We start from the raw sequence: 72,089 nt of genomic DNA, 5'->3' as shown, positions 1-72,089 counted from the left end.
CAAACCATGAGTTTATGCAGTTTTCTTGTCATGAGTTTAATTTGCTGGTGCTAATATATGAAAAATAGGTTGTAATAAATATAATATGTTTTGGGATGTAAATTTTTCAATGCTTTTTTTCAGCATTTTTTTCTGTTTTTTATTTTTAATTTCAGACGGTGCCTCAGAAAATATCTGGATGAGTTTGGGTGCTGTTTTCCCCTCTGAGCTTTATAGATAATATGACATTTTAACTTTTCTCTTTGATGATTTTTTCTTAAAAGGATTGTTGAGACTGTGCTGGGTTTCCTCTTTTTGGAAGAAGTGGATAATCACACAACACTCTGCTCTGAGGTAAAACATACTTTGTCTGTTTTAATCCTTGTCCTGAAACCAGACTGAGGACCTGAAAAACTTGGGTAGATTGCCAATAAAGTTAAAGTTGAGAAGGAATGGAGAAAAGGAGTGGGAAAGTACAGGAATCCTAAATGTGTGTCTTGGGTGACTTGAACAGATCCTGGGGGACAGTATCTCACCGATAATTGCATGAGGTTTTCCACCTGGGGGTCATAACCTGCTACGCTGAAACTGGAGCCCTGAAGTCCTGGATCACAAGGGAGTGCTCACATAGCTGCCATTGGAAGGATTGCTCTTTTTCTACTCAGAGTATAAGCAGCTGCTAGGAAGTTGTGGTCAGTATTCATCTCTGGTGTTTGAGAAATGGAGCTAAGGAGTGGTTAACATAAATGATACCTCTTCCTCTTTTTTCGTCTTTTTTCTTTTTCTTCCTCTCTCAAAGTTAAATTAACAAAAATCTGGGTCAAATAATATTGGGATAACTTGAGTCTGAACCTGAACAGGCAAATGGGGCCTCGGGGCCATGATCTAACAGTGTTCTTTGGTGAACAGAGTGGTGGATTCTCCACTTGAGATGAAATATCCCCTAAATGCTTACAGATGTCCTGGTAGCAGAGGTAGCCTTGCTACCTAAAGAAATAGAGAAAGGTAATCACTCTCCACTAGCTCATACTGAAAAATATTAATCAGGCAAATGTTGTAGCTCAGCAGGAGCACAGCAGAGACCCTTGAATTAGCTCCTAATAAATATGGGGACAGCTGAGCTTATTAGGTTACACACATCACCTTAAAAACACAACCATACTGCTTTTGGGATGTGTGCCTGGCTACCTTCATAGGGCTGAACTGCATGGTCTGCATGATTATCATCCAGCATAAGCTCAGGGATTTCTTTATTCTGCCTTTTTATGTGGAATAAAATCCCTAGGGAAAACAGCTACCTTCAGTGGTTCTGTCCCACTGTCCAGCTGAGTCACCAAAATAGTTTGAAATAAAAGATTTTGGATTAGGATAGTTGTGCACATACAAGGGTATTGGAGCAGGCATTAGGAAGAGAAATGTTGGTTTGCTCCCTTAGGAGGAAAACAGTACAGCCGTCCCTTTTGTTGCATGGCAGAGTATACAGGGAAATGAAAAATAAATGCATGTATGCTGGCTTTTACACTAGCGTCACTTTTTTTTTAAAAAGACTTGTTCCAGTTGTGGAACAAGCCTGCTAGTCTTGAACACCAATCCCAAATTTCCAAAGGGAAAAATACTTTCAATCAGCAAATGGTAAATTGGGCCTGGTGAATGCAGGAGGGTAGTTTGTTCCCAGAGTAAGAATCAAGGACTGCTGAGATTCTCCAAGAGACAGGGTTCTTGCTGAAGGAAAAGGCTTACAGGCAAGGATTTAAATGGTTAATCTCATCTAGTGAAATTTAAGTCAGTGAGAGTTGTAGGAACCTGTTTTCCAAGCAGCTGGCTTTTGAGTGGTGTTTTGCGCAGGTGCAAAACTGCTGGGGGCAATTTTAGGAGACACAAGACTGTCTTGGCAGAGGTGAAGGATCCCATCCCGAAAGTTGCTCCTGCAGCCGTGTGGTGCAGGCAGCTGCACAGTGTAAGCTCCAGCTACCCTTTGCAGCCTTTGGGGATTAGGGTCACACCCCTCCCCGAGATCACCAGGCACATGGTTAGGATTTATAAAGAAGCTGTACTCCACATGCACTAGGGGTTGTTTTCTAAGGTCCCCTTTCAAATTTAATATAGCTTACTGCTCCTGTGGGAAGCATCCCATCCTCGTGACTGAGCATGTTTGTGAACACAGTGTGTTTGCAATATTTGTTGACTGTTATACTCTTATTTATGTAGTCAAGTTTTGCCCATAGGTTGAAAATATGCAGCTATACTCCACAGAATGGCTCAAAGACCACTAAGGAAAATATCAAGGATTCTTATTCTGTCCACTCAGTCTGTGCAGCAGCTCAGTGGCAATTGAAATGCCACTTGAAATACAAATTTAAATTTTGTATGGGAACTACTAAAGCTCCTCTCATTCCTAGCAATTTGAAAAGTTGTTCAACACAGCAGGCTCAAACCTCTAGTGCTTCTTCAAAATATGAAGTCGCCTGCCTCTACGGCTAGCACAAGGCTTCAGAAGAGACACTAATACAGACTACAGAAAATGTAATGTTGTCAAACCTATGGAGATTCATTAGCTTTTGTTGACTTTTTGCTCTGTTTCACAGTAAATGACTCCATATTATTCAGCTCATCTACATACAATGAAGGAAAGAGCTTAGCTATTCTTTTTCTATTTCATTCCTGTGACTGTCCTTGTCCTTGACTTTCTTCCTGTTTGTTAAATGAATAGTGTCAATGGTGACATGATCAGTTCCATTACGAACCTTCCTGTAAACAGTCATGTATTCCATGCAGCGTCCCTTTATATTCATCATTCACAGAGTACCTTGCTCACAAGAGATACCTCGTTTGCAGCAGTTTAAAGCTGTATAGTGTTGGGGAGGATTCCTGCACGGTAAGGACACATCCATCCAAACCTATGTTGTGTTTCTTTGTTGGAACTGTAGAAAAATGGTCAGACAAGGATGGATTTCAAGCCCTCTGACCTTGTATGTACCATTCTTGAGCTGATGTGAGTTCTTACGTTCAAGGATGGATCCTGCTGAGATGTGGATCAGAGGGCTGCCTGCAGCCACCACCTAAATCCCTGGCAAGGCTGGCCCTTGTTTGCCTCCCTTACTGAAGTTTCCTTCTGTAGTTTGTGCTCCTTTTCATTTACATGGGGAAAGTTGTGGCCACTGTCATGGTTAAGCAAAAGTAATTAAGGTTTATGTTGGGGAAAACTTGCGGTCACTCTAATTCCCTTTGAGTTTTGGGTTTTGGTGTCAGTTCAGTTTTTTTTTCTTTTTCAGTACAATATAAACCCAAGAAGTTTCCAGACCTGTTCTCAATTAACAAGTTCCTAGTTATATTAAAGAAACTCAGAAAATTAAGAGTTCTACACTTCTGTTGCCAACCAAGTGATTTCTCCGTTGCAGCTGCATCACATCTGTGAGCAAAATAAAGAAGTGAGTCTGATTCCCTAAACTTTAAAAAACCAAAACAAAACAAAACAAAACCATGCCCTCCAAACACAGACTGACTGTTTAATTATTTACAGGTGCTTATTCCGAGGCCTGAGAATTGCTCCAGGTCTTTCTTTTTCAGGTATGAGGTTATGACACCTTCTGATAATGTCTATGATGGCAATCCAAGATTTAAATCCTATATTTTTGTGCCTTCCTTACACATTTTAGAACCACAAAAACATCTTAATGGGACTTTTCTTATCCAAACTACCTCTCTTCCCAGCACACTATACAAATGTTGCAGTCTCTACCTATGGCAGGCAATGATGGGGTAACAAATCCCAAAGCCAGACCTCAGGAAGCTGTTGGTTTTGTAAAGATGATGCTGTCCGACCTGAGACCTGCATTGCAAACTCCCCTTATCAGGGAATTCAAGGAGTTATCCTATGCAAGGGTAGGCAAGGACTGCTATCAATCCCTTCAGCAGGGCCAGAGCTGTGTGGTTTAAATGACACGAAAAGTAGATGGGGAGCTAACTGGGACTATATTGACCAGAGGTCAGTAATGACCATTTAAATCCTCTTTTCATGTGGTGGTAGTGTGGGGAGGCAATGGAAGCACTCATATCAACATTTTTCTGTGTTTCTTGCTCTTTTGTGTACTGACAGCACTACACATGTAAGATGTGCATTTGAAATAACAAGTCATACTAGAGGTGACTGGAGTTATACGAGGATAAAAAAAGAGTTAGAAAAGAGTTGCTATTTGCAGTCCGAGTTCTAATGGCGAGAAAAATCTGTCTAAGCAGTGTTCTCTGATCCCTGTTGCTTGAGAGGTCAAGAGTGAGCAGTCTCCTTCCCGGGAACCTTTTGGCTACTCTCCTGTTGCTCCCTGCAGAGCGAGGTTTGTGTTCTGCTTTTCCATTACCAGGGAAGGAGTTTCTCTTCCTGCTGTTAATCATGTTGCTTTTCTAAGTCACAAGATTGAAAATTTGTCTCTTTTCTTTGACAGTTTCAAAAGTGTTGGGAAAGCCAGTGGATTTTCTCTCTAGGTTGCTATCAAAAGGCATGTGTTTCTATGTGGGGTGATTTTGAGCTCAAGACTTCAAACTCGTTTGAAACTTCTCAGCAGTGTAATTTGTGCAGCTGCCCTCTTTCAAATGGGACTGGCAGAAATGAACAAGACACTGTCCAGGTAGCAAAACTCTTTTTATTGCCATTTTCTTTGTTTCAGGTACACCCCTGTACCTGTGTCTAGCAGTGCCCATTCTGACTTAGCCAAGATTCTCAGTTTTGAATATAATATTTCTGTTTTATTCCATATTCCTATGCTGCAATCCCAGTGGGACAAAAGAATGCCTCTCAGGCTTTCTGGAAGAAGATGCCTGTGAATGAAGCAGTTGGCATCAAGTGCTCATGTCTTGAACAGATGTAATTTTCCCCTTTTCAGAGCCAAATGTGTCACCTGTGATGTGTCTAATTGCTCTGAAATCTGGGCTTTACACCCTTTGGCAGAGCATCTACAATGAAACTCTTGTTTTCATGAGCTAAGGCAACTGTGTTATATAGTGGCATATGTGCCAGTTGGTAGAGAAGAAACACTTTCCTAGGAGTTAGAGAGATAACAAAATATTGCTTGAAATGCAAGGAAGTACCATGGAAGAGTCATTTGGAATAAATATTCTATTTCCATTTCAGAAGATAATTTTTTTTCTTGTTTTTTTCTGTTCTCTGTGTGTGTCAGTGCATTGCTTATCTATTACAGAAAGCTAAAAGTAGTTTATGACTTCTTGTGATCCATCTAAAAAAGACTCTGCAGCTGAATCGGTCCTGGTTTCCAACTCTACCTTACTAGTGGACTTGCTAACCTTAAGCATCCAAGAATTAGAATAAATCATATGATTTAAATTATCTGACTGCTGACAAATATATTTTGGATTAATATACTGGCTTTCTAATTCTTGAGATTAGCGTATGTCTATATAATGGTATACCTGAATTATGTTTTCAGGTCTTAATTTATAATCAAGAAAATATTTAAGATAACACTAAAGAAATTATAAATTGTCTGTGCATGAATGTGGTAACATAATAAGTAATATACAAGAAGTGTATGAATAATAATGATTGGCACATTGATATCGCTGGGACAAATGAATGACATAGTAGCTACTATGAGCCTTAGAGCAGGTAGACTTCATGGTAAGACTTCACCTCTGTGCACTGCGTATTTAAATGAAGTCAGTGCAATGTATGCCTTACAGGTATGGTCTATAGCAGGTGTAACGGTGGCAAAAATGCTTCCTAGTGAATCAAAATTTACATTCATACGTTGCCAAAACCCTGGTCAAAATTCTTCATTTTTATCTTTACTCAAAAATAATTGCGAAGTAGTTTGAACATGAGACTACAGTAAAATATACAAGCCCCTTTAGAAATACCTGAAATTATATTCATTCTACTAATGGTATATTTCTCTCTCTTTCCTGCTGATACATCCTTCAACTTCTACTTATCACCTTTGTTTTGGGCTTTTTACTTTAGTGTCTGTTGATCTAGGAAAAGAAGTCTTAATAGAAAACTAAAATTGGTGTATATGTTCTTAACTGGACCAAACTAAAAGATTTCAACATTTTTTGTGAAGGCAAAACCTCTAAAGAGAACCCAAACCACCAGACTCAGTAGATTGATATGAACAGTGTGTTTCAGTGTGTTTCAGTTTCATTTGGGCAATATTTTTTAATATGAATAAAGAGTTGGAGCAAAGTTGTGGGGTATAGAGTTTTCTTTTGTCTGTTTCTTGGTTGTTTTTGTTTAGTTGGTTGGTTGGTTGGTTTGTTTTGTTCAGTGACCACAAAAATGTTCACAGCCTCTGCAGTACCCGTCTTGACTTATTTGGATTTCAAAAGGCTCCTTAGTCTTTTTAAAAAATTAGATTATGAGACCTGCGCATGAAAAATCTACTGAGACTGCCATCTATTGCTACTGTCTGTGACTTGTATTTCTTCAAAAACAGCTTTCTCCTGCTTGTTTCAGGTAATGAATCAGGCTATTAAATTAGGTGCTACTTGAAGGATTAAGATACTACTGAAACAGAGTAAATTTACACAGCCACCACTGTAACAACACCTGGCAAATTTAGAGCTGATCACATATTCCCGTTACCTTCATGGATAATTCCCAAATTCATCTATTCAGGCAGAGAAAGCAGGAGCCTCTGCTCTAGAAGTACACTTCTGTATGCTTGAACGAGTGCTTCCAGGAGCCCATGAACACTTGACTGTCAGCCTTCTGCATTGACACAGAAGTGTTGAGACAGTAGGAAACACACAGATAGGTGACCTTTGCTAACAATTAACACTGGGGCATTAGGTGATGTTATTTTTTCTTAATCTCTAAGGAATACATTGTTCTTTGAGGATCTGAAAGCAAGCTAATGGCATAAACCCTGAGTGGTGGCTGAACTAATGTACTCTGCTTATATCTAGAGCTGTTGCATCTAAACTGTTTCCTTTACATTAATCAGGTATTGTTTTCTTTCCTTACTTAACCCTTCTTCTCAGAACACTCTTCACCCTGATTTTTATATTGCTACTGCCTGCTTTATTCCGCACTTGTTTGTTTTCTTCCCTTCATTTCTGTTTCTCACTGCCTTCTAAGGAAATAACAAACCTGCAACAGTTGAGTGGTCAAGTGCATCCAAAATAAAGTAAGCTGATGCATATGGCATGGTTCAGTGGATGGAGCATTTCATTCTGCGTCAGAAAAAATTCCTTTCTCTGCCACTCATCTTTTTTGCAGTGCTGAACAAGCTATTTCATCTTAATTTAGGTAGCAGTGAGACAGGTACACTGCTATGTGCCTTCTTTTGCGCAGTTTGAAATTCAGATTTGTGACATACTTTTTGGTATAGGCATACCTTTTACTAATTGTGGAAGTAGGTCTGTTTATGTGTGGGTGGCATAAAACAGAACAGCTAACAAGGTAGTCTTTGTCTGGAACTGCTTGCCTATAGAATATGTTCCTGTCTTTGATCTGTAATAGTTTGTCAACTTTTTCAGATCATCTCCCAAAGAACACCTTAAAATACATGATAGCTGAGCGCGGAGGTCATGGAGAGTGCAGAACCCATGCATCTCTCTGCAGGAGTGCTGTGTTAGTCATGTCTTGTTTCCTACTGTCAGGAGGGCAGTACCATGAGACAAGTGTGCTCTATAGGACAGCACTGCAGGACAGTGCCAGTGGTGGTGCATCTTCAGCATACACCAGTCCTGCTGGAGCTGCAGGCATTTCAGCTACTTCAGGCAATGCCCGATCTCACAGGCACTGGGCAGAGTGTTGCAGACACATCCAAGTGACTCTATGTGGAGCCAGTGCAAGTCTGGCTGGGCTTATTCATCCTGGCCTGGCCCAGCATCTGTTGGGCTGGATCTGAGCTGGTTTGTGCAGAGCTAATTGGGCTCTTGTACTGCCTGGCCTAGTAGCCCTGCTATAAAGAAATACAGTGAAGCTCTAAAGTAATCTGCAGGCTGCCAGTATGTGTCCAGCAAGGCTTGATGATTGCATCAGTTTTTGGATTGCAATAACCGCATGGGCATGGTAGTCCACCTGATCTCATACATCCAGCTGGACTGGAGTGCCTGAGTCTGTTTTGTATTGCAACAAGGGCTGCAGGCAATGAAGCTGCTATATAAGAGGTTGTCATCTGCAGCTGCTTTAAGCTGTCACCACAGTAGTTGTGACACTGAGGGTGCCAACATAGCCTAAGTTTGGGGTTTTTTAGTTTATTTTTCATTTACCAGATACATGGGGAAAAAAAAGCGAACAACATAGAATCATAGAATCATTAAGGTTGGAAAAGACCTCTAAGATCATCAAGTCCAACTATCAACCCAACACTACCATGTCTCCTAAACCATACCCTGAAGTGCTGTATCTACACATTTTTTAAATACCTCTGAGGATGGCAACTGTACCACCCCTCTGGGCAGCCTGTTCAATGCCTGACCACTCTTTCACTGAATAAATTTTTCCTAATAGCCAATCTAAACCTCCCCTGATGCAGCTTGAAGCCGTTTCCTCTCGTTCTATCATTAATGACCTAGGAGAAGAGACTAACACCCACCTTGCTACAACTTCCTTTCAGGTAGTTGTAGAGAGCAGTAAGGTCTCCCCTCAGCCTCCTCTTCTCCAGGATAAACAACCACCATTCCCTCAACCTCTCCTCATAAGACCTGCTCTCCAGACCCTCCAGCAGCTTCGTTGCCCTTCTCTGGACACACTCCAGCAACTCAATGTCCTTCTTGTAGTGAGACGCCCAAAACTGGACACAGTATTCAAAATGTGGCCTCACCAGTGCCAAGTACAGGGGCACGATCACTTCCTTACTCCTGCTGGCCACACTGTTCCTGATACATCCCAGGATGCCATTGGCCTTCTTGCCTACCTGAGCACACTGATGTCTCATATTCAGCTGGTTGTCAACCAACACCCCCAGGTCATTCTACACCGGGCAGCTTTCCAGCCACTCTTCCCCAGGCCAGTAGTGCTGCATGGGGTTTTTGTGACCAAGGTGCAGGACCCGGCACTTGGCCTTGTTAAACTTCATACAATTGGCTGCAGCACATCAAGCCAGCCTGTCCAGGTCCCTCTGCAGAGCCTTCCTACCCTCCAGCAGATCAACACTCCCACCCAATTTGGTGTCATTTGCAAACTTACTGGGGGTGCACTCAATCCCCTCATCTAGATCATTGATAAAGATATTAAACAAGACTGGCCCCGACACTGAGCCCTGGGGAACACCGCTTGTGGCCGACCGCCAGCTGGATTTAGCTCTGTTCACCACAAGTCCCTGGGCTTGGCTATCCATCCAGGTTTTTACCCATTGAAGAGTACGTCCACCCAAGCCATGAGCCGCCAGCTTCTCTATAAGAATGCTGTGGGAGACAGTGTCAAAGGCTTTACTAAAGTCCAGGTAGACAACATCCACAGCCTTTCCCTCATCCGCTAGGTGGGTCACCCTGTCATAGAAGGAGATCAGGTTGGTCAGGCAGGACCTGCCTTTCAAGAAGCCATGCTGGCTGGGCCTGACCCCCTGGTTGTCTTGTACTTACCTAGTGAGCTCACTCAAGATGAACCGCTCTATAACTTTCCCCATTACTAAGGTCAGGCCTGATAACAGATAAGCTTTGGGCCAGGAACCATTTGTCTCCCCTTTCCTTAACAGAAAAATTCCCAGAACAAGACCATGCCCCTGTACTGGGTTTACATGGTAAGGTTTTTGTAGTGGTGGGGCTACAGGGGTAGCTTCTGTGAGAGGCTGCTAGAAGCTTCCCTTATGTCCAATAGACCCAATGGCAGCCAGCTCCAAGATGGACCTGCCGCTGGCCAAGGACGAGCCCATCAAGTGATGATGGTAGTGCCTCTGGGATAGCGTATTTAAGAAGGGTAAAAAAACCCTGTACAGGTAGGAAGAGGAGTGAGAATATGTGAGAGAAACAGCCCTGCAGACACCAAGGTCAGTGAAGAAGGAGGAGGAGGAGGAGGAGGTGCTCCACGTGCCAGAGCAGAGATTCCCTGCAGCCTGCAGTGAAGACCATGGTGAGGAAGGTTGTGCCCCTGCAGCCCATCCCCCTGCAGCCCGTAGAGGTTAATGGTGGAGCAGATATCCACCTGCAGCCCATGGAGGACCACATGCCAAAGCAGGTGGATGCTGGAAGGAGGCTGTGACCGCAGGTGAAGCCTGCACTGGAGCAGGCTTCTATTAGGACCTGTGGATCCATAGAGAGAGGAGTCCATCTGCCTGCAGGTTTTCTCACAGGACTTGTGACCCCATGGGGGACCCACATGGGAGCAGTCTGTTCCTGAAGGACTGCACCCTGTGGAAGGGATCCATGTTGGAGCAGTTTGTGAAGAACTGTAGCCCATGGGAAAGACTGACACTGGAGAAGTTTGTGGAGGACTGTCTCCTGTGGGAGGGACCCCACGCTGGAGCAGGGGAAGAGTGTGAGGAGTCCTCCTCCTGAGGAGGAAGGGGCAGCAGAGACAACATGTGATGAACAGACTACAACCCTCATTCCCCATCCCCCTGTGCCGCTGAGGGGGATGAGGCAGAGAAAATAGAGAGTGAAGTTAAACCGAGGAAGAAGGGAGGGGTTGGAGGGAGGTGTTTTAAGAGATAGTTTTTATTTTCTCATTACTTTACTCTGATTTTAGTGGTAATAAATTAAGCTAATTTACCCAAGTTGAGTCTGTTTTGCCTGTGATGATAATTGGTAAATGATCTCTTCCTGTCCTTATTGCAAACCATGAGCCTTTTGTTATATTTTTCTCTCCCCTGTCCAGCTGAGGAGAGGAGTGATAAAGTGGCTTTGGTGGGACCCTGGCATCCAACCAGGGTCAACCCACCACGCCTCTGAAACAATCCAAGGTAAAATCTGCTAAGGAAAAAATATATTATGCTGTTAAAGCAGAGTGCTTGAAAGCAGAGTATTCAGTATTTTTGGAATAGATGGAGATCTGTAAGAAAGTGGTAATGGACTATAAAACCTGTGAGGTTTTTCTGAGTTCACGATTATACTGTCTTGTAGAAGTCATAATTGCCACAAAAGAGTAATGAGTCAGCCTCAAATACTTTTACATTGGTAGAAATTTTTGCACTGAATATACTAGACCATCAGTCAGAAATAGCTTGGATATGTTGACTTTAACGTTATACAATGATTCTTCTCTTAAAACACTTCAAAAGCAGGTATAGAAAGTTGAAGTCTTAAGAGTCAAATAAAGAGAAACAAAGCAAGTCTCTGAGTCTCTGGTAGTTGTTAATTTGTGAGACAGCACGTGAAGAATACTTCCTTGTAGACTTGCCATGAAAAGAAAGTGAAGAAATTGCACTCAGAGCTGCAGCACCACAGTGTAATGTGCACTATGATTCATATGTATTGTTATGAAGGTGCTGGAATAAAATAAAGGAACTGAATGTTATCATTCCCTTGATAGATGAACGGGCAAATGGTTGTCTGAGTAAAGGATGGTATCAGAAAAGAAATGCAATAAAGCACAAAGATCTTTTTCAACTGAGCCACCCTTTTATCTTGCAGATAGTTAAAAAAAAGTGAGGTCATACATTAGAAATATGGGGTTTTTTCCCTTTGGCCTAAAGGAGATATTGGCAGATATAAAATCTAGAAAAGTTTCAGTTCTTTTTGTTCTGTCTCTTAGTGGCTATTAGGAGGCATTCATCTTACAAAGCATTTTTTTTTTCTTGTATGATGCTACCTGGCTTGGGACTTCAGTACTCTGGCAGAATTTCTTTTACAGATTTTACAGATTTGTATGAACAAGGGATTTAAAACTTTATTAGCAAGTCCTGCTTTTGTCTGAGCACAGGCAGTGCGTGGCATTGTGTCTTGGTGATAGCTGTGCTCAGAGCAGCAAGAAGGCTTAGGAAGGATGTGTACGTAAAGCTGCTCAGTGGTGCAGAGCGAGGTGTCTCTGGCCACCTGCACACCATCAGGTGATGAGAGAATTCTCCTCTTGGAAAACTGGACCATTAGCTGCTGGGAGATGCTTTGCTTACTCTGCTGGTGTTTGTTGGGTTCTGCCAGGGCTCCTGTGAGCTGTTTCCGTGGCTGGGTCTGTAGCTGCTGCTCCTGGCCTAGTTCTAGGTTGGAAAAGTGTGAGCATGCCCTGGCCTTCTCTTTGCTCCCTGCTTTGTTGGCTGTTAACGAAGGAACTATCAAAAACATTCTGATATGTCTATATGAGTGAACAACTAAAACACAAAGGGGAGTTACCTATGAAGAGGATAACTAATTAACATTAGCATAATTGTACCTACCTGAACACTCCATGTGTATTTTTTAACTTTCTGATTTTTATAGAGATGAAACTACACTAAACTGTACAAAAGAAATTCCACAGACTTGATGATGTCTTTTTTCTTCATGTATATATTTCATTGAATATGTTCCAACCTATCAGTTGTCATTTATCTATGTAAATATTCAATTTAATTATGTAAACTTGCAATTGTTCAAAAACTTCAAAAAATTTAAGTATCTGCAAAAGATTAAAGAAATGTTTCATTTTAATGTATTTATGCAGAACAGCTTGTTGGGAGACTTTGGTTTAGCAATTCACTTTCCTGGTATGTCACCACTATTAAAGCTTACAAAGCTACATTTATTTTGATAATTCTCTGCTTTTGGTTTGCAGAGAAGCACAAAACTGCTCTTTTTTAAAGGCAGAAGTAATGAATAATCTCCTTTAGAAAATCTGTAAAACAATTTTCAAATTTCTTAGAGAAGCAGATAACTGCAAGTCCATAGGATGCTGTGTCCACGGACACAAAAAGCAGGGTTTTTGAAGAACGACTCCTAGTAGGCAAAAACAGTAAAATAGAGCTGAAAATGCTGACTGATAGGAGGAGGAATTCCAGAAAGTTCCTAAAGCAAAAATAAATGCATCTTCTGGAAAAAAATCCTTTGGACATAACATATAAAGGTAGCCGGTAGGTTCCATTACAAAGGAAAGCAATTTGGATATGAGGGAGAGGGAGCTGTAAACATTAGAGTGGTTCCTCTCATCAGGAATTATTAATGTTTCACATTGGGTATTACCCTAAAAATCCTTTAAACAGCTGTAAAATTAGGTTAACATTACAATTAATATGAATAAATGTAAATTTCTGCTTTTTTAAAAAGGAAATTCTAGAGCTGCTGAAAGTCCCTGGCCTCCATTAGTATTTACTTTCCACTGGTTTTGTCATTACCACCAAGAATCGCAACTTTTCTGGAAGGGCTTACAGCTTAGACTGCCTCTATCTTAGATCCCACTTTAGCCCCTCTAAGAGTTCAGAGGATCAAGTTAGGAACTTAGCATTCATTTGATATTCAGTAAGTAACAAACAAAAGTATTCATGTTGACTGCTTTGTATATGTGTTGCAGTGCATACTGGGTTTCTCTTATTCTTAAGTGTGCTGCAATAATTAGGCCAAGAGAAAACAAATTGATTGTGCCATTTAATTTCCTAACAGAAGTGAAAGTAATTCTGAATTTTTGGTGTCTTATTTAATGCTGAAAGATTAACAATAATATCCTGGATGTGATATTGAGGAGTAGGCTCTTTCTGTGGGCAATAGGACAGTTTTCTGGTGGAGCTAGTGGCTGGAAGGAACACCTCTGCCGTTCCTGTTTGTAGTTTCAGATGGCTTCTCAGTCCAGCAGCTGTTTTTACTCCACCCTTTTGAGAGATGGGGTGTGTGGAGATGCACCTGATATTTAAGAGCAGTCTACCTTAGGGACACTCGTATGATTCAGGTAACAGCATCAGGAATTTTTCCCCTGGTAGAGTGAAGAGAGGCTGAACAGGATGTAGCGAGAATAGAGCTTTGTGGAGCTCACTTGAGACCCTGTGTGTCATGTGTATGCCACAAGATGCATGTGATGAGTGGTGACCCAAAACCATGTTTCTTCCCTCTTGCCTTAGGGGAAAAAAATAAACACAAACACTTTGACATCCTTGTTAGGTCAATTTTATTTGCTGCCGGGATTCAGCCTGCAGCATGTGGGCTAAAGCATGAGCTAAAACATTTGAAAAAACACAGTTCAATAAACTGTGAACAGTCTTTTGAAATCAAAACTTACTAAGTGAATTAGGTATAAGAGGAGCAACACAAAATGCAGCCCATTGCAGAGAAAAGGATCCTCTGTTTTCCACAAGCTCATCATGATATCTTCAAGAATATATTAGTATGAGGCAGCAGTAGTGGTGCTAGGATCCCAAGATGCAGCTGTCAAGTAACATCTGCCAAAAAGGGACTTGCTTCATTACCTTCAAACCTCTCTGTTGCTCATTAGGTCTCACCAGATGGGGATTCAGTATTTTGAAGTCAGTCATCCTGTATGAAATAGTTTGTTCATGACACTGATGAACAATTATCTACCCGTACAGTTGGGACTTTTATGCTGTTTATTTCAACTGAGCATCAGTACAGGGCATAACTTTAGCATTTGATGGTAAGAATAATTGAAACACAAAAGGCCAGTTTGGCTGACTACATGAATGAGACTGAAAGTAGATTGAAAGTTTTCTGTAACAATCCTGTTAATTTCTCTGTAACAGAATCTATTATTATAACCCCAGATAAGCTTTTGCTACAAATTTTGATTTATTTTATTTTTTTCAAGTACTGAAAAATACTGATTATAAATTTAAAAATATTGTTCTGACCCATCCAGTGCATGATAAACTGCTGTGCATTATAACTGTTGTATTTCTGTTGGGTGATAAATGTTTAATGGTTTGTTAGAAATTAATTGCCAGTTTAATCAGGAGAGTGACTCACTTAAATATTTGAATTTTCACCTGCAAAAGAAGCTGTAAACATAATCTGTTCTAAATCCTGCATATAGTCTATGGGTACAAATATAGAGCAATACCCTTGAAACAAATTCCCAGTTCTATTGAAATGTTTCTTTTCTAGTGTCTGTTCTTCACAATCCATAATATTAATAGAATAAACCAAAACATTGTCCCCTGGGTCATGTGAATCATCCACCTGTGAGGTATTGTATTAATGACTCTATGTAGCATTAGAATTTAAAAGTGATTAAACCCCTTGAATGATAATTTAAACCATCTTTTTTTCTCCAATCTTTCAAATAAATCAAACCACATAGGCAAATATGAGAAAGATACATGTCTGCACACACATACATACATGTACATATATATTTTTATACACACATTAGAAACTTACAAGGGAAATTATTTAAAAACAAACCAAACCCAAACCAATTTAGTTAAAATAATTTCCTTTAAAATAAATAGCATTTATATTTCATGACCAGATGCTGTCTTGCTGTCTCTGCTGAATTCTTAGCACACTAGATTTTCATTGACTTCAATGGGAAAATGTCTCTAAGAAGACTTCAGAAGATAACGCTGAAACGTCTGAGTCACCATGGACAGCAGGAGGCAAACTCTTTCATGGAAAATGTACGTGTGACATAATTGTAAAATTAATTTTGGGAAATATACTGTTGTACTGAATTAAATGCAGTAGTACATTGACATTTTTAAGGTCTTTTCTTGGCCATAGTGAAGGTAGTGGAGGGGGAGGCTGTGCCAAAAGCCTTCTTATCCCTTCATTGTGTGACTGACTGGTGGTTTCTTTGATAGCAGAGGGATTTGCATGCTCATTTACGCACCTTTTCAGGAACTTTTCAACTGACTGCATAGAGAGAAAGTAGGGTAAGGCTTCCCTTCTCTTATAGTATGATGAGAATTGAGGCCATTTTATGAAAAATGAAGGTGTCGGCTTCCTCCCGTTTTCCAAGTTGCTTGGAGAACGTTGAGTAAAGATCTTGCTTTGCAGTTCTAGTCTGAGCACACGCTCAATAGAAAAAAACTTTAAAAAATTTTCTTATTTTTCCCTTATATCCTCATTTAACTAATCCTGATGTTTCTGCTATTGAAGAATAGATTTTGTGGTCCTAGGAGGAAAAGCAAAATCTCTATTTCTTGTTCTGGAATTTGGTAACGTAAAAGTAAGTAAGTACGTAAGTAAATACATAAGTAAATGAATGTCCTTTACATTAAGGAACTCCACAAAGAACCCAGGTTTTCAATTTAAAGCATCTGGGGACCACAGAGCATTTGGGGACCACATCTTTCCAGCAAAATTTCACCCTTATAAGCAGGGTATTTCTGTATGGTCAGTTAGTATACATATATAGGTGCAAACGTATAGAAACACTTAAAAAGTAATTTTAAAACCAAGTCTAAAGAACTTGACTGTGAGCATTTTTCTTCAGAAATGTGACGGAAATTCTCCTATAGTTCAAGCTTTAAGTTGGAAAGGAGTTCCCACACCATTCTTGAAGTTTCAAGGTCAATATAGTTCTTAGTATATAAATGAAAAATAAAAAGGATTGTTTGTCACGTACATCGATTGAGACAGATTTACCTCTTTTGCAACTGAGGTAGAAAGCAGTATCAGCTGAAAAAAAATCAGTGTAAATCAGTAGCACAGAAACATGCTGAAACTGAATGGAGTAAAGATAGTGCAAGATGGCAGATGGCAAGTTTTGCGTTACCCTGGAGTGTAGAAAAGACCCATGTTTAACAATTCCTAGAGGAACACAGCAGTTATTTGCTAGAATTCCCTCCCTCCTTTCTTCATAAATTATGCAAGAACTGTGTATAATTGCCCTGTACAGTTGGCATGTGGGCTAACTGATAGGCCTTTATGCATTGTGTTAACAAAGCGCAAGGAATTCACCTTTCAATGCTCCTTACTGTATTACTCTCAACAGATTATAGCCTTGTAATGTCTCCAAAGTGGTGGAGTGACAACTTTTCTGCCTTAACAGTGAAGTCCAGTGAATCAAGGCTCTGCAGATTAGACATACCACCTCAAGAGGATAAAAGGATTTAATTTCATTACTAGTAACACTTCATAGCTAAGCCTTTTAAGGGTGGCAGTACAAGCCATAAACTGACTTCCACAAGCAGGATGTTGCTTTCCAGGCAAGGAGGGTGTGGTAGTGTACTGGCAAGGTCTGTCATTTTAGTTTCTTCTGCACTAATGTGCTTTATTGTTCCATATGCTGAAAGATGGGGTGCTGCTGGACCTGACTGCAAGACCAAGGTCAAATATAAGGGCTAAATTCAACATTTCTTCAGGTCAGTGAAAGGGTGTGAATTTCAGTAGTTTCTGCTGCAAAATAACGAGCGTGCATTCCATCACCTGTTCTAAAAAAGTTTTTGCCTGTAGAATATTTTTGGGGTGTGTGCTCCCTCTCTTCAGAAATAATTTCAAATGTGTATAATGTATTTGTGCACATTTGAAAAATTACCCTCATGAATAGCAGAGATATCTTACACATACTTGCATAAAAGCGGAACATCAATATTTCTGTGCTTAATTAGCTTTTGTTGAAAAATCTTATCTAAAATTCAATACTTATTTGGTAGCTCTCAGCTGCCATTTCTGTCAAGTTAGATAACAGGTTGCTGAGCATTGTTAGTTTAAAATATGGTCTTCTTCTGGCAAAGGTGAAAGAGAAAAGCTGTTCTTGTTTCCCATCTGCATGCCAAAAGTAATTTATAGCAGCAGTTTTAATTTTTTTAAACATTTACTTAAATGTTTTTAATCAATTTTTATTGTGAAATAAAGTATATTTTGATTAAAATGCAGGCTGTGAGCTCTGGCAGTTTTACTAGCAATTTGTGACACTTGCCTTTTTTTTTTCCTCCCATGGCTAGACTCTCTCACGTATAATTTACTGTGACAAAGCACTGGCCCCACTTACTGTCTATAAATATCAGCCCATTAGAAATATGTCTGAGGTGTAGCTTTTTAATGGTTGCATAATGTTCTTGGACCTGTAGTTAATGGAATAATAAACAACTTTTTGGTTGCAAAAGCAGTGAAGCAGAATGTTCCTCCATAAAAATCAGTTTATTGTGGATGTATGGATATTTCATGACAAGCACAATAATTTGTATCTACTTACAGGCAAATATGCATTCTTCTCACCTCTGTCATGTGAATATTTTTGAAAGTGTTAGGCTCATCTTATGATGAGCAGGATCTGGCTTTATACACTCACTACATAAAGAAGGGTAAAGGTGATCACTGCAGTGAACATCTTCATGGAATTGCAAGTAGTGCCAGTCGAGATGTGAATTAGACAGATTTTGGTAAATACAGATGGTTTCCTTCTCATACACAGACTATGGAAGAAAACACCTACAGCATATGAGTAGGAGGTAGGTAAATATGCAGAACTCAAGAAAAATCCATAGTTTATAAAAAGAACCCAACGCTATTTACTGGCTCTGTGCCATGTCTTAATTATAGAGCTGCAAAGTTAAGAAGAACTGTAAAATGAGCACAGTGAAAAGTCAAGTATGCTAAAGAGATCCCTCCAGCTGAGCTAGCAGTTAAAAGCAAGAAAGAGTGGGCTTACTTGCCTTTTAAAAATTATTATAACCAAACAAAAGAAAAAAAATCAGAACAATGTCCATTTCTCTCAAGCTGAAATCCCATCAGAAAAATGTTCACAAACTCTCTGTATTTCTCTGTGAAATACTAACCTTGGACTAGTCAAAAGCAGTTAACCAAGGCCATAGACCCAGGCCATCATTCTCAATGAATTATTAATTTGAGTAGGAAATCTGTATACATAATCTGAGTACTAGTTATGTAAACTAGTCCTGTAAAATCAGGCACAATCCTATTAAATACAGAAGACCAGAAAATATATATGGAAAGGAATGTAAAAGGATAAACAGCAGGGCAAATCATAAATGGCAAATATTTTGGTGATTTGGTATCTATTTACTTTTAATTATTTTACCTCTTTGACTGGAAAACAGTCCAAGTCTCTGTGTGAAGTTTAACTCCAGTGCTTTGGAAACCACTTTATCTGGTGCAGATCATCTTGAATAGATGTTCATCTCATCTTTTGTTTTCATAGAATCATAGAATCACAGAATGGCTGAGGTTGGAAGGGACTTCTGGAGGTCATCTGGGCAACGCCCCTTGCTCAAGCAGAGCCTCCTACAGCCACTTTGCCAAGACTCTGTGCTTTTGAATATCTCCAAGGATGGAGACTCCAAACCCCTCTGGGTAACCTGTGCCAGTGCTTGGTCACCCTCACAGCCAACAAGTGTTTCCTGATGTTCAGCTGGAACCTCCAGTGTTTCAGTTTGTGCCTGCTGCCTCATGTCCTGTCAGTGGGCACCACTGAAAGGAGTGTGGCTCTGTCTTCTTTGCAGCAAAATATCTTTGGGTATTTATATACATGGATGAGATTCCCCCTGAGCCTTATTTTCTCTAGCAGTCCTGGTTCTCTCAGCCTTTCGTCACAGGAGAGGTGCTCCTGTCCCTTAATCATCTTAGTGGCCTTTTGCTGGACTCTCTCCAGTAGCTCCATATCTCTTTTGTACTGGAGAGCCCAGAACTGGACAGATAAATGCTCCAGGTGTGGCCTCACCAGTGCTGAGGAGAGGGGAAGGATCACTGCCCTTGACCTGCTGGCAGTACATTGTCTAATGCAGCCCAGCACAACATCAGTCGTCTTTGCTGCAAGGGCACATTGCTGGCTCACATTCAACTTGGTGTCCAACAGGACTCCCAAGTCCCTTTCTGCAAGACTGCTTTCCAGCTGGGCAGCCCACAGCATGTACTGGTGAATGCAGAGGTTTCAGGCTTTAGCAGTGAATATTCCAGAAGCCCATCAAGCAATCTGTTCAAGAAAATCCTTAAGATTAGGTGGTGTTTTCTTATTCCCATGTGAATGATTGATACATCTCCCTACACAGCCATTGGTAATATCACTAAAATTGCCATTGGAAACTTCTGTTTTCACAACCACTTCACGCTAATTTCAGTTAGTCTTGAGCTTGCCGTATCAAGTTTTGTGCCATTTCAGATTTTTTTCCTCCTTGTATCCTTCAGCCCTGCATTAGAGACGAGCAGCAATTCACAAAGGAGTTGATTACTACCTTCTGAGTTGGTGAAACTACACAGCTACAGAATCAGCCTTTAGAAGGACTGTTATTTACGAGCTGCCTGCTTTTGTGCCATCCGTGAGGCTTTGAAGAAGTCCTCCTTTCTCTGTTCAGTGGAATTTAAAGAACTTGCGATACATAAATATGTCTAATACTGCAGTGAAATAGTTTAGTGGCTTGAATAAAGCAGAGCCCAAGCAAGACAGGTATCAAATTATCCAGTAAAGGAAGTTACGTATTGGCTGCCAAGTTTTAGCAATCTCACCATCTCTTTCTAAGTCTTCAAGAAGCACTTAAAAATATATCTATGTTAGGAAACGTCTCAAAATAATCACTATCAGTGCAATCAACTTCCTTAGCTGACAGCATCACGTTCAATGTTAAAAGTCTTCAGTGTGGTTGATAGAAGTGAGCTGAAAGAGTTGCTTCTGAATTAGAGGCCTCATCAGTTCTGCCAGCTCACTATCTGGTTGTTGTTGAAGTCAACCATTTTTTTCTGTGACAATACAATTTTAAGGGGGAAAAAAGCTGTATGAGAAGTTGTACTTTTTCTACAGACAAGTTTGCATTGGTAGTGTTGTCACAACTCTGAAGGTAGATGCTGATGTACAAAAGTATTAGTTGGGCAGGACAGGAAGATAATCAATCCTGTTAGATCTCTGTATTATAGACTATCACATAACTGATATTCTTGGTCAGTCAAGATTATATTTTTATAACTGTTTTTAGATTAAAAAAAAAGCAGGACTTGTTTTGGACTTAGGAACAGTTTGTAAAACAAGAAAAGCTTTATGCTGATACAAATTTAGTGATCTTTGTTTACTGTGTATTAGGAACGTGCCTGTCTGAAATATCAGTGAAAAAATGAATTGAGATAATCAAGTTTAATTTAGTAAAAATAAATTTTCGAAGATTTTGCGGACTTCTCATGTTCAGCTGGGAATACTCAAAGAAGTACTTTGAGGAGAAAGGAATGTGGAAGTAGCTTGTAATAGAATTGCACAGAACATCATGTGCATGAATTACATGTGCTGCAATGGAAAACAACAAATAACTGAACTATGAAATTGGTAGATTCATCAAGTATTATCCCTTTCAAGTTATTTTTTCAGATTTTTTTTTAGTTTCATGAAATATAAAATTTTCTCTTGTTGGCAATAAAAGCCCTTGGTGCTTGGAAATACAGTTAAATGCAAAAAATGCACACTAAGGTGAATTTAATTTATGATGTGTTTACTTTATTGGTACTACACTAGCAGTACGGTGAAAAACTAAGCATTATCTTGGCAGTCTCAAAGGTTTAATGGAGTAAAATCAGGAGGCTGAGACCTTTTTTTTGTTTTCCTTTTTTTTTTCTTTATTTCCTCTAATTCCTCTTCTTTCATCTGTTGTGAAGGATGTTTGATTCTAGTAAGACTTGCATCCAGACCAGGTACATGACAAGGATATAGATAGAAACCAATTGTGAAAGAGGTGCTGTTCCTGAAAGCCATCTTTGTAATTATCTACTGATGAGACCTTTATGAAAGAGATTTATTCCTCAAAAAAACATGATATATAGCATCTGTATACCATTTAAAGTGTATTAATAAAGTAGATTGCTGTAAAAGGACGTCTTGCATTGCTTGCATTGAGTGAAACATTTCAAAAAACATTGCTTAAATTTGTACAACACAATTTTGTCTGAAAATATATGTCAGTTAATGAAGATAAGAGGAATGCAAATTACATTTACATTACATGACATTCTAGTTTAGTACATCTGTTGCTTTATTCTCTAGCTTTTGAATCATTGTGGTTACGGTATTTCAGAGAATATCATTGTCTGATGAACTTAATTGTACTAAAAGTTACCACTTTTAGTAGTACATTTCATTTACCTCCATTAACAGTTTTATATTAATAAGCAGATGTAATATTTTATTATAGTCAATTTGAAAACTGTGTAAATAATGTGAAGATATTTTCCCAATCCTACAAGCATAGTCCCTGCTTATGCCAAGGACAGCATGGCATTCAGAGTATACGCTTTAATCTCTAGTGGCTCTTCTAGTTTTCATTGTAATGTTAGACATATTTCAACTGATCCTAATGTATTTTAAAAGACTATATAGTGCCTTCTGATCTCTGCTGGATCACAAAGCAAGCTGTGGAATAGTCTCTTCTAACAGAAACATTAATCAATGCAAGTTGTCTGAACTGATTCATCGGGGCTGGCAGCTTTCCAAAACACCAACTTTTCAACAGTTTCAGCTGTGATAACTTTTCGTTTATCATGTGTTTATTGCTTATTGAGATATTTGAGGAGAAAATTATCTCTGAGAATGAAAATGAAGATGGTGCAAATAAAAATCTTATAAAGTGCATATGAATTTTTAACAGAGGGGTTATAAATCAGTTGTCATAAGAAATTAGTTACTGCATAGTAGTCATTTTACCACAGTCTTTCTTTCCATAAAGTGCTTTGTTAACTGCATCTCAAACAAAGTTCCTTTCCATTTTCTGTTGTTACTTTGTAGGGGTTGTATTTAAGCAATGCATAAAATTGTGTTTATTTCCAAAATTGTCGACGGACTTGGAAAATACTACTAGTTTTTGAAGTATCTCTAAATTGAGGAACTGCCTGGTTGCAAAGATGTTAGATGATGTTACTGGAGCTATGTAAGAAAGAGACTTTATTGTTTCCTGAAGTGGGGCTAACGAAAGTCCGGTCTGTGCTATCAGTCTCTCAGGCGTGTCTTTTGTTGGATCCTTTTCTTCAGCTGGGATGAATTAGAGTGGGAGCGTGTTCTGGCAAGATGGGTCTGTGTATGCTAACTACTTGACTGCCATAAACTCAGAATAATTAATTCCTGTTGTAGTGAACTAACTGATTTATGCTCTGTAGATCTTCCATAAATAGAGCTGAATCAGTTACTAATGAGACATTCAAGGATCCCTTATTACATGCTTGAAAATTTTTCTAAAAAGTTTTAATTAAGCTTCAACTTACAAACTGTGTGCGTTTTTTAAAAAATGAGTTATATTCAGTATACTGAAAGTGGGATGCAACTAGTTATTACCTGGTACTAAAGAAAACTTATTGTTCTCTTTAAAGCAAAAATGGGACCAAACATTTACACTTTGTTTCATATGGTTAGGCATGAAAATCACGCTTTGGCTATGTGGGGAAGACTGTGCCTTCAGTGGGTGTATGTAACAAGTTTTGTAACAGAAGAGGGGCAATATTAAGATCCAACACTACGAGGAATCTTCCAGAGGGTTCCCAGGCAGTGTTTAGTATCTGAGCTCTCAGGTTCTTCCCTCTATTGGGAAAGGACAGTCCCACGAGCTGTTCTTGTGAGAGCAACCAGCTGTAAAATGCTGATCTCTTTATCTAATAATTGTTAATAATTACAAATAAAAGAAGTAAAAGGCTTTTAAATATCAGGAAATGTTCAGTTAGAAATTTTCACTCAAATACTTTTGCTTTTCAACTTCCCTGGGAAACCTGAAAAATGTTTAGTGAAAGTTGGATCTTTACAGCAATAGGAAACCCCTCCCCCCTTTTTTTTTCCCCAGTGAAATCAGCATTAAGGGGAAAAAAAAAATCCATTCTTGAGATATGACTACTAAATGTATTTTAATGTTTCTCTATACCATGCACAAATTTATTTTTCAGCTGGTTACACTATATTTCTCTTTCACATACTTATTAACTACAGACAGTAAATTGTGTATTTTTTCCCTGTATAGGAATGCTTCGTTCCAATATAGCAGCACTTGCTCTAACCTATTTTTATGTTTTATTGATCCCTGCCTTCATCGTACTTTACCTGCTCTAACCTTATTGCTGCTCCCAAGGTCCTAAATGTGTCAGTCTGGACAGCAAAGTCTCATTTTTCTTCCAAGTTATGACCCCGTCCAGAATTTAGCTGTAACTTCTGCTTGTCTTTAAATCAGGGCTTTCAGTTAGAGAACACATCCATGAAAAGCAGATGATACTTTCCAAAACTGTGGGAGGTCACACATAGCTCAGTGTAGGTGCTTCGAAGAAACTAAAAAAAAAGTAAGAAAAAATTCTAGTAGAAGCATAAATAACATCTCCAATGCACTTTGCAACCAGCACACAGAAAAACAGCAAAATAAATTAGTTAAGATTGCCAAGTATTCTTTCAAATTTAACTTAATTGAGGTATGTGCGTGTGTGTATAATTAACTCCAAAAAATATAGAAGAAAGTACACTAAAGGCAGAGCAGAGGTCTGGGACTGAAATCCTGCCTCTGTCAAAATCAGTGAGAATCTTGACCTTGATTTTAACCAGGCCAGGACTTAATTTCATTTCTTCTTTTTGATTTTCCTTCAATGCTTTCAAGAATCCATCAGCAAGTATCCCATGGCCCCAAAAATCAGGATTCAATATGGCATATTGGCTTCAGTTTGGTAGGAAATGTATCATGGCTGTTTCCCTTACAATCTCAAAGGCTTGCTTTAATGAGAAGATTCGTTCTTCCAACAAAATGATACAATGTTTTTGCATAGAGAATAAAAATGCCTTTTAAGAGATTTTCTGCCTGTCCTGCACTAACTTTTAGAATTCTGTTATGATCATCATACAGACGGGTGGAGAGGATTAATGAGGCTTTACTCATGTTGTCTTTCCCTCTCCCAGGATGTTAATAGCGTGTGTGCATGTGTCTAGATTAAATGAGGCTTTAATGTAACTGTACACTAGCAGAAGTAAAATGCCTCTTCTCTTCTCTTCTCTTCTCTTCTCTTCTCTTCTCTTCTCTTCTCTTCTCTTCTCTTCTCTTCTCTTCTCTTCTCTTCTCTTCTCTTCTCTTCTCTTCTCTTCCTTCTTCTCTCCTCTCCTCTCCTCTCCTCTCCTCTCTTCTCCTCTCCTCTCCTCTCCTCTCCTCTCCTCTCCTCTCCTCTCCTCTCCTCTCCTCTCCTCTCCTCTCCTCTCCTCTCCTCTCCTCTCCTCTCCTCTCCTCTCCTCTCCTCTCCTCTCCTCTCCTCTCCTCTCCTCTCCTCTCCTCTCCTCTCCTCTCCTCTCCCCTTCCCCCTTCCCCCTTTCCCCTTCCCTTCCCTTCCCCTTCCTTCCTTCCTTCCTTCCTTCCTTCCTTCCTTCCTTCCTTCCTTCCTTCCTTCCTTCCTTCCTTCCTTCCTTCCTTCCTTCCTTCCTTCCTTCCTTCCTTCCTTCCTTCCTTCCTTCCTTCCTTCCTTCCTTCCTTCCTTCCTTCCTTCCTTCCTCCCTCCCTCCCTCCCTTCCTTCCTTCCTCCCTCCCTTCCTTCCTCCCTCCCTCCCTCCCTTCCTTCCTCCCTCCCCACCCCCCACCCCCCAGCTGGAAAAAGTGGGCAAGTTACTAAATTTGAGCCAAAATTTCATGAGCTGTCTTTTGGCAACAACTGATTCCTATTTTCATCACCTCCTGCAGGGTATGAGCACAAGTATCCCATGGCTGGTGAGGATTCCGTCCATTGTACCCTGGGCTATAATTCAAGTCCATTCTCCAGGTTCAAAGCCTTGTATTATCTTCCTTCTTTTGGTAATATAAACAGTGACAAGAAAGAATAAAATCTGCCTAAAAATATTGTGTGCTACAGCTACTTTTGTGTCCTCCTGGCCTGCCTCATCACTTTAGGTTAGTATTGCTGGATGGTAAGTTAGTGCTCAGTAACATGGTAGTGACTGGTAGTGCTCCTGCAGCCTGGGCCCAGCGCCTGGAGGACTGAGTGATGAAAAACAGTCTTATATGTGTGGGGGTGTGTGTTTTTCCTAGCAGCAGATTGATACCTCTCCAGGTATATACTGGGAGTTTTCTTCCTCTCTTGAGTCTCTGTGAGAGCACTTGGTATACTACTAGAAGTAGAAGATATTTTGGGATGAGAATTTCTGTGAGGCTGATTTGTGTTACATATCCCTCAGACACTTTCTTAAAATCTTGTGTTGCTACTTCAATATTTACAGTCTCAGTTCCTTTGTCTCAAAACTAATTATATTGCTTGTTACTCATGATGAATACTTCTAGCACTATGTTAAAACTATACAAAATAGTAACATTGTATCCCTATGCTCGAAAGCTAAACTACTGAAAAATCAATACTATCATTAATTAAACAAATATGTGCCGTTAGATTTGTTTATGACCACACTTTTCTGCAAATTGCATTCTTAATTAGGCATGTAGCCTTGATGTTCTAACAACAGTAAACATGATCACTTCTTTAAGCTAAAAACATATTGTGTTATAAAATTCTATGAAAATCCTAATTAGTGCTACAGAGTTAAGAAAACTTTCAAAATGTTGACAGCTAGATCCATTTTTAAAATATTGATCCCCATGCTGAATGATATCCTCCATAAATATCTTTCTGATGACAAGAATCGTATTGCAGATATCGCTTGTCTTTGAAACTGTGAAAGACATTGTAAATCACAGAATCATAGAATGGCTGAGGTTGGAAGGTACCACTGGAAGTCCAAGCTCCCTGCTCAGACAGAACCATCTAGAGCCACTTGCCCAAGACCATGTCTCGAGGGCTTTTGAATATCTCAATAGATGAAGACTCCACAACCTCTCTGGGCAACCTGTGCCAGTGCTTGGTCACCCTCACAGTCAATGAGTGTTTCTTGATGTTCAGGTGGAACCTCCTGTGTTTCAGTTTGTGCGCATTGTCTGTGGTCCTGTCACTGGGCACCTCTGAAAGGAGCCTGGCTCTGCCTCCTTTGCAGCTAAATATCTTTGGGTTTTATATAAATGGATGAGATCCTCCCTTGAGCTTTCTCTTCTCTGGGCTAAACAGCCCTGGTAAATCACAGCTGCGTAAATGTAATTGAATTTGAATGGCTATCATCTGTTGCATAGGGACTATACATAATTGTAGCTTGTATGAATGTGTTTGTATTGTATCTATGCATGTATGTATAAATGCATACATATGTGTAAATAAATGCATTTTTAATATACCTATATATAATAAGTATATATAGATACACAGATATGTGGTTGCTTCTTTATGTGAAACACTAAAGTATGACGAGAGTTGAGGTTAGAATTCACATATTTTCCAGAATTCTTGATAAACAAATATTTGATTCAGAGGTGTTTCTTAGGATTCTGACTGCATTTCTTTAAAGATTTACAGCTTTGCTTTTTCTTAATGAATCTTTGGGATGTTGTCCTATATTCATTTCAAGTTTATCCTAATGGAAGAGCATAATTATTTTTGTTCTCTTCATATGTTTAGCATCTGACTCCTGATAATCTCTCATCAGCCAATACATACTTTAATTAAATTATTAGTAAATATTTATATTATTTTATTCTCCAAATGCAGAGTGTGCTGTCATTCATCTATTTTCAACTGTAGTGTATTTTGTTGTCGTAGGCTCTTAAGTACAAGAATCGCTTTTGAAAAAGACAGATTATTTTTTGGTAAAATATCTGTGATGACTGTTGTCACTGAGTAGCCTACATCTAAGTTATGGGGATGTTTCTAAATGCCCAAGGTGCTTTTGAAAGTGGAATTGTTATTCTAAATGAATCTAGAAAACTACTCGCTCTCATATGTGTTGTGGAACATACTCCAAAGTATAAAAAAATGTCAATTCAAAATTGGTTAATGAGAAATTGGATATTGTTTTAATGATGTTCATTTTGGGTACGATACTGATATTTTATCATACTCTTGTTTTTTCAGACCAAAAGCCAGTCTGTGAAGGAAAGACAAATTTTCTGAGACACCTATTTTTCGTTTTGCTTTGTTTTGCTGAGCAGTTATAACTGCCCTTACTGTGGTGAGGTGGTGCCCTGAAAAAGAAAGGAGCGATTATAGTAGTTATGTTACTTTTATTGCTTAAAATGCAAAAATAAAATTGTTGTTTATTAGATAATATTTTCAGTATTCTAGTAATTTTTAGTGACAAGAAAGCTTTTTAATTTAAGATTATTTTTTAACATTTCTTTCACTATTAAAAGGTGTTTGAAAGTTAGCTTTTGTGACAATATTTTCAGGGATTTTTTTGTCCTGATGTCCTGAAAATTGAATAAAATTGTGAAATGCACACAGTCCACACATACACAGATACTTTAGTGGCCTGACTCCAGTAATGGTGAAGTCTCTCCTGGCTGTCAACATGCTAAAACATTAGCATCAGAATAACCACACTAAATACCATGGGAAAAAATTGTTTACAAAATGTGTACTGCAAAGTGTAGCTATGGAATCTTTTCAATCTGATAAATATTTTAAACGAAGACTGTTTACCTCACATTAGTTTGGACCAACTGCATGTCTCATTTAATGTAAGTACTTTGTTTTCACCATATAGTGGTGTCACATCTATTCCTTTGAAAACTTGATGCTCGTTTTTACATAATTCATAGTATCGTGCCTGCTGAGATGAGTGAAAAATGCTTAATATATTCAAGGCATTACTTCTGTAACTTTTCAAGGTCAGACATTTAATTGATGCTTGATTCTAATTCTATCAATGTCAGTATGTTCTTTTTAAAAAAGGGAAATGACACAGAGAGCATTTTAAAAATAACTTTTCATATCTGAAATGTATGTTGACTCTTCTATATAATGAGAACAGTTTATCATATAATTTGTATTTTTTTTTTGGAAGTGGCAAAATTATTGTGGCCAAGGGATCAAAAATCTTTCCAAGAACAATACTGTATATACATCTAGTTTTATGTGGGCTTAAATTTTCCTTTGAAGCAGATTTTATTTGGTCATGTTCATAAACCTTACAGTCTTTGAAAGTTGGTCTATGAAGTTTCTACTCTCCTGGGAGCAGACAGGCTGCTGGACAAATTAAAATGGTTGCATGAAGGGTGTCCAGGGAAACAGCAGTGTGGTTATGCCTCATGGTCTTCCAGGCCTATGGGTCACTGGTTCTTCTCAGTTGTCCTCAGCTTCCCTCCAACCCCTTGGTATGTTTGAACAGAATATTCTTACCTCAGACCACAGTCCTGAAGCTACTGGGCAGCTAGAACTGAGGTATGTTCACCTTCCACCAGACGCACTTCATTGACCTCCTGTGTTTTGCACCAACATAACAATGAGAGAGCTGGGAAATGTTGGGAACTCATGTTCACCGAGGGATTCATCTGACTTGCAAGCACAGAAATAGGTGAGACGTAAGGGCACCCAGTTAAACTGATGTATATAATTCCTTAGACGGCTACAGTAGCTTAGTTTTGGGGATGGCTATGCAAACAGGAGTGGAATGCCTCAGTTTTGAGCAATTACCCTAAAGCTACCCTAATACAGCACTGAAGATGCCAACCTTCAGAAAGTCACTTTGCAGACCAGCTCTGTGGTTGGAAAAAACATAATCAGGTCTGCAAAATGAACAAGGTCAAGCAAGCTCAGCTGGGAAAACTCCCAGTGACCCTCTAAAGGCATGCAAAAACGCAAAGAACGGTGTAGAAGAAGCAAGACTGGCCCAATTCAGCAAGGGTGTCTATTGTTTTTAGGGAATGTGGAGAAGATGGAGCTAGAAACAGAGAGAGGAGTTACACAGAAATACAAATAATAAAATGTGCCTTTTGGCATTTTTGTTCTATTATGTCCCCACTGAAACTCTAATGGTACTTGGAAAAGTTTCCTGATGGTATTTTTCTTGTTAGTTTAATCCTTGTTTCAAAACACCCTTGGTGCCCCTAAGACTTGGGAGTAAAAAAAATGCAGTAACTCATTCTGTTTATTCAACCTTGTTGAAGTAGGATGATATTATGTATGATCTGATATGTGCTGCCAGTGTTGGACAGATGGTTTGTCTCATGGGAGGTCTGTGTCCCTAAACTACAAAGGAGAATTCTAAAACTTAAATGAAGTTAACTTTCTTAAAAAAAAAAAAAAAAGATCCTGCATTATTAAAAAAAAAAGTAGTTTCATTTTTGTTTTTTTCATTTCTTGCCACATGCTTAGGAGTTCTGCCTCCAAATGAAATAAGGGAAAATTATATACAGCTATAGATTTTTTTGCTTTGCAGTGACATTACCTGTATTTTTTCTGCACTGTTATCTCTAAGAACCTAGAGAAACAAAGCACAAAGTAGATCATAAGAAATAGGGGTGGAGTAGAGCTGAAGAAGATAGTCTGGTCCATCTGTCTGCAGGTAACACTGACCCTACCTAAACCATTCCCAACAAATGTATGCCTAACCTTATTTACAACCCCCCAATGATGGATTTTCATCTGTCAAGAAACCTGCTGTGTAGACAAGTGTTTAGTGATCTTCCTTGTTTAGCATTATTTTGTTGTTTAAGGTCTAGCTTAAATATCTTCTATGTCAGAAATTACTGACTTAGACATAGCAGAAGTGCAATATAATTTGCTTGTGTCAGTCTTGAAAGCTACAGTGATGTCTCCTTTTAGATTTTTCATGCCTAGAGACTTTAAGTATCTGTTGATGGACTGTGTTCTTTAAATCTGACTGTTCTTATTGCCCCGCTCGGACATTGTTCTGCTGCTTCTCCACCTTCTCAAAAGCAAAGCCCAAAAGGAAAATGGTGCTGCAGATCAGCTAATCCTAGGAACCATCTGTAGAAGGTCCTTTTTTAGTGTCATGATTTGCTCTGGGAAAACAGTGACCAGGATCATTGCTGACTGTACTAAAACGTTTAAACTAGTCTTCTAGAAACAATTCTTCAGTGTATGGTTCAGCAGTTAAAATGTTCCAGGGACAATTCCTAGTGGGAATGGAGTGGGCATTAAGCCCACTTTTGGATGCTAAGGCACCTCATAAGCATAGATTCGGGCTGCTCCAGACCATTTGGCCTAAGTGTCTGGGAACATTTCCAAGATCACTTAATTTGCTAGTATGAATGTTATGACTGCCATTGAAGAATTGCTCTTTATAGTAGCAACATATATTCTGTTTTCATTGAAGTTTTCTGGTTTCTTATCAGATTTTTTGTGGTGAAAACACATCTGACAGATGACTTCCTGAAAAAAATTGTAGATGTAGTCTTTTTTTTAAAAGTTACTGGTATCCTCAGCACAAATATTCTATTTTGTAGAACATATTGTGGAATTATGGGATTTGTTTTCTCTGTTTGTTTGTTTTAATCCTGTGGTTAAAAAAAATGTTTTTCTAGCATAGGCTTTTCATGAATGGGGTTGGAAAGACAGGGAGAAACGTTTCACATACTAGAATGGGCAAAGTCAGGGGAGGAATTGGAGCACAGACCTCTGTTTCTGAGGTCAGTGTCCAGATTAATGTGCTGTTGGGTATCTGAGCAATATCTACCTCTCAAAATTTAAGGATCAAAATATTTTGAGTTAGCTTAATCACAATACCCTTCAAATACTTGTTCGAGGAAGACGTCTCAGTATCCTCTTTTTGAAAAATGTGTAAAAATTCAGAGGAAAAATATATAAAACTTTAGCATCTTGTCTCCTCCTTGCCCTCATATTTAAGTCTCTGTTACTGTGGGGAGTGAAAAGCTAAATGATTTACACTCACAACATGAAAAATGTTTGTTCCATAGATCAATAATTATAGCTCCAATTCAGAGTGGCTCGGTTTTACTCTGGACACTGTTTTTTACGACGAGTTGAGTCTCCTGAGTTTCTGATATGCATTTATACTCCACCAATGGGTTCGACTCTGATTTTGAATTTTGTTGCTCAATTGAGGGTTTGTTTGGATTAAACCTACACATGACTGGAATCCTTTGGGTGAGCAAAGAAACAAGAGGCAGTTGTCACCACGCTTTGTTATTTAAAAAGAGAAATTACGGTCTTTATTGAGGTCCCAGTTCCCAGACTTTCCTTTCTGAGTTTTCAAAACAAAACCCTCATGTCTGTATGTAAAACCTAAGACATTTGAACTTGAAAGGCATAACGGATCACAAGAAAATGGAAGGAATTTAGAATTAATTTATTTTCAAAATAATTGGTTTTAAAGTGGCTTTAGGAGTGTGGGGATTTGGCTAATGGTTTTCACATGTCTGAGATGAGAAATATGAAAAATAAAGACTGATGCATAACATAACGAACTATCCTGTAAAATTGAAAAGCATACAATGACTGGACCATTGTACTTTGACAGGAAGTGATACAGGACATTTATTCTATTATTCTTCACTGTATGCTTTGCCCGGACGTAAGCCGAAGGTTGAAAGCATTCAGCCATCAAAACTGATAATGAAATCCAATCCTCAGGGAACTCCCACTCAGGAAACTGAAGCAGAAATGATCTTATTAGAGTGCATGTGATAGCAAATGAAAAATGGTGCAAATTGTACAGCGGTACACGATAGTGAGATTTTTCTGGCATCCATGAATCACATTGCTCTGAACAGATGTAGGCATAGATTTGCTGTCCTGTAATACATTTTCACTGCTTTATATTAGCAGGAACCAAAACCTTTGAAATGAGGAGTTGCCCTTTTTGTAGACTATGAAATACTAAGGGCAGGCACTGCCTGCCCTGCCTCATCTAATCCAGGGACTCGAGGTTGAACTGGTTACTGCAGTTTGAAGTCTTGTCAGCAAGCAGATACTCCTTAGTCCTGGAAGGCACTTCAGGGATAAGGACTTTTTTTTTGAAGCTAGTGTCTGCAGTGTTTGTTTAGGGTGCTCTATTCCATAGTCTCTTCTATAAACATGCAAATAAACACGCCTAATGTTAATTTGTAAGATGTTCTGAAGTGGGTGTCCCTCAGTCACTGTAGTTAACATAGTTCTCTTTGTATAAATAAGTAGTAAAAATAAGGTAAATATGGGTGGTACTCCCAGGTGTCCCAGGGAGAACAAACTATTGTTCTGTTCAATGGCTGCCTTTCTACTTCCAAGGATTTACCCTTATGCAAAGTATGAAATACTGTGTGTGCATGCAAATCCAGGCAAAAAAAAAAAAAAAAGAAAACCCTCCAGGTATTCATATATTCTAGTATGTTTTTAGCAATCAGCGACCTCTGGTCAAGGAAAACGTGTACAGGATCTGGCTGTCTTTATTTTTGACCATTAATTTCTCTTGACTTTGTGCTGCTGCTACTTATGAGAATGTATGTAAAGATATGTGCTGGTTTTGGCTGAGAAGGGGTTAATTCTCCTCACCGTGGGGGGTCGGCTACCTTTCCAGCTTCCCCCGCTCTGCCCCGTGGCGGGGGGGGGGGGGCTGGGAGGGGCGGGGCCGTGGTGGGGGCGGCTGACCCCGACTGGCCAATGGCAGGTTCATTCCATACCATGTGACACCGTGGTCAGTACATGAAGGGGGGGCAGTTGCTGCTTGGGGGCGGCCCAGTGTCAGGTCAGTGGGCGGCTGCGTTGTGTGTGGCTTGTTTCGGCGGTTTGTTCCCCCTCTCCCCTCCCTTCCCCCTCCCCCGGGGCTTTGCACCTCTCATTGTTCTCCTTTACATTGCGTTTCTGTTGTTGTTTCTTTTAATTTTAATTATTAAACTGTTCTTATCCCAACCCACGAGCGTTACCCTTCTGATTCTCGCCCCCATCTACTGGTGGGGGAGTGAGCGAGCGACTGTGTGGGGCTGAGCTGCCGGCTAAACCACGACAAGATACTAGAATTTTCTGATCTTCTTCTCTGAGAGACATCGCACAAGTGTTTTCCTTCTCTGCAATACTTAGCTACTGACACTGTAGCACTGCCAACACTGCTAAACTAGGGTGCTGCTTCACCATTACTCCTTGGAGAAAGATGTATCCAAACAGATGCAGTCCCTACCCTCATGGCCTTTACATGGAGGAGTCTGCTCTGCTTGAGATGTATAGAAAATCCAATATGTCAATATACAAAGAGGGAGGAGGGAAAAGTCTCATCTCCATTTCTAGTCCTCCTGATTATATGTTTGCTTCTGGTTATATACAGAATAAGTTGTACTTGAGGACATCAGAGGGCAAGAAGGAAGAGTAATTTTTTACGTGGAAATTTTTTATGAAGTTCAAGTTCTTTTTTGATGACTTGTGATCCAGTTAGTTTTTGATAATGTTTTGGGTTTGTTGTTTTGTTTCTCAGTTGTGATTAACAAGAAGTTTCCATAGATAAAACTTCACTTTGCTGCTTTATCTATGCTTGGAAGTCATTCGGAGGAACTTTTGGAATTGTCTTTCATCTTGCTAATTACTGACAATTTAAGAAGAGTTGGCCTACGCTGCCTGTCCTAGCGTTTAGTGAAACCAAACAAGACAGAGCAAATGTTGAGTCACCACCTGTCAGCTGTGTGAGGTAAATTTCTGTTTGCCTCTTCTCCTTATGTGTGGCACAGGACAGTTATCTACCTGTGAGAGATAACCGACCCTGAACTGCCCGATATTTACTGTATGGTGACGTGCAGAGGATCATGCATGTGGAGAGCTAACTCAGAGCAGGCAACCCGCAGGAGGTTTTAGTTTAATGAGTCCTGAGGCTACATACCCTGCATGAAATGGCCATCTCCACTAGGATACATTCCCGACACCAGAATTTTGCTGCTGCTCAGCAGAAGAGTGAAGTTGTCTCAGGAGGTGGCCACAAGAGTTGGGGAGAAAAAAAATATCCGGTCTGCATAGATCCAGAAAATGACTCGATGCACTCTGTCCCCAAAGGATGGGTCAAACAATTTTTACTTATTTTATATGGCTATAAAATTGAGGAATATATTTGTAATAAATACCTTATGCATCATTAGTTCATGCCTCTTGGTGCATCTCACATTGAAATATTTCATTTTAGCTTTGGTAAAATTTTCATTAGATTAGTTTTGTGTGGCAAGTGGTACATATAACTTTGTAAACCTGCTGTAGGCTTCTGAAGGTTACATTTAGTGCTCCTTGGTAAGTAATGTCCTTTATCTTTTTTAAGTAAGTTGGTTTTTCAATAGTTGAATAGGTAGGTAGTTGATCTGTTAGTACCCAAATAAGGAACAAAACTCTTCAGCTTGAGCTAAAACTCATTAGCTGATAAGGAAAAAATTGAGATGCTTTTTGAGAAGTTTCTCTTGATCTCTGTGTGTCAGTCAAACATGCATGACATACTGACTGCTCTTGCTATTAAGCTCTGCCTATTTGGTCTGCCTGGCTAATCCTATTTAATTGTGTCATGCAGTTCCATACTGCCTGGAGAAAAAGACTGAATGCCATATATATTTTAGCACTTTACAACTGAAGTTATAATTAAAAGAAAGTCAGAAGTTTATATATTTTTAGTTTATCTGTATAAAATAAGATGCATAGATCAGAGTGAGTACTGTTAAATTGGAATAACTGATAATTTTTTTTACACTCTCAGAGCACCTCTTAAATGGTTATTTAACTTTCCAGCACCTTTAGGAGATGAGTCAAGAATAACTTATTAATATTCTTGTTGTCATAAATAGCAGACGAGTTTCATGAGGCAAGATGGCATCTCTATAGGTGGAAATGCTGAGTCTGTGGTAGATACAGCCTGGACTGAGAGTCAAGATTTTTAACCTGTGATTTTGTGAGCTGAGTTAATGTAATTTATTTTAAATAGTTTCTATAGAATAGTACTGCTGATGAGAGCCTTAATTCACTAGCTCTCTTGGTTATTATAATAATTATTATTAAAATACTAATATACCTCTTTATCTCTTTATGCAGTAAGGTGGCTGTATAGTAGGAAGTAGCTATGAAGGTCATGTAACTTTTAAGGAGAATGAATCTCCACATATATTACTCCAATGGTCTTACCACAGAGTTATTCACAGTTGGGTCTGTTCTGCAGTAAAGGCTCTCCTGGGTGTCTCCAGGCAGGTCCTGAAGGTTGTGGTGCCAGCTGGAGCTGGCTGCCTCGCTGGGATCTCACCTGGGGCTTCTACTGCCGAGTCCCTGCGAGGCTGTAGCACAGTGGTTTTGTTTGAGCCTCTGCCCAAGGGAAAGGAAGAATGGTGGTTGGAGAAGGGAAATGTGTCCCTGATGCCAGCCAGGTTTCTTATTGTCTTATGGTGTGAAAACTCAAGTCAGTGACAGAGGACTCCACGTTTCCCCCATACTGCAGGATCAGGCACTGGGGACTGTATTAACTTCTGAAGAGGGCAGAAAGGAAGCTATTTACTGCAACAGATCTTTACAATATTTACCCCTTGATAGTTTACTGATAGCTGGCTGAGAAGAAGTTGCTTTTGCTTAAAATTTATGGTATCAAAATCTGACAAGAATAGGGCATTTTAGTTCCTTCCCTTCTTTCTCAATTGTGACACAGAATTTATTTTTTTTTCTTGCTTGTTTGGATCAGGCAGTGTAGAGGGAGTGCGACCCCCACTGCTGCAGATCTTTGCATTCATCTCTAGCAGAGCTCTGTGCATCATTGACAAATTACAGAAAGTGCAATTTCTTAAGTTTCTTATACACCATATGGAATTTTTCTAATGTCTATAAGATGAAAAGTAGCTAAGAAGCATATCCAGATCCTAATCTTGTCTTTACTGGATGTAAAACTCTTTGGTGTATTGACTTTTTTTCTGTATTTGGTTTTGGAAGCTAAGAGACCACTCCTTTGTGATCTGATCATGTAAGCACTGCAAATTTTTTGTGGAAGGGTGGTACAGTAGTGGAATTGTGCAAGAACCTGAAATGACTCCTGAAGTAATCACTGTCAGTTAAAAATATACTTTGTGCCAGCTTCAGAAATGTGATAAAGCTGCTGAACTTCTAATCTGCTGATATTTTTTAATTCCTTTGCTTTATAGCTGGGGAAAAAAAACCCCAACCAGTTACAGTAACCACTGTAGTTTTATTCTTTTAACTAAATGATGGGATTATTTAAACATTTGTATTAAAAAAAGGCATTAAATGAATGGCATTAGAGTGACATAATATTGACTCAGAAATAGCAATTTCATTTCACAGTGCCTACTTTGGGTCCTCATAGTCTAATACTTTTTAACTTCAAAGCAGTTTCTTCAGGATCCAAGAATGAAGCTTGAGTGTGACTTCAGCATTAAAGATTTCTTCTGTATTTGATAATTGCTTATATATGCAGAGACAGTTCTCTGCCTCTGTCTCTCTTCCTTCTTTTCCCCTCTATTTTGTTAAAGCTTTATAGTTGAACTGATTGCATGGACTGATTTTGTGGGCGGTTATGTGAAAATAAATTCTGTGTTAGAACATTACATTTGCTTGAAAATATTTCTATTTCTCAAACCAACATACAGAATAAAGGATTACTACAATTTCTGTATCAGGTAATGATCTAATAGTATTAATTTAAAACAAAATAGTGCTAAACTCTCCATCTCATACTGAATGGAGCTAACTTTTTTTATTATTAGGGTATTTATTTTACCTGAAATAGGAGTGTCTCATATGTATTTTGCCCTGTTGGAAAAGTAAAGAAAAGGGTAGCCTTTGTTGTTAGTGATATAGCTGGGTTTACCTATAATGGGTTAAAATTTGTATACTGGCCTTCATCTTTTCTGCACAACTATTGATGCACATTTGAAGACTAGCTTGAGACTACAGACCGTAGAAAATCCCATTCCAAGGTAATGATGTGGATTTCCATCATTAATTTTAAAGTCAGAAAACTTCATCCATTTGCTATATTGATTTGCTAATGAGAGAACTTCTGTGTTCTCCTGTGTATGCCACTTGTTTTGTATGTTGACAGAGCTCAGGATTCAGTGAGGAGGTGATATCTGTTCTCAACAGGACTATTTCTGATTTATTTTGTCTGAAATTCCATGTCTGAGTTTGTCTGGAAGACTCTTTTTCTCTGAAGACTCCCTATTTTCTCAGCTTTCTTTGCTTTCTAATAAGGAAATAAAATAAAATAAAATAAAATAAAATGTGGAATTTCTTGCAGACCATCAGTTCTGCAATTAGGAAAATACAGCTTCTGTGACTAGCTGCATTTGCCAACAACACAATGAACATCAAATTAGTGTCCACTTAGCAGAAATAATGGTGAGATTTCTGCGTTTCAATCTCTGCAATTTTATTTTATATAAAGAAAAAAGCTCTTGTCTCTTCATCCCTTTGCCTTTAGGAAAGCACTCTATGATATTCTTTGACACCCTTTCTTATTACTAAGATGATGCCGTGGCTAAAATGCCAGTATAGGAAGGGACGAGATCTCTGAGGCAGTGATTTATGGACAATAAACCTTATGATAGAGAGAGGTATTGCAAACCTCTTCTTGCACAACTTGAGTTGAGGCTTCTATATATTTTCTGAAGAAAATGTATTTTTTAAACCAAATCCATTTCTATACCTTTCTTTTCTTTCGACTGTATTTGACTTTTTTCTTTTTTTCATGAAACAATTGCAGAGTTAACAACATTCATGGAAAAGTGAAGATTACAAACAGTAAGTTTTTCTGTGACTTCTCTGATGGCTGATTTTCATCTCTCGCTGCCTAAGGAAGAAACAAGGACGCTGCATTTTGTCATGTTCCCTTTTCCAGATTTTTAAGTGAGGAGAGAGAAATGCATTTGAAGATTTGAGTTCATGGTCTTCTCAAAGAAGAATGGGTAAACTCACTGTGACCCTACTCATGCATTCCTACATTGAAACTTGAATCAAAGATTCAAGTCAAGATTAAATCTTGAATCAAAGATCAGTGTTTCTTGCTTGAAACTTTACCAGCCAATTCTTAAGCATAAAAGCTGCCATGCCTGTCCTCGAGCAGCACCCCTGAGTGCGTTCACGGCTCGTTCTGCCCAGGCACTCTGCCTTTTTCCTCCTCTCTCCCTCCCACAGCTGAATAAAATACTGTGGATAAGTATACAGCTCACAAGCCACATGGTATGCACTAGATCCCTAACAGAATCCACCCTGCCATGCACTTGATCCCCTTGAGGTATCCCCTTCTGTTCCACTAAGAGAAGATCATGTCCCACATTATTGGATATAAGGCTAACATTAAGAAAAACCTGCTTGATAAAAATGTAAAGGAACATCCTTCTTTAAAACACAGAACTGTCAAAACTCTCTCTTAGATATCCACTGTTTTTTTTCTTCCTAGTAACATTTGTATCTTCTGTGCATATGATAGTACTGTCAGCTACCTCCTTCTTTATCTCTTCCTGGCAGCAGGATACAGTCCCTGTGCATTCCCTTGCTTTTTATCAAGTGGGGACAGCCATAGGAAGCACAATTGCTCCAAGTTCATGAAAAAATAATGCTTACACAAACTTACTTCTCCCTTTTTAAGGACATCCCTCAGGCTGTATCGGAATTAGTTACTATTGCATGGTAATGTCATTTTTGTGCTACCTGTATGTACTTTTTCTACAGCCCTCTCTCCTCTGAGGCATCTCTGTTGTAAAGGGTTTAAAGAACTGATGCAGTAGAACTGAAAAAAATATTCCTCTGTGGAATTTAGTGCCCGTTTAGCATGTCTGACCTTCCTGGGATGGGACAGCTTGCTACTGCTTTTGCATTCTTTCATAGCCAATGAATTTTAATAGTCCTGTAGCCAGCAGGCTTCTAAATTATTAAAGTACACACACATATTTCTAAAAAAAAAAAAAGAAAAATTATAGTGTTGCCTTCAAGAAGAAACAGATAAGACGAAAAACTTAGACGGTGATAGTAAGGGGGGGACAGGGAATTATGGAAATAGAGACATCTCAGAGTAGTCTTCTAAAAATATGAAAAGATAAGTGATTTTTTTAATGCCTCTGAATGCATATGCTGGAATTTTAGTAAGACTCAGGCCCCACCCCTGCTTTAAAATTTATTCAAAGTATACTCTTTAACTGTGAACACTTATTAAAGCTCAAGAGGGTTCAAATCCCACAGTATTTTACCTGCTCCTGCTTATCCCATAAGCTTTACTGAGTAATGAGCCGTTTCTCTCATCTGCCACAGAGAGAGTATTTGGGCAATTAGGCAAGGCTGCAGTGGCCTTAACTTCAAAAAGGAGTCACTTTTCTTTAATGTTCACAATAAATGCTTTTGCCACATTGTAGCCTTGTGACCTTTTCTTAGCTGTTTCATTATCCTACATGTACACTCCTCTCTTTTTTCCTCATGCGGCTCTGCATCTTTGTGGGTTTCAACAAGTTGTGGATTCCAGATAATGGCTTTTGGCATCCTAATGTTTTTTTTTTCCTAAATATATTCAAAATCTAAGTATGCAAATGACTAAGATCCCTTCCTTGTGCCTCTATGTATTGTTTTCTAAATGTGCTACTCGATGGAAATTCCACTGTCTGTGATGCTCTTATTTCTTCTACATCAACAGAAGGTGATGATTTATTTATGAGTTCTTTCTAGCATAGCACAGACAGTTTGAGCTGCTTATACTGCTGGACAAAAGAAGGTGCTGTTATCTGAAAGGAAACTGATGTGTGCCCATTGCTGAAATGCTGGTGGCACGATCATACCACATATATCAAACTTCCTTCTACCCGCAAGTGTGAAGCAGGCAAAGCTGTCCAGTTACTTTTTCTTTTTGATCAAACAAGCAAGTATTTTTCTCATTGTTGAATCTAAAGGGAAAGGGAAATATTTGTTGAAGTCGTTTACATTAAGTTACATGTGATGGAAGGGTTCGGGTTTTTTTTTGTGTGTGGGTTTTTTTTTTTGTCTGATTATGAAAGTTAGTCCAGAATAAAGAATAACATGGAAAGAAGAGAGATAAGCACCTTTTATAGAGTTTCCTGGAGAGTTATTTTAATCTATTTTTTAAAGCTTTTTGCTTTTTTTCCATTGATAGTAACCTTCATGTGAATTAAGACACCTCAGAGGTGCAACAGTTCTGTTACTTGTCTGACTACTAGGGTGAAGAAGCCCCTCCACAACATACTGCTAGCTTTTTCCCAACAATTACTGTCTCCATAGGGAAAATGATTTTATCTGCCACCTGAATCTGCATATTTCATGGGACGTTAGTGTATCATGAAGAATTTTTCTTTTTTTTTGGTAAAAATTTTTACATTAGCACTGAAACTACCTGGTAGCTTGCTGCTGTCAAAAATAAGCATGCCCCTGTGATTTATAGATCAAAATTTCATCCAATAACAGTGAGGTTAGGACTAAGGAATCTTTATTTTACACATTGTATTCTGTGCCTTTCAAAAAACTTCCCTCCAGATTAATGGTGGTGTCCTGTGATTTGATCTTACACCACTTTAAATGACATTTCACTGGTTATTCGGATGTTTTTCCATTAGCAGGAAAAAGGCAAACCAATTAACACCTGGATGAATCTTATAGTCCATTCAGTATGGAGCAATACAGTGTCTGGGTGTATGTATGAATAAACATACGTGCAAGCATATGGATAAAAGTATGTACATGTTAATTAGGTCATTAAGCCATGCCAAGTCAGTTTTATTATGGCAGGTGAATTATTAGCAGAACTGGTAAAATTTTAACTAATTTTAACTTATGTTTTTTCTAAAAACAGATTTTATTCTTCAAATAAAATAATTTTGAAACTTATAGTTTTATTGATTTCTCATCCCTCATGTCCCCTTGCTTGATTTTTTAGAAGCAAAACATAAAAAGGGAACAAGGAGTTAGGGAATAACAAAGGAATTAGTAAATTACAAATAATTTTCCCATTAAAAAAACAGGTCAGTTTTGGTTGTTGTTTTTGTTTTGTGGTTTGGGTTTTTTTTTTAATTTAAACTAGTTCTTTCTAGAATGTATACAAAATCAGAATTTTTCAGAAAAGCTTTCATTTTCCTACCAAAAGAGTTGGCTGGATTGTTCAGGTTTGAAAATGGCCAAACCCGGAATAATTTGCAGATCTAGGTTGTACTAAAAGCTTCCTTGGACATGGGCCATACATCTGCTCTGCTGAAGCATGGTCATTCTTTCACAAATTTGCCTACTGATTTGTTTGCGCTGAAATAATTTTTCTTTGGTGCAGTGGTATTGACATGGTTAGTGGTTCTTCAGGCTTGTTTTTATCAAGGTGAGTACTGGCTTTGGATGTGAAGTGGCTTAGGAAATTAGTTCTGTCTCTTTCAAACTTGTATTTGTTCATAAGCAGAGCAACTATGAAGTATCTGGTGTAGCATTTTGTCAGATGCTTGGGTTGAAAAAGAGAAGGCTTCCGAGAGACCTTATTGCAGCCTTCTGATACTTAGAGGGGTCTTATAAGAAAATGAGGATAGACATTTTAGTATGGCCTGTGGTGATAGGACAAGGGGTAATGGTTTCAAACTGAAGAAGGGTAGTTTCATATTAGATATAGGGAAGAAATTTTTTATGATGAGGGTGGTGAAACACTGGAACAGGTTGCCCAAAGAGGTTGTGGATGCCCTGTCCCTGGAAACATTCAAGGTCTGGTTGGACAGGGTTTTGAACAACCTGATCTAGCTAAAGATGTCCCTGGGGGATTGGACTAGATGACCTGTAAAGGTCCTTTCCAACCCAAACCATTCTACGATTCTATGATTCTACAAAATGATTCAAAGCATACCTGTGTAACTTCTCTCAGATGACCGTCACAGCAGTTCATGGGTTAATCTGTGACTGACTGTTTCTGATCCAATGGTACACGTAGACATGGTCACCAGAATGTGTCATAGGAATGCATTTTTCTCTTATTCATGGGAGTCTAGGTCACGTACGAATAGTGGCCCTTCTTATATCATTTACATCAGACTTCTCTCATGCCTGCCGGTTTGCATACGAGAGGTATGCAGTGGTTGTCCTCAGGCTGTTCGTGACCCTTGTTGTATGTTTGGCATCTGTCCAGCAGCTGTCATCAAACACTGCTGGGGGTTGGTGTTGTCAGAAGTCCTGTGACCCTAAAGCATGTTAGTTGTGGCTTGATTATCTTACTTGGTCTCACCACTACAAATGCTTTTAAAACTGATAAGTCATGTTAGATTGCAACTTCTCTGACACATTGAAATCCCTTATGCTAAGTCATCCTGTATAATATTGGCATAAAATCTAGCAATCAAGTCAATGTTGTCAGAGGATGTATGCAGCTTTAGCAGATTTTTTCTCCATATACTTATTTTTCTTTGAAATAGGAGGAAAATGTGTGTGTTGTGTAAATATTTCAGAACAGAAGGATAAAATATTCATCAAACATACTGGCAATTTTATCACAACTTACTTTCTTTGCTCACCAGACTTAAAGCCAGCATGCTTTCTTCACCAGGCAGTTCTCTTACATCTGTGAGAGTAAAATACATACCTCTTCTGATTTCTGTTGCAAATCTGAAGGTTGCCTAAAATACTATATATTGCACCTGGCCCAGCCATCACCAGTCTTGCAAAGAAGTTGTCCTAGTCTAGATCAGTGATAAGCAGGTTGTGGCTGGTGCTCACATAAAGCTTCCCTCACGTACTGTGCCGAGCATGCAGTGATAATTCTCAGAGTGTCTGAAGTCATGCTGCCTTGTCAATGCAGAAAGTCTTGGATTGTGTAAAGAAGAACTACTAGCACTTTTGTCTTCTGAATATTTCCTAATGAAATAAAATTAAATGCTCCCAGGAACAGCCTTTCCTTCTACTCATTTCCCTGTCAAGGCTCCAACATACCAGAGGCTTGAAACCTAAAGCATTCTTGCTTTTGTGTGTATAAATATGCTACCACAGTGCTCTTCAGCTGACTGCCTGATGGTGTGATGTCTGTATCTTTCTAAATCCAGTCACTAAGTGAATTGCACAGTTGAAAGAGTTAGTTTGATTTACTGGTAAGGAAAATATATACAGATTGTTCAACATGGGTTATAAGTGTATATCACAGGTATTCAATACCACACCATAGTTATGTTCTTCAAGTCTGAGTATTTTTCTCACTGCAGCTCTACTGTAATACAGATATAAGATATAGAAAGAATAAATAATATGTACATGGCCAGGCAACAAAAGCTGAGCAGAGCAGAAACTTAATCTAAGAAGCTGATACTCCAAGCCAATTCCCTAACAGTTAGATAACTGAAATGCAAGTAGTTTAACGTACTCCAGGCAAAGGCTGTTTTAAAACATCATGGAAATGGTTATGTGGTACTTATAGATAGTTTGCAAGTACACAGATGCCCAAAATATATACACTACTTATCCAGAGATGCAGAGTAGGCACCGAAGACTTTTGTTTGAGTTTTATTTTTCTAGAAAGATAGACAGACCTCCTGAGTTTAGAAGACTGCTTAAAGCAATGGTAAAAACTTTTATAACTATAAAATAGATATTTATATCAAAGGTATTATATATAAAATACACTTTTAAATATTGTATATGTAAAGTATATTTCATTTGTACAAAAGAAGCGTCTTTTGTAATTCTGATATTATTGACTGCTTTTTCTTTATTTGAATTGCTAATTTCAAAAAAACCCACAAACCAAACTAAAACAAAACCACCAACACATGAGGAATGACAACGAAGCTGTCAGTTAAGCTGGTAGCATCTGGACACTCTGACCTTGCAGCTCTGTTTGTAGTAGTTATTATATACAACTAGATCAGGTGTTTGAAAATTAGGGTTGTCAAAAACTGTTATGAGTTGCCTCTCTATTTGCTACTTGCATTCATTACTCTAAATGCAGTGGAAGGGCAAGCACAGACTACTTAAAAATTAATGTAGAACTGACTGTCTGACTTATGAATTGTAGATGCGACAAAAGCCTTTGTGAAACCTTTTTTTGTTGTTGTTGTTGTTGTTGGCATCATCACCTCTACACAACCACACTTCATGATTCACGTCTCTCAGTTGTTCCTTGCAGCTCTAGTTAGGGGTGATATAAGGTAGGGTTAACACTGTTCAACCTTACAGGTCTTTTGAATTTATTCTAATCTGGCATTAATAGACACTTTCATTCCTACAGAAAAGAACCCAACTATGTTTTGACAACTACCAAGTTTCTTATTGTAAGACAAAGTTTATCAGGAGTGCTATGCACAGGAAATGCTGTCAGGAAAGATTTAGAGTATGGTCTGGGTTATATGTCTGGTAGCTTTGTTTCCTCAAGGGAAAAACCCTGAAGCAACAAAATGTAAAAGCTTTATACTGCAAACATCTGCTACTTCTTTATTGATAGCAAATATTCATTGGTTACATTTTAGTAAGTCAGGAGGGCTTTCTTATACATAATTTTTTTGTTGTATAGTTTAGGTTTGTTTCTTTGGGAGTATTTTGGTTGTTTCTATGGGTTTGCGTGTTTTGTTTTGTTTTGTTTTTAAAAAAGGCCTTGGGGACTTCTTAGACTTTATAGTCTTAACCAGGACTCAAGATTCATGGCTTAAAACTTCAACCCAACCTTGGTATTCCCTCCTACAGAACTTTTGACAGACCAGTGACTCCATTCTGACCCATGCAGTAACCTATTTCCTATCAAGTCCCTCTGGATTTCTGATTGTCTTGAGGGATTTTTATATTTCATGCTCTTGTATGTTAGACTCTTCATTTCAGACTCTTGTGTGCTGTGAGGCTATACTATCTCACACCTTTAAGTGAGACAAATATGTTCTATTGAAACTAATGGTTGGCTGACCTCCTAGTTCAAGAATATGCCAGTGATACAGTTCTCAGCTCTTGCTGTTTGAATAGTAATGAAAATGAAAGAATGGTATCTCACAGACAGAGAGGACTGCAGGCTTCTTGAGTAGGTTGGCTAAAGACCTCTTTTTCCTGCAACCAATACCAGGCATTGCCATGCATGAGATTTTGATAGAAAATGGTATCTAGTGAATGCAAATAGCATGTGTTTTACAAACTAAATAGTATTTCAGTTACTCCCTAAGAAAAAAAAAATGCCCTGCCTGAATATTTAATCAAGTTAAATATTTTGGCATTAGATGATGAAAACATTTAAGATTAGGGAGCTTTATTTTACATGATTCAGGGTAGGCTCTTTATTTGTCTAAAAGGCTACTTGCTTAAGAACCAAGCTAACTTAATTCTGACGAGGGAATGACTTAATTTGAAGTTAATATGGAAAATCTTTATTAAATTATGTCTCATGTCCTGGCTTAGGAAGAGATTGCTCTGTATGCTAATTTAGCAGTCAAAATAATAAATAGGTCCTTTGGAGCCCAGCCCACAAAGATGACAGGAGGTGAAGGGATGGAGGTGGAAGACTGAATCAGGTGTCACGTGGGAGCAAGAATGGTGTGAATGGAGTAGGCAAACTCTCTTTGACTTTCTAAGAAGAAGTCACACACACTATTACTTTGAAAATTACGTATGTTCTGCAGGGCCATCTGTTGGGACTAACCACCTGTTCTAGGCAGAAGGGAGGAATCAGTACTTGAGTACTTTGGAGGCAGCACCATCTTCTGCATAAAATTTGCTTTCTCTTCTCTAAAAATATGCTTTAATGAAAAATAGTTTAACATGCCAATGAAGGTCTTCAGCTGCATGTGTGTGTTGTAAAAGCTTTCTAGCTAACAAATAATTACAAACATGGTAGTATCTAGGTAATTTATATATCAGGAATCTTTTCATAGGATCTATGAAAAGGTGCTGTTAGTCCCCAGTTCCTGAAAAAGCTGTATGATATTGATGCTTCAAAATGATGTTAGTTTTTTGAACTGATTTAAGAGCCATTAGATCTGACAAACATATTTTGACTTAGACAAGAAACAAATGCAAAGATCCCCTAGTATTCACTTTTCTAAGTTGTGATAAATTACCTGAAATCTTCTTTCAACAAGCTAGTGAAGAAGGTCAAAGGCACAGATGGTCACAAAGAAAATGTCAGATGCTCGCCTGGAATAATTGAATAGCGTTAATTAATAGTCAATATTCTCTGAGAAAAAGCATAGTAAAAATAAATGTAAACAATCCAAAGAGGTACGATTTGGAACGCATAGGCTTCTAGGATAAACAGAGACAGTCTCTAAATGTGGAGAGGTCATTGCACAGGTTGACCAAAAATTTGAAGATATTAAAGTTTTAAGTGATGCATTAGAAATGTGATTTTGTTTACTCACTATTCTGGCAAAAGACAGTGCCTGCTCAAGTCAATAAAAATGTTGCTGTTGTTGTTTCATAGCGTATATTTTAGTAATTTCAAAAGGGTGATATATGCTGTTCTTTTATTTTATGATTTTAATCCCAAAATAGCTACAAAACCAGTAGTATCCACAGCAGTGTTCTTATGACTGGTAACGAGTGTTTGGGGGATGGCTTCGGGAAATGAGAGAGAAACCACATTGTATTTGAACTCTGTTAAATTTGTACAATTTCCTGTAATTAGCAGGATTACTAGTTTCGTGGGAGGATCTGAGCAACCCCAAAGTAAAATGTTAGTGCTTTTTGAATAATTTATTATTTATTTTCCCCTAGAAAGTGAATTTCCATGCTGCATCTAATGACTGGGGACTGTGCTGTGTTTGTGGGTTGTCGGAGTTCACTCTGCTGGTACTTGAGAAGCATCCCTTGAAATTTATCAGCTCTCCCAGTAGCAGTTGAGTAAGAATAGAAAATCTCACCCTTGTAAAAAATGCAGAAAACCAATGAGGAAGTGAAAGGTACAACCCCTTAATAAGCCAGGTCATTCCTGCATGAATGATTAATCTGAATTCTTTCTCTAGTCCTGCAGACTGCTAATATTTCAAAAGCTATTCACCATATTGATGTTCAGGTGTTGAAGATTAATTTGAAGTCCTAACCTTTTGATTAACTCCAACTTTTGAGGAGAAAGGTAAAGGACATTTTAAAATTTAAGTACTATCCTGTTACAGATTTTATATATTTTCTTTTAGGATTTGGAGAAGAGAAATCAGAAACTTTTGGTTTTCTGTTACTTAGCACAAAATATTCTCCTTCAGATGAAAGATTAGCTGAAATTGTGGAAAGAAGAGCTTTATTCAAACTATGTCCATGAGCTGAGAGATAAGCAAACTTGATAATTACCTGTTTAATCTAAAATGCTTAACATAAAACTGTCAATCTTTTTCTAAATAGTAACTAGGGCATAATGTAATGTGCTCTTGTGGCCAAGAAGGCCAACGGTGTCCTGGGTGCATTAAAAGGAGTGTAGCCTGCAGGTTGCGAGAGGTTATCCTCCCCCTCTGCTCTGCCCTGGTGAGGCCACATCTGGAGTGCTGTGTCCAGTTTTGGGCACCCCCAGTTTAAGAAGGATGTGGAACTGCTTGAGCAAGTCCATTGGAGAGCTACCAAGATGATCCTTATGAGGAAAGGCTGAGAGACTTGGGTTTGTTCAGCCTGGAGAAGAGAAGACTGAGGGGGCATCTCATCAACACCTATAAATATCTAAAGGGAGGCTGTCAGGACGATGGGACTAGGCTCTTTCCAATAGTGCCCAATGACAGGACAAGGGGCCATGGGCACAAGCTGGAACACAGGAAGTTCCACCTCAATGTGAGAAAAAAATTATTTCCTGTGAGGGTGACAGAGCAGTGGAACAGGCTGCCCAGGGAGGCTGTGGAGTCTCCTTCCCTGGAGACATTCAAAACCCTCCTGGACACGTTTCTGTGCCCCCTGCTCTGGGTGTGCCTGCTCAAGCAGGGGGTTGGACAAGATGATCTCCAGAGGTCCCTTCCAACCCCTACCATTCTGTGATTCTGTGATTCTGTAATGAATGACACTCTTTAAAGGCAGTCTGGACATACAAACCACCAGATGCCCTACTGTTTTTACTCATCTATCTCTTTATTTCATGGTTGTGATCAGTTTTAATTCCAGTTGCCATTACAAACACATTATAAAGTATTCCAGTCTCTCAGTTTGCTGCTCTAATTTGTATGCAGCTAAGTTCAGAGGTGAGTATGAATTCATTTGCTGTGATGAGCAGCAGGTGCTCTGTGCGGTGTCCCTACCTGAAAGATGCATGATGAGACTATATATCTTCTTAATATTTTCCTGATAAGAATTATCCTGTTTTATCTGCATTGGTTCTGAAAAATAACTTTTCAAAGTCACTTGTGCAGATGGTGCCACAGTAGCTGTATATGTATAGCTGCATTTAAGCATCTGTGAAAGATAGGGATATTATGGAATGAAGAATAGAAATTTCTGGTAGACAACACTGTGAATTTAATTACCAGAATGTGGGATTTCTATCAGGTGCAGCTGTTTCTTTCTTCTGTTCTATCATCAGCACATTGTTCTCCTTTCTAAGAAACATGAAGTACAAGCACATTACATACTAAAAATCTCAACCGCTTCTCTCCTTTCTCCAGCATGATGGGAAGATAAGAACAAGTGAATTTCTCATTCTTGTCAACAAATGTGATGTTTACCAGGATATGAGAAATCCCATCAGGCACTTTAAAGAAATAGGATTTGAATACTGTAAGCCTGTGAGTTGCTATTGGTATCTGTGGTTTGTACTGTAATCAGCACTTTAATTCACAAACAACAAATGCACTGAATAAACTAATTATTCTCTCTGCCCTCTTTAAGCACATGTATAATATTTATTTATTTTTCTTTGTTTCCGATATATACATATAAAAATATAACCTAAATTTATATTTATAAATTGGTAAGTTTCAAGTTTTTAGAAGATAACTTTTTTCTTTATAAGACTTGCTTTAACTTTTAGTGTATTCACATTTTGGCTTGGTTGATTATTTTGCCCTAATAAATCTGAATATACTGCTGTTTCTGCCCTCATACTGTCCTGAATAAGAGATGACTGAGAATGAAACATAATCCTCTTTTTATGGTCAGCTGAGAATTGCATCACTGTGCATGTCCCCACAGTGTGCTAGCTGTAATAATATGTCTTTTAATATCCTCATTTCCTAAGCATCCTCAGCACGTGCTTCTTATAATGGTGGTACATAGGCATGGTTGGTTGGAGGTGAATGTGCTGGAGGCCAGCAAACAGTAGGACTGGGAAGCCTGTTTTGGGCAATAACTCAGTGTGTGTCTTTTGTGTGGCTCCATCTTGTCAGAGGGAACATAGGTGAATACCACTGCCCCCCAGACCACCAGAATGAGCTCTGAAAAGAAAAACAGTAGTACATGGGCCTTCCCCATTCCCCAGGTTTTAGTTTCCAGTGCTGGAGAATGGGACAAGGTTGTATTAAGGTTGTAATAGCACTGTGGGTACAGGGATCTCTAAGACACTGTGCAAAGAATAGTATACAAAGATTTCTAGTATACCTTTTCAGGTGAACATTGATATTAAAGTAAAAAGCCTCTTAAACTTGTACATTTCCCCAATTAATTTGCATTTAGGTGTGTCCCCTACTCTGAGTATTTGCCTCTAACAGGACTACTGTCCTTACATCTAGGAAAATTATGCTACAAAATACTGAATCATGAACATAATGCTATTTTACCAGGGAAAGGTTGCATGAGGTTATGTGTGATGTTCTTCTGAAGAATGACAAGTACTAGAGATAACTGTTCTGAGCAGGGAAAACATCACTTGTGGTTTCCAAAGTACACATGGATCCTATTTTAAAACAAAATCCAAATTGGCTGATATTTGAGTACTGTAACATGGAATGAATACTGGCAAAGAACCAAAAAAAGGGGTAAAGAAACTAAGTAGTGGCATACAATGGTGGAGATGAGACAGAGAATTTGGCTGGAGATGCTGTTAAGTTCACACTTTTTTGATTTGTCCATTAATGATATTGGAGGAAGCGCACAAATTTGTATAGTAGAGGCATGAACATATGAACTGGAGTTGTGCATCAGTTTAATTGGAAAGAAGAAAAATAATGCAGTTCAGGTAGAAAAAAGAGCAGGACAACATATCTGGAAGAAAAAAAAACAACCTGAAGGCCAGAATTTTGGTCAGATGAAATTACTTAAAAATCAGAAATGCAAACAACTGGAGTTTTAGAATTGGACATCAAAATGGTTGTTAGTATAAAATGTGGTAAGGCAAAGGAAAAATGGAAGCATGTTGCAGGGAAGGAAGTAAGTAGTGTGACCGATTTGAAATACACAGAGAAATAACACACCACCAGACAAATGATAGTGCCTCTCTGCACTGCTTTGGTGAAAACATGCCTGAGGTACTCTGTGATCTCTTCATCCTGGAAAACGACAAATGATAAATGCTGTTACTAAAAATGATTAAGCATCTATGAGAACTCTGTTCATGGAAAAAAAACCCAAAAGGATGAAAGACCTTACATATATAGAGGGGGAAAACTCAGTGATATGGCTGGAAACTCACAGTCGTTTCTTATTCTTGACTTCCAGGGCTTGATCCCTGCACAGGCTGCAGTAGTCACAGTTTTAGAGATCAGGTATGCACATTTTCCAGCACTTTTCCTTGCTACAGACCTCTGGCTCCTCCTTTGCCACCCAGCTGGGCTGTTCCTGGCCATTTTCAGGGGAGTGCTGTGTCCTGTGTGGGCTGAGCCAGGATCTGCAGGTGTTAACAGATGCCTGTCCTGAGACAGAGAGCTTTGCAGTGTCACAGTGGGTAACACCTGCTCTTCAAAACGTTTATGTTGTCTTCATAACTGGGAGGTTTCTCAGAGCTCAAGTTTATAGAGATCAAAATGGGAAATATTATTATTATGCCACTGAGAAAAGCCCTGGTGTCCTGAGCTGACCAGTGAGTGCAATTCAAGTTCCTCCCATCTAAAATGGGATGCTGGGTTGCATCAAAAAGGGCGTCACCAGCAGAGATAAAGAAGTCATTATCCCTCTCTACTCAGCACTTGTCAGACCACACCTGGAGTACTGCGCACAGTTCTGGTCCCTGCTATACAAAAAAGACATGGACAGGCTGGAAGGGGTCCAGAGAAGGGCCACCAAGATGATCAAAGGACTGGGAAGCTGCCATATGAGGATAGGCTGGGAGAGCTGGGTTTGTTCAGCCTTGCAAAAAGGAGGCTTAGAGGGGATCTCATCGCCGTATACCAGTACTAAAGGGGCAGCTACAAAGAAGATGGAGACTCCCTTTTTACAAGGAGTCCCATGGAGAGGACAAGGGGGAATGGACACAAGTTGCTCTTGAGGAGATTCTGATTGGACACCAGAGGAAAATTTTTCGCAGTGAGGACAGTCACCATTGGAATAATCTCCCCAGGGAAGTGGTTGACTCAGCCACGTTGGACACCTTTAAGATTCAGCTGGACAGGGTGCTGGGCCATCTTGTCTAGGCTGTGCTCTTCCTAGAAAGGTTGGACTAGATGATCCCTGAGGTCCCTTCCAACCTGTGATTCTGTGATTCTGTGAAAATCAATGCAGTAAAACTGGAGAAGATAGCAAGAATGGGGAGCAGCCACAGCTGAAAGTATGGTATGACAACCACCAGAGAAATGAATAATGAGAATACTATTTTTCAGTTGTAGAAAGGAGACAGGTGAGGAAAGACATAATAGAGACCTCTAAAATCTTAAGTGTTGTGGAGAAAGTCATCAAGGAATCAGTTCACTGTTTCTTTTGAGAAAAGAGGGAACGGACATCAAATAAAAGTGGTAGGTAATAGTTATCACTTGGTTTGGGGTTCATGACAAGTGAATTTTGAGAGTTTTTGCTGTGTGAAAATTGTTTAAAATTAAGCTTGAGCCATCTTTCCTCAGGGAGTCAGAGGTAATTAAAAAAAGCATGTGGATTTGAAGAGGAACTGGGTGAGTCTGTGAGGGAAAACTATGTAGAGGATTATTAAATAAAACTTTATTTTGGCTCAGGAAATCTCTGACCCTCCTTCAGGCTGAGCGAGACCTAGGGGAGCAGGAATATGTGACCCCTTTGTTCTTAAACTCTCTTCTAGGCACTTACTGGTCTCAGAAACAAAATGTAAAATTGGAAGGGTCTGCCCGGTAAGAGCATTCTTATACTTTTGAAGCGGACATTTGGTGGAGTTTTTCCAAGTCTCTGTGAAGGGTCTTTAGTTTTCATTAATTGGATAACAAAGAGATACAATGTATAGTTTAACTGATATGCAGCTATGTTAAGTTTTGTCTTGAATATTTAAGGTGGTGCAATACTCTTTCTTACTTCCTGTCTAAAGCTGATATTAGCTAGTCACATAGTGTACCCTGTCCTGGAGATGGCCGCATGCAGTGTGGGATGAGCATGTATTCTACTACATTAAATTTGTAAAAGGTTTTGGGATTCTTTGAGATGAAATGAGCTATATAAATGCAAGCTGGTATTATGTTTGCAAAAGCTGTGTGACTGAGAAGATCAATCTTCCAGAAAAATGTCAGTAGATACAACCAGTTTATTATTTCTGGAGGCTGAGAATAAGAAAGGGATAGAAAAGGAACTCACCAGACTGGATAAAACTGATCTGTGTTGGTTTCTTTTCCTTCCTGGAAGAAAATGATAGATTCTAGCAAATATCAAATAATACTTTAGACTTGACCTTTCATAGTACATGTAGTCTGTCATCCTTATGTGTCATAGCCTCTGCCTTTCTCCACATGAAGAAATACGGTATCTAATAATGCACATATATATGAGGTATAATGCAATAAATCTGTGATTAAATATTTAAAACCATTTCTTTCAAGTTACTTTTTTTTTTAAGTAGTACTTAGTAATGTAGAAAACTGTCCAGTAGCTGATGGGTTATAGATGAGTTTTATGCACAGAATGCATCTTGTGCATTTCATAAAGTCACATTTTAGATATTCAACATGACATGCTTTTTATCACAGTCTTGTCTACTGAAGAGGTCTAAGTGATAGAACCAAACTCAAGAAGACTACAAATAATAAAACAGCAGGAAGGGACAAGGTTCCTGCCTTATAATGTCTGGGTTGCCAAATATATAATTTCTTTAGCACCAGCAGGAAATCTACCCAGTTTCTTTGGGGAAACTGAGTAGTGTGTTCTCTTGAGACACCTGTGCAACTGGCCATAGCTGGCAGTTTCAATAACTCCCCATCTTCATCAGGTCCTTATGTCTTTCTGTCACGGCTGTCCTGGCACTTTATGAAAAAAACTGGTTGTACCTTGCTTGTCTCTCAGTGAATGTGACCTGTGAAGGGCCATGTTTAAGTTGTCAGGTGAAAGTTTTAAGAAAATGGGGTAGATGTAAGCCGAGATAAGAAGGTAAGCAGGTAACAGCTATCATATTCAAAGGTGCTTTTTCTCAGGCCTCTCCACATTGAAAGGACCAAAACCAAAGGTGTTTTCTGTATCACATGTAGTGTGTGCACACGATCGTTCCAACTTCCACACATCAGACATGCTGTGCAGCTATGGATGCACACATCAGACCACATGCAATGAGTGATAAGTGTGGAAGACACCCAGACTGAGGTGTAGAAGTCACCTCTCATGTCAGCTAAATCTTACAAAACTGTAAGTAGCTCTAACTGTGGTAGTTTCTTGCCCACAGTGGTAGGCTTGACAAATTTAACTTTTGTCCCTAAATTTCCCATTAGATACAGAAGGCCAGTTTCAATAGACATTGACATCCTTTGGAGTCTGTCCAACAATGTAGTGTACACCAGATCAGCCATAACTTAGCTTATTCTGCTCTTTTTAACCACAAAGTAGCAAAAACATATATACTTCCACTTTAACAGTCAGGAATACAACAGACATTGAAATATATTTACAAACAAAACTGCAGAATTTCCTCACTGTTATTCTTCAGATCATTTATTATCCCTAGCTATTTAGGTGATGCCAGTTATTTGTAAAATGTCCCTGTTTTGGAAAGAATATCAAATGTAGGTTCAAAGATATTTTTTTTTGCTATATTGAAAGCACAGCATTAATTTTTTGCTATTTTCCATTAGATATTTGACAATCATTATTCTTCAGGACAAGAGTCTTTCATCCAACCTAGTGACAGAAAAAATAACCTCTTACCTTTTAGATTCCTCCACACGAAATTGCGTGGAAATGTTGATTGTTTATCAACAAACCCTAGCCTGAAAACTAATTTCTCAGAGTGGCTGGTGGAAAGAAACAGATACTATAAAAACAACTTCTGTGGAAATTGGGATAGTCTGAAAACAACTAGAAAACAGAATAAAACATCACATAATATTCGTACAGAAGTCATGCAAGGTTTAATTACTTGAAATGGGATATACCAGAAGTCTTTATTGATCTCAGATGCGGCTTTTTGTGCTTGGCACTCTGCAAATCAACTACTTGGTAGAAAATTTCCATTAAAATCTCTCTCTTCCTAACTGCATACAAATTACAATTTTTGCAAGTCTTCTATTACATGGATTTTTTTAAAAAAGCTCTGTAAAGAAGTCTTTAGATGTTACATTTCTCAAATTATTTACTTTCACCTTGCTGCCAGAATTTCTTGTTAAATAAGATCATTGAAGAAAAAATATTGTTTTGCTGCACTTCATATCAGCCCATTGATAATAACTGGATCTACAAGCCAGAAAGGATGCTCCCTGCAAAGGACTCGGCAAGGGGAACTTGAGGTCCTGGCTCCAAAACCTAAAAGCCCCACAGGTGCTGGCAATGAGGCACAGCAAACAGCACTCCTCCCGCACTTTCCACTCGGGAATGCTTTTTTGCCTGTACAGCTAAGCTGATGTAAAGAGTTTGCTGCTGCTCAGAAGTGTGGTCCTTTTGCCTATTCCTCTGTCCTTGTCTGTGGCTTTCCCATTCCTTCTTTTTGGTCAAGACTGGCACTCATTTTCCTGCCAACGACCCGCTCCACCCCACGTGTGTGAAATAGTTCCGGGATTAACCCCGTAGTAACCTTTTTCTGTTCAGTGGGTGTTAGTCTTGTGCTGGCACAAAAAGTGGCCATGTCTCACTGAAAAGCGCACAAGGAGTTTTCCTCATCCTCTGGTAACTGATCTGTACTTCGACAATGACAAATGAAAATGACAAATTCATGTCACAGCTGTGAAGAAATGGGGTGGGGGAGGGCAGTCCACAGAGGTAACACTAAATTCCTACCTACTCTCTCCAGATCCTATGGAGAAGTGATGTGGTGCTTTCCACTGTGAAGCAGTAAGTGTTCTCTAAACCCTATTATCACAACAAAGTTTGTCAAAAGCTTTTTGAAAAGAATAATTTAAACTAGCATAAGGTAACTTTGTATAAGCCTGCTGCTTTGAATGAAGTGTGATTCGTATTCATTACAAAATATAAATGTTAAAAAAGAAGTGGTATTGCCAAAATATCAGGGATTTGAGCAGGCCAGCTCATCTCACCTTTGGGCAATACTAATTCTGTGAGAACTGAATCTATTTTTAATGAAGCTCAAAGTTTGGGCTTTTTAGAATTACAAAAAAAGAAGACTTTTCTTTTCCTTCACCAGAACTGGCTCTACAGCAAAAGGTGTCACTGTAGAATAGAATGAAACAACATTTATTTTTACAAGTTGATTGTACTTGTTAAAACAAAGTAGGATGTTGTGGTCATGATGGTCTAAGGATATAACAGAGCTTATTCAGGAAGGTAATATCTTTTATTTTACCCACTGATGCAGCTGGAAAGGTAAACTAGCTTTCATTTATGTGATGACCTTACTAGGTCATAAATAAGAGAAAGGAGGAAGTTGCATGTTAAAATGTAAATTCTTGAGATGGAAGGAGATTATAAAGATCAGTAGAGTGGCATCTTTTATATTTCAAGCCCAGATTGCTCTGTAAAGAGATTATAAAAGAATGATATATGTTGTGAAGTCTTAAGGAAGCAGCTGTTTGCACATATATATGAGTGAATGCTTAATGCATTTTGTTCATAATGTATCTACAGAGTTGATGCAGGTAAAGGCATACATTTTTACTAATGTTTCAGCATTTCAACCAAGTTATTCAGTAATTCTGTTTGTGTTTTTCATACAAGCTCGGAAGAATAGTTGGTAAGTTGAAAATATTGAAAGATGTATGAAATGAAAGGCGTATGTATTGAAAGATGTATTTGATTTACTGAATAACAAGAATCTATTCTGAAGTTCAATTCTCAGAGAACTGTTGGTAATTAAACTCCAAAAGAGATAACAACTATTACATTTAAATTTTCTCTGTTTCACATTGTAAATTTTAGGATGTGATTTCAGGAAAAGAGCACCCCACACAAAGTTGTGTCTAAAAGGTACTTCAAGGTAGTAAGAAGCTTTTAAGAAAATAAATCAGTTTTCTTTCATTACAGATTTGATCCTGTGTAGGTATCATTTCCCCTTTCTAGTAGACAGTGTCCAAAAAAATGAAGATGCTTCTAGTAACAGTCAGATGTTACATTTCCAAAGGCTGAAGCCAGAAAAGCTGTGCTGGCAGTCTGGGCTCTCATGAAGCAGTAGTGCTCTGTGGAATGAGAAATAAACCAGAGCATGTGACGTTACAGGTAAACACTGACAAGTCTAAATGGTAAATAGCTTTTTGTTTATGTGACTTTGGGGATTTCTTCCCTAGTGTGTTTAAAAGATAAAAATTTGTATCAAAAGAAAATAACTGCTACCTATTTGCTGCAGGAGTATTTCTATTCCCAGGCTCTTGTACAAATGCGTAGGACTGCAATGTCTCAGCTGGAAGATATCATCTCTTAAGTTCACAAATTAAAAGAGTGCACAGCAGGAACTTCTGGATCTTTTTTTTTTCCCCTACTTTTTTGATTTTACTGCCAGTAAGCCTTGTTTTTCCAGCCCTGTGCTGCAAAGACTAGTTATCAAATGAAATCAGCTTCATATCCTGAAGCAGTCTCTGCAAATAAACCAAGTCATACTTCAGGTGGTATCTCCAGAGCTGGTCCTTTGATTTGTTGTTGATTTGTTGTTCCTCTTGCACTTTATGTGGGATACTGAAAGCATGTGGAAATTGTCTCTGATGCTGATGAATCTGATGATTTGTTGTCCGAAACCAGTACAATATGCTTACACAAGAGAATTATTGTGGCTTTTAAACCTTCAAAAGTAACAGCTTTTAACTGTCAATGCCACACATGCAATCTGTATAGTCCTCATATTTGCTAAAAGGTCCAATCTAATCAGTTATTGTGCAGAAAAGTCATGAAGAGGAGTCAAGTCTGCCCATGTAGATTCAGTGCAGTCCTTCACTTAAATGCTTTTCTTGATCTCAATCACACATAAAGAAAAAAAAAGCCTGACAAGAGTAGAAATCAGCCCTCATGGGTCCTGTTCCAACTCCTTTCATAAGTGGCCGTACTTTCTTTCCTTCCCCTTCCTCCACCTTCATCCACTACGTCTCTGATTTCTACATCAAATGAGGATAAGCTCTATGCAGCAGACAGTATGACAGTGTGCCGTGCATATATTAAAGAATTCCCGACAATGTGTATTTTTAATATATGAAATTATTATGTTTTGAAAAGCCATATAATTAAAATTAAGACTTCCAACAAAATTTTGTGGAGGGTTTCCCTCTTCCTACCCCCAATTAAAAATAAGGGGGGTTTGAGTCTGTTTTTCAGTACTTGGCAATTAGAGGAAAATGGTTAAAATTTTAACTCTTCCACTATCTCCCTCCTGTCAAGAGCAAGAGGAGCCTTCAGGAAAATAGATGTTTCATACTTTATTTTTTAAAAAAGCAGGGCAGAGAGAAACTGTAATCATTTGTATTCATAAATTGTGCAAATAGGGAAAATTGACATTGTCGATCTTAAATTAAGCTTTGTTTTACATTCTAAGTGTTCTTTTTTACTTTTGAGAACTAATTATCTTATAATGTCTGTGTGTGTAAAATAAATACATATATACATATGTATGTATGTCTTTTAATGCTGCTTCTGACCTCATATTTTTTCAGCTTTGTCCGTCAATAAAACAAGTTATTACTTTATTGAAAAGATACTATTGCAAGTATTCCTTGAATTACGGAGAACTCTTTGATTCATGTGTATTTTACCTTTTCATTTGTAAACATAGCAGAAACTAAGAACAGCCATTTCACAGAGGTTTATGGTTAAGGTCTTTATGACAGCAGAATTAGCTACCTATTGACAAAGAGAGACTGCTAATACCAAAAGTCAATCTGCCTCTGAGGAAGCCACTGTTCTGTCCAGGTCAGACCCTGCATGTAATGAGAAATCAAAAAGACAGAATTGCATTAGGAGAAAATAAATTATTTGACTCATTCAGTGAATACTTAGAATAACAAACTGACAGAAACTGGAATCAATTTTCACATGATCTACAAACAGTAGGATTGCTCTGACCTTCAGATAAGATTAATTTGCAACTAATAATTCACTGTGTTCTAAGTGTCATCGCATTTATTGTTTTCATGACTCTTCTGTACTTTGTTTTTCCCTCTTCTCTGCTCAGATGCTGCTGTTTAAGTGCCCTGAGGATAGAGAGGTTTGGGATGGTTGCAGGTGATCTGGGCTAATTCCAAGCCAGAGGATTGACTCTTCAGCTACCCCCCTTCCATATGCCTTAAACAGGAAAGCAAATAACAGTCAAGTGTTGATTTTCGTTTTTTTTAAGGATTTAGAGAAGAGGTTTTAACAGAGGTGTAAAGCAGAAAATAAACTTCTCATTTCATCCCAGTCTATGCAGAACTGGCAACCTGCCAGCTAAGGTGCAACTAAGATATCCAGAAACAAGTGGCCTATTGAACAGTTACGTACCTTAGTGTTAATGTATCTCATATATATTTTACAGATTTGAGAATTACACCTGATGGTGGCTCGCAGACTATTATTATACATGCTGAGACAGTAAATTGTTTAATCTTTGCTTTACAGGGGTTCTGCTAATGAAGGGATGCTCTTCCCAAAGCACTGCATTATAGCCTACCTCAGTTAAGTGCTGTTCCCCATGTGTCAGCCTCTTCAGCTCTTTTTAGGGAACTGGTGCATTTTGTGTTTCAGTTTTTATTTTTATCATTACCAGTGATTTCCTTCCTGTATGAAAAATCAGCCTATGATTTCGAAAAAAGAACATTAAACAAATCAAGAAGTAAAATGTAAAAATTATGGGTCCAAATTAGCATTCACTTCATAGGAATTTTTGAAGATACTGGTTGTCCATACAAACCTTACTATATATCTAAGACCTCTTGAACAAGGATCTTGTAACAAAAGATTATGAATTTTTATTAATAAAGGTAATGAATATTAGATGCTATGAATTCATCTGGTAATTCAACATTACCTCAGCGTACTTGGAAACTACACTGGCTGTGTAATCACCTACAAGCACTTGTGATAACATCTACAAGCACCTGTGATAACAACTGGAAAAAAGTAATGGAAAATCAGGCAGAGCAATTATCTCTGTTTAAAATGAAATACAGTCTGACTAAGCCTCACAGGCTTCAGTCGTCCACCTCTGTTCTCTGTGCCTGCATAAATACTTGTGGAAAGGGAGAATTGGGTGCTTATGGACCTAGAGAGCAAACAATTTCCAGAACAGGGCACCTCTTATCTGGACTGCTAGGCGCTCAGATAGAAGAAGGTCTGAGCCAGATTAACATAACAGTATCGAAAGCCTGTAATTTTACTCCCTAAGCATCAGCTGCAATAGCATTCCAGTCTGTGTGATTTAACAATTAGCGCTAAGAAATCAATATCTAATACATAATTTTCAAAATATTTGTACTCCTGTGGTCACTGCCATTTATTGATACCCTGAAGTCTCTAACTGTGTTGTCACTTGCTTCTGCTGAACAAGTGGGAGATTGATGGCTTGTGGTTTTGCTTGTCTCTCCAGTTCATCAGTAGGCTGGAACTAAGCTGTCCCAGGGACCGCGTTAAAACGCTGTTGTTGGTTCCTGGCTTTTAGCAGCTGTCCCTGCTGTATTTTGCTGTGTTGCATATCCTGGCTGGCCGGCCAAGCTGTCCTGCTCTGTGTTCCATCGCTGCTTTGAGTCCTGCAGTTTACAGCTTTTGTAAAAATATTTGATATATTTGATACACTTTTTGGCATAAGATTTGCTATTTTGTCACAGCAGTGACATGGCAGTCTCATCTTCAGGAGCAACACATGCCTTTGGGCGCTTTGACATTTACACATTGTTTTTATGTTACCTTTCATTGCTTAGTAAGGGTTCATTTCAACTTTCTATATCCTGCCAGAAGTTAATCCTCTTTTTTTTTTTGTTTTACTTGAGGCTTACAAAAAAAGAATATATTTTTGTGGGTTTTTTTTTTTTTTTTTTTGTCTGCTGTCAGGGACTGTATCGTTTTAACCTAATCTGCTCATTGGCTCTGCTTATCTCCTTCTATAACATACTACTTTGTAGCTCATCTTATCATCATATAAGGATGAAAACATGAGAGGACAACATCTATAGCTAGTAAGATGCAGGCTGATTTGTAAAATTCTGCTATGCTCAATACATCACACAATTTTCTATATTTTACTGTCTAGTTTTGACGATAGGACCTTGTTCCTTTCTCTAGCAGTTCAGTGACAAATTTTTACACTATTTTCAATGAGCTTTAGACCTTCAGCCCTTTGGAGCAAAGACCTTCTTTGTTCATAACTGTCAAGTACTATGTAAGTGTGTTGCATGATTTCTAAAAATATGCTTATTGCCAGACAGTCTGTTTAACCCAACACTTTAATTTCTTTTAAATATTTCTTTCAAGAAGAAGCTTATGAATTTGAGGAAGGTTTCACAGGTAAAGATATGAAAATAGGATTTTATTTCCTGTTTTGATCTTTTGACATGATGAGGGTCTAAGGATCCCTGTCAGCAATCTGGTTGACACCAAAATTATTGAGGTGGTTTAGGAACACAACGTATCTCAACCTTGCTTGAAACTCATCCAATACTCTGGTTCTTCAGTACTTTCACAAAGAGCTAAAAGTTGATCCAAATTCATTTCTAAATGAACTGCCAAATACATGAGCAGAAATTATAAAATGCACAAATGAAATACATAATTATGATGAAATTTTACCGCCTGAGGAATAGTGAGTGAAGAAAAAATAGGAATGACCTTTTAGTAGATGACTGTTTTGTGACTTTGACTTTTTCTTTTCTTTTTTTTTTTTTTCTCTAGAAAATGAGTGTACAATTCTGTAATCTCATCATAGTGATTACAGTTGTTTTCTTACCAGAATTGTTGCTGTTGGCACTGTATAAGATAACCTGTAGTTTTGAACTGTAAATCTTCCATATGTCTGAATGGCAGCCAAAAGAAGAATATGCAAACAGGGTTTTAGCATATGTAATTATTTTCTAAGCAGTAATAGAACACATATCACGGCTCTATCTGAGGTAATAGAAAATTTGCAATCTGCCACATTTAAAAAGAATTTGTGAATGTGGAACCCCACAAAATTAATTTTCCTATTGCTGTACATCTACTGTTCAGCAATTCCATGGAAAAAGTATGAGTTGGTGGTTGGTTTGTTTTACATGTTCTTGCTGTCCTACTGCAAAACAGTAGTAGTTATACAAGTTATACAGATATTTTTCTCTCCTAACTAGTTTGCCTCTAAAGGAGAGGACTGTGCAGAGGCACAGAAGCAAAAGGGTACCTGTGCTCTGAGAGCTGCCGGTGGGAACTGGTTGTAATCACTCATTGTAGATAAGTAATTTTAAATTATGCCCAAATAGTGGCAGCGATTTTAGAGGAACCTGAATTTCTTTTGGGCACATAATGAAACAGGTTAGGACCTTTCTAGAGTCACAGTCTCTTGTTGGGGTACTAGGTCTCCAGATGACCTGTCTTCACCCAGAATGGGAACCAGAAGAGGAGACTGAAGGGAGACCTTATCGCTCTCTACAACTACCTGAGAGGAGGTTGTAGTGAACTGGGTGTTGGTCTCTTCTCCCCAGTTACTAGTGATAAGATCAGAGGAAATGGCCTCAAGTTGCATCAGGGGAGGTTTAAATTGACTATCAGGAAAAGTTTCTTCACTGAAAGAGTGGTCAGACACTGGAACAGGCTGCCCAGAGAGGTGGTGGAGTCACCATCGCCGAGGTGTTCAAAAACCTGTAGATGTAGCATTTCAGAGCATGGTTTAGGAGGCATGGTGATGTTGGGCTGATGATTGGACTTGATGATCTTAAAGGTCTTTTCCAGTCTTAATGATACTATGATTTTATGATTCTCCCTAGATTTTGAAAATACTACCACTTCATATGGACCCTTTTAACCAAAACTTTTCACCCAGTGCTCTGCATTCTTACATTTGCAAACTGCAGCTGTTAACAAGACCCATAAATGTTATGAGAGAAGGATCACCACTTTAAGAATGCAATTTAAATAAGCTTCCAATTCTTCCTTTCTTTTCCACTGCATATAAAACACTGCTTACCTAAGTGGTTATGGTCCCTATAATCTCACTTCCAGGAAATTGAGAAAACTTAAACTACTACACCATCCAAAGTAGTTGTAGTAACTGAATCTAAGCCTGGTTTTATGGAGGAAAGCTTAATCTTTCAAAACAACACAATAAAAGTTTACATGAAAATCAACACTGAGGAGAAAATATTTTTTGCCTTAAAGCTTTAATAACATTAATGACTTTTTCTAGTTATTTTTTCATGTCAAGACATAAAAAAATATCAAAGAAGTAAAAGAGATTCTCAGTAATAATCTGTTTCTTGTATGACCTGTGAATTATGCAGTGGTATCACTTATGTAGAATTGTTGAGAGAAGTACATAAACCTGTGGTCTTCTCTTTGTTTCAGATTTCCTTTTCTGAGTACAGCTGATTATTCAGCTGGTGGAACAAGTACACCTTTAATCTTTTTTCCTTACAAAGCTGCTTGTGTAATTCTGTGAGCCTAATCAGTTTTTCCTTTTCTGAATCTCCTTTGAACTTTTGCTTTGGTTTGGAAATATTTTGCTTTTTCCATGTCTCTCTACCTGCAGCTGGAGAAAGTCTGGTTTCTATCAGATTTGATTCATTACTTGTTTGGACTACAGTCATTGAGATTAACTATTCTCCATACCTTGTTCGACCTCTGTGCTAAGATTCTTTTTACAGCGTGATGATTGCCTACATCAAAGCGATTCCTATTACAGACAGTTTTCATCATATCGATATCATAACCTAAAAATTTTTAATTTTTCCATATATAGTATCGACTTAGGGATCAAACATTAAGCACAACACTTGCAAAACACAACTTTTCTTGATTAATATATTCTCACATTTAATAACATTTAACTCGCTAAGCAGTTGTATTGATATTGAGTAAAACCACCTGTGTTTTATTGTGTAATTCAGCCTACAGGCTTGGAATCTGGCTAGCTTGTTTACAAAACAGTGAGGCTGGGGACATGCCAGGACATTCACCTTCTTCTGAGCGCTCTGTTTTGTATTTTTCAATCCCTTTCTTTTTAATTATTAGGCCTCTGAAGAAGCAAGCCCAATACTCACTTGCTTCATTAGCAGCGGAAAGAAAATTGAAGCATCTGTCCTTAACAGCAGATTAGACTGAGGAACAAAACTGGTGGTAAACAATAACTTTATCTTCTGAATCTTAAAAAACAAAGCACAAAACAAACCCTGTATTAGCCAGGGGACAGAGTAAAGTGAGAATTTCATAGGCACAAGATGTCTTTACTAGAGAAGCAACATGGACTCCTCTGAATCCTAGCCTGCCTTTGCACAGGCTGATGGAGTCTGGGAGACGCTTAGCTTGCCTTGACTATGTGCGGGTGAACGTACAAGCTAAAGAGCAGGTCATGCTTTAATTTGGTGTGGAACCCATCTGTCTTGTGACAGAAAAAGGGAAATTCGTCACAAAATATCTTCCTATGGTCTGGCCTGTTTTGCAAGGGAAGAGGGCTCAACTGCTCCCCAGAAGTCACAGGGAGCTGGGCTCACAGGCGCTGGCAGGTGAAAGCAAACACCAGGAGGGGTATTGCAAAGCAGGACATTTCTCCACAAAAATGCTAAGGCCCAGGGTACATTAAGTATGTGGTTAATCACCTGGATTAACTCCAAGCTCTTTAAACTGTAATTAACAGGTGGTTCCGGGCGTCTCTTTTTCAGTTCACCAAGACCAGTGCAATTTCAGGTGTGCCTGGTTTTGTGTTAACCTGTGCACTGATCCCAGGAATGAAATATGCTCAGTCTTTCAGCTCTTTTGTCATCTGTGGAGAATTTAATCTCAGTGTTAAAGCAGTGCCATGTGGTATTTGAGATCCCACAGTGCACCTGAAAGGCGACTGGATATTTTTGGAAATATGATAAGACATACATAGCATAGGAATTGTATATAGGCTGCAGGCAAACACTAATGTGTTACATACCTTGTTTACACATGCTCATTTCAGGTAATGCTGACCCCCGTAGAACAAGATTCAAGAACCTAATATAGTAGACCGTTATTCTTTGTGTATGCACTATACATATGTAGCTATACTGGAGCACAGGGGCACCAGCTCTTTTGAGGAATAATCCAGGTGGTTTCTTCAGGAGGAAAATGCAGAGAATGAATGCATAGCAAAAGTGTGCTGACCTTCTAGTAGATTTTACTGCCAAATATAGAGTAGACCCACTGTGCTCCTGCAACACTGCAAAGCTGCAGAGCTGTGAGCGGTGGTTTCACTCCGAGTCATTCTGTAGTTTAAAGGTTGACCTCCTCCTGCTTGATTTCTTGTGCGGCAGGTGGCTCACAGGGAGCTGGTTTGCAACGTCCGGCTTTCACAACAGGCAAACCTATTAAAAGAGACAATTGGGGTTTTGTTACGGTTGTTAAATAAAAATATACAGACCATGGCTCAATAAAATAAAGGGCAAAGGAGGAAGTGAAGAGGGTGGGAGAGAGCCATGTACAATGGAATAAATTACTTCCTTCACTCTGAAATGAAAAAACTGACGTGAATGCTCTGAAACAATCAGCACACAATGCACTGCTGAGGGAAAGCGGGCTGCCTCAGAAAATTATTTTTCTTTGCTGATACCACTACGCACTGCTTCTCAAAACAAAACAAAAAAATTATTAATGTGGAAGATATATCAAACAATGATGAAAAAGGAATTATCCAGGGACTGCATTTTTTAAACAGTTATTTTGTAGAGAGGAACAACAACAGAGTTGCAACAGTTAATTCTTGACTGTTTCTTTTGTATATTCAGTTACTGTTTTGTAACACGTTAGTACAGTTCCTTTCTTCCCTTAAAAATAAACTCTACATGAACAGGTCATGTACAAAAGCTTATTCCTATTGTTTGCTTTTTTTTGATTATCCACTCTGTAGAGGTGGCTGAGCTATGAACAGTGGTGCCCTTCACCTGTTATGCCTTCAAATATCTTTGAATGTAGCCAAGATCCTTCTTTAATAGAAACTGTGATTCTTATTATAAGTATTATTGGGTTTACATTTTTATTTTTAAGCAAACGTGTTCATTATATTAAGCAGTTGGATTCAATAATAAGAGTTGAGTTATTAATGTTGTTAATGTTATTAATAACATTATTAATGTTATTATTAATAGCATTATAATAATGAATGTCATTATTTTTTAAGACCTGAGTTAAAACTTTTAATCTAAACAGAGCCAGAACTACATGGGTCAAAAATACCTGCTGTCTGAGATGGAGCCACAAGCACTGACAAATATTATTGCCTGCAGATAGGTGTTAATGGCTGTCAGTATCAGTACCCATAGATGCTGATTATGTTTAAAGTTTGTATGAGATGATTCTTGGAAAAACAGTTTTATTGGGCTATACTGCTGGTTTTGCAGGAGCAAAGGCAGCTACTCAATTTGTTTTCCTAAATACAGTGATGATCACTTACCTTGGTTATTTTACATTCCCACAGATTTGTCAATTTGTGACCAAGTGGGGAACCTAAATTAAAAACACCAATTTCTACCTGATAATTTAAGAGTGAAGAGTGGTGATGATGATCTGTAGGAGGCTTCTTGTGTATATGCAAATGCCTTGGATGAAAATCTGATCCGAGTAAATAATGCCCTCAGCTTCAGTGGTATCAGCTCTGGACAGCATTTTAACCTTAGGAAAAAATATTATACCCCTGCCACAGAAATATTATTACTTTCATTTGCTAGACAGGACAGTGCACAATATTTTCAGTAGCAGGTTAATAATTTTGAAATAAAATGTTTATCACTCAAATCTAACTTATTACTGCCAGAATCAATTTTACCAGCTGATGTGAATCATGTTGTGATTATATGAGTGCAATGGTTAGAAAAGAAGCTTCATTAAGAGGAAAAAAAATAAAAAACCCCACTTAGTTAAAAATTGTTTTAAAAATTTCCAGTGGGTTTAAAAGCATAAATTATGTTAATTTGCAAGATACATAAAGTATTATAATTACACAGGGCTTTACCATGTATTAATAGATTATCTGTATTATTAATTTTGTAATATTGTACATAATGTACATAATAATGTAAATTACAAATAATGTTGTGTTTCAGCTGAGAAAGACTTTCCTCTTTTCCCAGATATCAGAATACTAACTAAATTTGGAAGATTTCAAGAAATGGCTTTAAAATCTGCAAAACCTGTAACTCAAAATAAAAACCTCACTCTGATGACCCTCAATAGCTAAACTGTGGTTTTTAGTTATTAAAAAATAAAAATAATGAAAAATATATTACCCAAGTGCAAAATGGTTTATTCGTAGCCTGCCACATTTAATTTCTACTTACTGAAAATCATGTGGTTCAGTAAAATGTGATTGGACTAATGAACCAATAAGAAATAATTTGATTCAGTGTGTTTTATGCCTACTTGCTTAATTTTGAAAAAGGACTGCATAAGGTGATCATTTCTCCTCCTGCTTTCATTGGTTTCCCTTAAAATTTTAATCATTAACCATAACTACTCTTGCTCATGTTTATACTTTTGGAGGAATTTGTGGCAGTCCATTTCACATCATGCCCAAATGGCAAAATATGTTTCAACACAACTTTGACATTGAACAGTTTCTATGTAAAAAAACCCTAGTTGTTGACTCTGATCAATTTAGATATAAAAGCTTTGAGCATTTCAATTTCTGACGAAGACTGCTTTAACATTAATGTAATTAATATATTAAATGCAAGAAGCATGAACCTATAGAAAAGACTTTAGGTTTGTCTTTTTATGATTGAAAGCTTAATACACTTAATAGTAACAACACGTGCATGTAGACCACATTAGGGTAAGAATCGATTAAAGATAATAAGCAGACAAATTTGATGGTGTTCTGTTGAACAGGTACCCAGTAAAATGTATCCCAGAGCTTTTCAATTTAAGCCAAAATATGATGTGGAATAATTAACCGCAAAATCCAAGAAATTGTGGAGAACGTGAAAGATACAGAGGTTTGTATGTCCATACTTCTTTTTGGAAAAAACAAGGTACTCTCAGAGCTATGTACTAATTGGGCTAATTTAAACATTTCAGAAAGCGGATTTCCTGACGCAAATGTTTTAATAATCAATGTAGAAACACTTAGGGGATAAGAACAGATTTTTCAGCTACTGATAGAGTTCAGCTAACGTATTTCTTGTGACCTGTTGTCAGTCCTTCTGGCTAGCGAAGAAGTAATGGATGGCACTTTAACTTCACATGCTATCTTTCACCCACTTTCATCTCATGTTCTTGCAAATAATTTACGGAATTAAAGTCTAAATGAACATACAGGCTGGTGGGTAATCAACTCATTTAAAACTTGATTTAGTTGGTAATTCTCAGTGGTCATCTGTTAAGCTGGAAGGATCATGTGAGAGAAGTTCCTTCTCAGTCAGACCCTTAGTCAAAGTTGAGGTGTTAGAAATCAGCAGTGAAAGCAGTTCCCAAGCCAATGCATTTATGGATGAGAGTGCTGTGGGAAAAGAAAAAGTGGGTGGTGAATGCAGTTTGCTGGAATACTTGTTTAGCTGCTTTACCATTACAGCACATAGAAAGTAAAAGTTTTACCGACCAGTTACATGCAGACACTATTCAGCAATGTAGACATTCAGCAGGGTGGTTTGTCTCACCTCAGCTTTACTGTGATTTGGTTTGTTACTTTTGCATGAGATCTGCTTGCTCCTCATAATATAGAAAAGCTGGCTGTTTAACGCAGGTCGAATTATGTGCCTTTAGGTTTAGTACAGCAGAGAACATGCAAATCTTCTGTTATATAGTGTTTGGAAAATGAACTAATCTAGGCAGAAGAAGGATGTAGCGTAAAGACACCTGGTTGTTCCTGTAACTCATAAAGTTATTTCAGTTTCTGGATATCTGCAGTGCATCTTGGAAGGCAGAATAGAGTCCTGTGTTTTCTGTTATATATTTTCCTGCTATAGCATTGGTTAGACAGAAAGCTTGTGGTTAGTTTGTTTATTCTCAAGGCTCTGAAGAAAACCAAAGCAAAACTGCCCATGAACCAGCTACCACATATAGTGCTATCAATTAAAATAAATAACATTTATGCTGTAACCTCCTCCCTGTGTAATCTTGTTCACTTGATGCACTTCATCTCTACCAGAAGGGTTAGAAATTGGCTTTATTCATCCAAGTGCTAATCACTGTGCTGAACAGTTTGCTGTTCAGACTTAACTATTATATATTAGATTTTAACTTCCTAGAGCTGTCACTATATTTTTTACAACTTCTAACCTATAACCCTGGAACCCTGTGTTCTATTTTTGTAATGCTGCATAATCTGCCTTTGTGTGTGTTAGAATGTTCACCTAAACCATTACAGTCTCAATATCCATGAAAATTGGGCTGTTTTATGGCTGTTAAGAGTTTGGATGGATCAATATTTAATTCAAATTTGTCTCAAAGTTATATGGCAATTATCTATTTTATGCCCAATATTTATAATATAGATGGTTGATTCAATAGAATCTGTACTTGTTCTCATAAATACAGGTTTTACAAAATGAAGACATTGTTCAAACTCACATTTTAATTGAAGGAATCTTAAATGGCATGGGCTGACTTGTGACTTTTTATAGACTTTGATAACACACATAAACACACAGCAAACATACATCTCAATTAAAAGACCCTAAAGCTTTTTCTAAGATACTGCACCTTGTCTTTTTCCTTTTTTCTTTTCTTGAATTTGGACTTTTTCTCTGTCTCTTCCCTCCTTCCCTCCTTGGGAAGGTTAAAGTAAATAATATTACTGAATTGGCATCCCCATTTTTATATCAGTCAACATGCTTTCTTCTTTGTATTATTGTTAATATTCAATTGTTTGAGCTGCCTGGGAGGTGGTTATGTTTTCCTGTTGTCCACAGTCTCAAAGCTGGACTCGGTTCCTATCAAAGGCACCCTCTCTAATTTCTCCTTGTGAACTGAGGAGCTCCAAGTACAATCATTGCTTTCTTACCTGATGCTGTATGAAATAAAGAAGTAATTTCAGAGATTTTCTGTAGTTTCAGAGCACACAGAAAGCCCCAGACGCTTGTGCATACATTACCACATGTCCATAAAGCGAGTGTAGCTGATAGTATGACAACATTGATGTCTGTGGGGGAAACTGGCTTATTTACTATGGGAGAGATAGAGGAGATTTTGTAAGGTACTCAGGTGTATGGTAACTCAGGCCACCATACTGCCAGTTAAACACAGGGCTGCTTGGCATACTGCTTTGCAAATTGCCCTTCCCTTGCTGGAGCTGGGACTGTTACTTAAAGCTTGTGGGAATCTGGGCCGGAGCTCTTTGTCCTGTTGGGCTATTCCTGAGGCAGGTCTGCTCACCAGGTGACTGAGCAGGTACAGTACTCTAGAACTGGATGTACCCTGTTGGGAGTTCTGGGGTGTTGCTTTATAGTCCTATGGCTGAAACTCATCACAGCTGCACTGCTGGCACTTAGTACAAGTTAAAAGCCAGTTTTTCAGCCATGTTTTTTCAGGCAGTGATATATCGTTATGTCAGAAGGTATGTAATCACCCAATTCTATGGGTGGACACATGAGCAGGTACTTACAGCTACATGGATACATGGTTTACATGGATACATGGATAACATAAGAATCCAAAATGTCTAAACATATGGATGTCATGTATTATGGTGGTCTTTGTAGCCAACCAACCAGAGCTTCTAGAATGACAAAGTGGGATTCATGTACATTAGTCTGGTCATGTTGCTTCATCAGAAGGCAAGCTACGAGTATAGAAATAGTATCTCGATGAATACACAGGTTGCAGCTGGGTTGGGATGCCTCCATTGGTCAGTGGTGGCATGGTATAGAGAATTGCTGCACTGAGTCCTCCCACGTCTTGTCCCATGCACAGGTCACAGATGACTCTAAACTGGCTGTCCTTCTCTGGTGGTATTTGTTATTCACATCTTCACTAGCGGGTGGCATTATGGATGCAGATGTCCTGAGGCAGTAGACATTAATTTTTAATAATAAAATACACATGGTGTGCATGACGAACTAACAAACATGAAGGGAATTAGGAGGAAGGAGAGTCATGTACGATGCAGGTCTGAGTTAAATTCACTGATTTCACAGTTTAATTCTGAGCAGAAGCAGGCCTACCAAAGTCAACAGAGAGAAAACCAGGGCAGCATGAGAACAACCATCCATATCTAAACAGTGTTTCACTGAAGTTTGTTTTATTTCTTATTTTAAAACTTCTAGGGACAGGGGCTCCTTAACTTTTTAAATAATCTATTCTAGTGCTTTTAATACTACTTTTTTTTCTAGCTACAGGAATTAGGAATAAAAATTTATTTTTGCTTTTTGGTGATCTTTTACATGTTGAAGGCTAGAAAAAGTGTTTAATGTCTTATTTGTTTGTTTTCTCTTTTTCTTCTAGATTATAAACCCAGTATTTTCTAATAGGATGTGTTTTCTAGGCCTCCAGTCCCCTTTCATATTCTTCTCCAGACTTTTTATAATTTCTTTACATAGTACCCTAATTGGGCCGCAGTCATGCAGAATAGAGGATTTATTCACATCACATACATAGTATTTCCACCTACATTTCTTCACAGCACTTTATGTGTACTGCTATGTAACTGTCCCCATCCGATTGCATCCTTTTACTTCAGACAAATTCTGAAATTTGTCAAGGATATTTTGAATTCCAGACTTCCATTACCTCCCAGTTTTCAAATTAAAAAGTGTACTTACATCAGCGCTGGACAAGGAACAGTTTCTATAGAGTCCCTCTCAGTGCATCTTCCTGTTGATGACCACAGACTGTTTACAAGCCAGTTTTGTATTCACGTTACAGTACACTTTTCCAGCCCACTGGTCATCCCCACTGTTTCCCTGGAAGAAAAGACCACTTGGGCAGCAAATAAAACTGAATGATGTATTTCTGTATCTGTGTTTGCCTCCACGCTGCTTTTCCATCGCTGCATGCAGGGATGAGCAGCACTGAAGTTATGGCTTCTTCCTTGCTGACCTGCTGCTGTCCCTCTTATTGGTCTTGTGCACAGTATTTCTCAGGAAAACTAGAACTTGTAGATTTTTCTCTCTTGGATACTTACAAGGTACCTTGGTACTACATTACATAGATGACTGTCCTATAATTGAAAGGGGCTATACGGCACAAAAAGGCAAATCTTGATCTCCTTCCTCTGACTTTGCATAACCCTCTAGAAA

The sequence above is a fragment of the Phalacrocorax aristotelis genome, chromosome 2 (genome assembly GCF_949628215.1).
Source record: "Phalacrocorax aristotelis chromosome 2, bGulAri2.1, whole genome shotgun sequence".
Classification (NCBI taxonomy): domain Eukaryota; kingdom Metazoa; phylum Chordata; class Aves; order Suliformes; family Phalacrocoracidae; genus Phalacrocorax; species Phalacrocorax aristotelis.
This window is presented reverse-complemented; position numbering follows the sequence as displayed.